Source organism: Salmo salar, unplaced genomic scaffold, assembly GCF_965601325.2.
Source record: "Salmo salar unplaced genomic scaffold, fSalSal1 ptg000432l, whole genome shotgun sequence".
Lineage (NCBI taxonomy): Eukaryota > Metazoa > Chordata > Actinopteri > Salmoniformes > Salmonidae > Salmo > Salmo salar.
The window spans coordinates 544,914-617,002 of record NW_027675387.1 but is presented as its reverse complement, the minus strand read 5'-3'; the positions used below and the strand labels follow the sequence as shown (position 1 = coordinate 617,002).

Genomic DNA, 72,089 nt, shown 5'->3' with positions numbered 1-72,089 from the left:
ACATTGAGGAGGAGAGAGCAGCTGTAACAGTACCTGGTCTAGTTCATGGCATTGAGGAGGAGAGAGCAGCTGTAACAGTACCTGGTCTAGTTCATGACATTGAGGAGGAGAGAGCAGCTGTAACAGTACCTGGTCTAGTTCATGACATTGAGGAGGAGAGAGCAGCTGTAACAGTACCTGGTCTAGTTCATGACATTGAGGAGGAGAGAGCAGCTGTAACACAGCACCTGTGGTGTAAAGAACTTAAGTAAAAGTACTTTCAAGTACTCCTGAAGTAGTTGTTTTGGGGTATCTGTACTTTATTTTACAATTTTATTTTTGACAACTTTTACTTCACTACATTCCTAAAAGAAAATAATGTACTTTGTAATCCATACATTTTCCCTGACACCCAAATTACATTTTGAATGCTTAGCAGGACAGGAAAATGGTCCAATTCAGCACTTATCAAGAGAACATCCCTGGTCATCCCTACTGCCTCTGATCTGGAGGACTCACTAAACATAAATGCTTCGTTTGTAAATGATGTCTGAGTGTTGGAGTGTGACCCTGACTATCCGTAAATTAAAAAACTAGAAAATGGTGCCGTGTGATCTGCTTAATAAAAGGAATTTGAAACGATTCATACTTTTACTTTTGATACTTAAGTATATTTAAAACCAAATACCTTTAGACTTTTACTCAAGTAGTATTTTACTGGGTAACTTTCTATTAAGGTATCAATACTTTTACTCAAATATGACAATTTGGTACTTTTTCCACCACTGATCATGAGTCTAATCTGGTCTCCTTCAACATGGTGAGCCTCATTATGAGTCTAATCTGGTCTCCTTCAACATGGTGAGCCTCATTATGAGTCTAATCATAAGGTGAATGCACCAATTTGTAAGTCGCTCTGGATAAGAGCGTCTGCTAAATGACGTAAATGTAAATGTAATCTGGTCTCCTTTAACATGGTCAGCCTCATTATGAGTCTAATCTGGTCTCCATCGACATGGTCAGCCTCATTATGAGTCTAATCTGGTCTCCTTCAACATGGTCAGCCTCATTATGAGTCTAATCTGGTCTCCTTCAACATGGTGATCCTCATTATGAGTCTAATCTGGTCTCCTTCAACATGGTGATCCTCATTATGAGTCTAATCTGGTCTCCTTCAACATGGTGATCCTCATTATGAGTCTAATCTGGTCTCCTTCAACATGGTGATCCTCATTATGAGTCTAATCTGGTCTCCTTCAACATGGTGATCCTCATTATGAGTCTAATCTGGTCTCCTTCAACATGGTGATCCTCATTATGAGTCTAATCTGGTCTCCTTCAACATGGTGATCCTCATTATGAGTCTAATCTGGTCTCCTTCAACATGGTGAGCCTCATTAATTGTCTGATGAAAAAGAAAACCCACACACTGATCAGTATCAATCAGCCTTTTGTTTTCTTTCAAGTTATTAACTAATGATTAACACACACAAGTTCTCAGATGTGTGAGTGCTTTACCTATTTCTAACAGTATCATTTCAAATGGAGAAAACATCTCAGCAAAATGGAAACAATGTGGGAGGATTGGCAAATCCTGTTTCACTATCAAAATTACAAACCACATGCACAAGTGCATTGGACACGTCTATGAAGCCAATACTAATCTCATCATGTCTGCATTGGACACGTCTATGAAGCCAATACTAATCTCATCATGTCTGCATTGGACACGTCTATGAAGCCAATACTAATCCCATCATGTCTATGAAGCCAATACTAATCCCATTATGTCTGCATTGGACACGCCTATGAAGCCAATACTAATCCCATCATGTCTGCATTGGACACGCCTATGGGCTGGCAGGTAGCCTAGTGGTTAGAGCATTGGGCCAGAAACCAAAAGGTTGTTGGATTGAATCCTGAGCTGACAAGGTAAAAATATGTCGTTCTGAACAAGGCAATTAACCCACTGTTCCCTGGTAGGCCGTCATTGTAAATAACAATTTGTTCTTAACTGTCTTGCCTAGTTAAATAAAGCTTAAAATAATGTTTAAATGTAGCAGAATTAAATACCCACAACATTCATTCTGGGGGAACTAGATTGACTCAGTTCACAGACTGTCAGCCAGACAGTGATTGTGCATCAATATCGTCAGACTAAATTAGAGTAACAACCAAATAAAACAGACAAACAGGGAATGTTCAGTGACCCAAAAAGACACTATAGTTGATTGTGTGAATCCACTTTATTTCCTATCATAAAGAACAGCTGTGGAAATGGGCCGTGGATTTAGACGTCCATCTGACTCCACAACAAGACATGACTGAATAGTTCAATAGTGTCTAATCCAAATAATCAGCAATGTCAGCTGTTAGTGCAGGGCTGGAACAGAAACCTGCACACCCAGTAGCTAGATCTCTAGCAGCAAGGTTGGGCATGCATTTTCTAGGTCTCTGCATCGTTACTTTAACAGTATTGGTGTAGTCATACAACTTATTCTAACAGTAAACCAATGGCATATTCAGAGCATTTAGAAAGTATTCAGACCCCTTGACTTTTCCCACATTTTGTTACGTTACAGCCTTATTCTAAAATGGATTAAATAATATTGTTTTCCTCATTAATCTACACACAATACCCCATAATGACAATGTGAAAAACAGAAATACCTTATTTACATAAGTATGCAGACCCATTGCTATGAAACTCGAAATTGAGCTCAGGTGCATCCTGTTTCCATTGATAATCCTTGAGATGTTTCTACAACTTGATTGGAGTCCACCTGTGGTAAATTCAATTGATTGGACATGATTTGGGCACACACCTGTCTATATAAGGTCCCACAGTTGACAGTGCATGTCAGAACAAAAACCAAGCCATGAGGTTGAAGGAACTGTCCGTAGAGCTCCGAGACAGGATTGTGTCGAGGCACAGATCTGGGGAAGGGTGAAAAAAAATGGCTGAAGTATTGAAGGTCCACAAGAACACAGTGGCCTCCATCATTCTTAAATGGAAGACGTTTGGAACCACCAAGACTCTTCAAACAGAGCAATCAGGGGAGAAGGGCCTTGTTCAAGGATGTGACCAAGAACCAGATGTTCACTATGACAGAGCTCCAGAGTTCCTCTGTGGAGATGGGAGAACCTTCCAGAAGGACAACCATCTATACAGCACTCCACCAATCAGGCCTTTATGTGGCCAGATGGAAGTCACTCCAAACCATGAGAAACAAGATTCTCTGGTCTGATGAAACCAAGATTGAACTCTTTAGCCTGAATGCCAAGCATCACATCTGGAGGAAACCAGGCACCATCCCTACGGTGAAGCATGGTGGTGGCAGCATCATGCTGTGGGGATGTTTTTTAGTGGCAGGGACTGGGAGACTAGTCAAGATCAAGGGAAAGATGAATGGAGCAAAGTACAAAGATGTTTCTACTGATGAAGCTCATATCACGCTGAAATCAATAGAACACGGGGAAACGTTTAGGGTTCTACATTGTGACATCATTAAAATACTCCTACTACAATGTTAAAACATTCTACATTGTGACATTAATTCATTGATATCATGAAACAACTCCATGTATTTTCTGATGTTTGATCAGAGGTCTATTATCAGAATATCTCTTGTCACATTGATCACAGCTATGAGGTTTCTCTCCTGTGTGTGTTCTCTGGTGTACAATAAGACTGCTAGACTTAGTAAAACTCTTCCCACATTGATCACAGCTATAAGGTTTCTCTCCTGTGTGTTTTCTCTGGTGTGATAACAGGCTGCCTAAGTGAGTAAAACGCTTCCCACATTGAGTACAGCTAAGATATTTCTTTCCTGTATGTGTTCTCTGGTGTACAATCCATTTGCTAGATGTAGTGAAACTCTTCCCACATTGAGTACAGCTATATGGTTTCTCTCCTGTATGTGTTCTCTGATGAATAGTCAGACAGCTAGAAAGAGTAAAACCCTTCCCACATTGATCACAGCTATAAGGTTTCTCTCCAGTGTGAATTCTCATGTGTACTTTTAGTCATTTTAATCTTAAGTAACTCTTCCCACAATCAAAACAGTGGTGAGATTTCTCTCCAGCGTGAATTCTCAGGTGTACTTTTAGTGAAATTGATCTTGAGAAACTTTTCCCGCAGTCAGAGCAGCAGTATTGTTTCTCTCCTGTGTGTACTCGCTGGTGTATTTTCAGTTCTGATGAAGATTTGCAACCTTTCCCACAATCAGAGCAGCAGTGAGTTCTCTTCCCTGTGGATCTCTGCAGGTGTTTCTTGAGGTGTTCTGATGTGGAGAGACTCTGCTCTGCCTCGTCAGCATCATGATGTTGTTGAGGCTCCTCAGAGGATCCACGATAGTCCCGTATCTCTCCTGTGTGAACAACATGTCAGACAGATGGTTTAAGGCACACAACAGCAGAAATCCACTGTAAAAGGTGATGCCAACAGCGTAAACATGATGTTGTACAAACAATTGATGTCTGTAATGAATGTTAAAATGATTTGATAGTCAAGTCAGAAACTATAGTGATATTTTGTCTTGTTTTCACATTAGTAGTAACATCGATGATCGTAGACTAGAAATAAGTTATTCATGTTGTTGAAACTCTAAGCAGACGACTTTTGGTCTCCAATATAGGCCCCTTTCTGTGTTTAATAAAATTGCAGCACGAGGGCAGAAACTCCTCCCTGCTAATGAGGAAACCACTAGTTATGGATGTAGTATATCTGCTAATGAGGAAACCACTAGTTATGGATGTAGTATATCTGGTAATGAGGAAACCACTAGTTATGGATGTAGTATATCTGGTAATGAGGAAACCACTAGTTATGGATGTAGTATATCTGCTAATGAGGAAACCACTAGTTATGGATGTAGTATATCTGCTAATGAGGAAACCACTAGTTATGGATGTAGTATATCTGGTAATGAGGAAACCACTAGTTATGGATGTAGTATATCTGGTAATGAGGAAACCACTAGTTATGGATGTACTATATCTGCTAATGTAATCTAATCTGCTAAAATAGATGCACACGCAATTTGGTTGCAGAAACTCCTCCATGCTAATGCAGAAACTGCTAGTTATACCAATACCATAGACCTACTGTAGGACCCATAACTTCACCTAACAACAACATAGACCTACTGTAGGACCCATAACTTCACCTAACAATAACATAGACCTACTGTAGGACCCATAACTTCACCTAACAATAACATAGACCTACTGTAGGACCCATAACATCACCTAACAATAACATAGACCTACTGTAGGACCCATAACTTCACCTAACAACAACATAGACCTACTGTAGGACCCATAACTTCACCTAACAATAACATAGACCTACTGTAGGACCCATAACTTCACCTAACAATAACAGAGACCTACTGTAGGACCCATAACTTCACCTAACAATAACATAGACCTACTGTAGGACCCATAACTTCACCTAACAACATAGACCTACTGTAGGACCCATAACTTCACCAAACAACAACATAGACCTACTGTAGGACCCATAACTTCTCCTAACAACAACATAGACCTACTGTAGGACCCATAACTTCACCTAACAACAATACCATAGACCTACTGTAGGACCCATAACTTCACCTAACAATAACATAGAACTAGGACTATAAATCATTTCATATTTCAGGTGAAACATGGAAACTAAAATGTATTTGTCATGACATTTCATAACCTGATCACCAGATAATTTTGTGAATAATCCCATTAGGCTACTCTGTAATGGGTTGTCATTCTAAATGTCCTGAATAAAGGAAAATAGCTCTGTGTGTTGTACAATAGCCTATCCATCAAGGATAAGTATCTCTGCGTGCAAACAGACTAACGAGACCCGACTGTAAATCAAGCAGACAAAAACATTATAAACACCAATTTGTTAGCTGCAATGTTTATATTTGTTGGCTTTATGAAGGCTATTTTTACATAGTTGGCAATGGCAATAAATGTTACTTTTAGATTTGTATAATTTCAGATAGAATGTAGATTATAGACAATCACAGACAATAATTTTGAGATATTATTATAAATTAAATGAAACAATTCCACGAAAATGTACATATGAAAATCTTAACTGGCACACAGATTGGTAGAAATGGTAAGATAACTTGCCACTCCAAATGGAAAAGGTTGCCAACCGCCGGAAACTTCAGGAGCATAACGGCAGAATTTCTCTCTCTTCTGGTTAGGTTATCTTGATCTCTGGCTCCCTCAAGTCATTTGTGTGTCTTAAAACCTGTTGGGGCTAGGGGGTAGTATTTGCACGGCCGGATAAAAAACGTACCCGATTTAAACTGGTTACTACTCTCTTTTTCATATAATTAGTAGATTTGGACAGAAAACACTCACAAGTTTCTAAAACTGTTTGAATGGTGTCTGTGAGTATAACAGAACTCATATGGCAGGCCAAAACCTGAGAAGATTCCATACAGGAAGTGCCCTGTCTGACAATTTGTTGTCCTTCTGTTGCATCTCTATCGAAAATACAGCATCTCTGCTGTAACGTGACATTTTCTAAGGCTTCCATTGGCTCTCAGAAAGCGCCAGAAAGTGGAATGGGGTGTCTGCTGTCTCTGGGCGAAGAACAGCAGGACAATTTGTGAGTGGTCAGCCTGGGAACAGTGACACTGGAGATGCGCGTTCATGAGAATTCTCCATTATTTTCTTTCAGCCTTTGAATGAATACAACGTCGCCCGGTTGGAATATTATTGCTATTTTACGAGAAAAATAGCATAAAAATTGATTTTAAACAGCGTTTGACATGCTTCGAAGTACAGTAATGGAATATTTTGAATTTTTTTGTCACGAAATGCGCTCGCACGTCACCCTTCGGATAGTGACCTGAACACACGAACAAAATGGAGGTATTTGGATATAACTATGGATTATTTGGAACCAAAACAACATTTGTTGTTGAAGTAGAAGTCCTGGGAGTGCATTCTGACGAAGAACAGCAAAGGTAATCCAATTTTTCTAATAGTAATTCTGAGTTTAGGTTGTCCAAAACTTGGTGGGTGTCAAATTAGCTAGCCGTGATGGTCGGGCTATGTACTCAGAATATTGCAAAATGTGCTTTCGCCAAAAAGCTATTTTAAAATCTGACACCGCGATTGCATAAAGGAGTTCTGTATCTATAATTCTTAAAATAATTGTTATGTATTTTGTGAACGTTTATCGTGAATAATTTAGTAAATTCACCGGAAGTTTGCGGTGGGTATGCTAGTTCTGAACATCATATGCTAATGTAAAAAGCTGGTTTTTGATATAAATATGAACTTGATTGAACAAAACATGCATGTATTGTATAACATAATGTCCTAGGAGCGTCATCTGATGAAGATCATCAAAGGTTAGTGCTGCATTTAGCTGTGGTTTTGGTTTTTGTGACATATATTCTTGCTTTGAAAATGGCTGTGTGATTATTTTTGACAGGGTACTCTCCTGACATAATCTAATGTTTTGCTTTCGCTGTAAAGCCTTTTTGAAATCGGACAATGTGGTTAGATTAACGAGAGTCTTGTCTTTCAAATGGTGTAAAATAGTCATATGTTTGAGAAATTGAAGTTATAGCATTTTTTAGGTATTTGTATTTCGCGCCACACGATTCCACTGGCTGTTGACTAGGGTGGGACGCAGGCGTCCCACCTAGCCCAGGGAAGTTAATTATTTAATCAAACAGCATGCTAAAAGCATCAGACCATTTCAGTACATATAGTTGATTTTATTAAAACACATGGGGTGTGTCTATATATGGAAAAATACACATAACATTTCAACCAATCGATTGGTAGAAATGACAGATGACTCTTGGTTGACCAAGATTTATTTTAGGTGGGGACAGCACTAGAACATGATTTTGGGGCTCCCGAGTGGCACAGCGGTCTAAGACACTACATCTCAGTGCTTGAGGTGTCACTACAGACACCCCGGTTCGAGTCCAGGCTGTCACAACTGGCCGTGATTGGTAAATAAAGGTTACATGTCTTCATGGTTCTGGGTTTGTTGTGTTCATGTCTTTTTGGGTTTGTTGTGTTCATGGTTCTGGGTTTGTTGTGTTCATGTCTTCTTGGTTCTGGGTTTGTTGTGTTCATGTCTTCTTGGTTTTGGGTTTGTTGTGTTCATGGTTCTGGGTTTGTTGTGTTCATGTCTTCATGGTTCTGGGTTTGTTGTGTTCATGTCTTCATGGTTCTGGGTTTGTTGTGTTCATGTCTTCATGGTTCTGGGTTTGTTGTGCTCACGTCTTCATGGTTCTGGGTTTGTTGTGTTCATGTCTTCTTGGTTTTGGGTTTGTTGTGTTCATGGTTCTGGGTTTGTTGTGTTCATGTCTTCATGGTTCTGGGTTTGTTGTGTTCATGTCTTCATGGTTCTGGGTTTGTTGTGTTCATGGTTCTGGGTTTGTTGTGTTCAGGTCTTCTTGGTTCTGGGTTTGTTGACTGTACTGTAGAGAACAGAGGGGTCCTCCTCAGCTGCTTGTTCCACCGTGGGCCTGGAGAAAGAAACATCCATTAAACTGAATGTGACTCCCAAATGGCACCCTACTCCCTTATAGTGCACTACTTTTGACCAGTAGTGAACTAAATAGGGAATAGGGTGCCATTTAGAATGGAACCAGAGCCATTCCTTAAAACCCTCATCATATCACTCCTGTTGGGGCTAGGGGGCAGTATTGAGAAATTTTTAAGAAAATATGTGCCCATTTTTAACTGCCTCCTACACCAACTCAGAAGCTAGGATATGCATATTATTAACACATTCGGATAGAAAACACTCTGAATTTTCTAAAACAGTTTGAATGGTGTCTGTAAGTATAACAAAACTCATATTGCAGGCAAAAACCTGTGAAAAATAGATAAAACATTTTTTTTGAATTTTGTGACTGTACTATTTAGTGTCATTGTTTTATAGATACCATAGTGAGAAAGGATTCATTTCGCAACTCCTACGGCTTCCACTAGATGTCAACGATCTTTATAAAGTTGTTTGAAGCGTCTATGATAAACAGAGAGCAAATTAGAATGCATGGAAGTTGACATGTCGTCACTTCATTTTTTTGCGCCTGCGCATAAATCTGAGAAGCGTGAGTTTGTCATAATTGTTTATCTAGACATAGGATAGGTTGTGTGAAAATATTACTGATGTTTAACGTTAAAAATGGACCAAAAGATTAATGCTAAACAACGTTTGACATGTTTGAACGAACGTAAATAGATTATTTACTAGGTTTTTTTTGCTTTTCGGGCGTGATTTTACACCCCCCCCACCACGTTTTGTGGGAGCATAATGACGCTAACTACTTGGTGTTATTTGGACATAAATTATGAACTTTGTCAAAAGAAACCACATTTGTTCTGGACCTGGGATTCCTGGCAGTGCCTTCTGGTGGAGATAATCAAAGGTAAGGGGATATTTACAATGTTATTATCGATATTAGATGATGCTAACTGTATAGCATAGCTTATTGTTCTTAGCATAGCACCCCGTTTATTGCAAAATGTGATTTCCCAGTAAAGTTATTTTGAGATCTGGCCATTCGGTAGCAATTACGAGATGATAATATATTATTCTTTGAATGACAATATTATAATTTACCAATGTTTTCGAATAGTAATTTTGTTATGTTCACCGGAAGCATTTCAGAGAAGAAAAAAATCGGAATTTCACGCTACTGTAAAATGCTGTTTTTGGATATAAATATGAACTTGATGGAACAAAAAATGCATGTATTGTATAACATAATGTCCTAGGAGTGTCATCTGATGGAGATTGTCAAAGGTTGGTGCATAATTTTAGCTGGTTTCTGCTTTTGGTGACGCCTGACCTTGAATTGAAACTGGATGTTTGTACTTTTGTGGCTATGTACTGTCCTAACATAATCTAACTTTATGCTTTTGCCGTAAAGCCTCTTTGAAAATCGAACAATGTGGTTAGATTAAGGAGATGTTTATCTTTTAAATTGTGTAAAATAGTTGATTGTTTGAGAAATTGAAATTATTAGATTTTTGATGTTTTGAATTTCCAGCCTTGTTAGCAATCCCGTCTCGGGGTTCATTGCTAACTTGTAGCCCCAACAGGTTATAGACATGTCATAGTAATTGTCTTGAGATGTATATTGTAGAGTGCAGTTTCAGGAAATGCCATTTGGCCTGAAGAATACCCCTGGAACCTTTAAGACATTAAAACTGTGACTTTTCAAAATGCCTACTTTTACACCATAGTATGAGTTCAATGAAATGTCATCAGATAGTGATGGAGGGAGTTCTCAGAGAACAATGAAATGTCATCAGATAGTGATGGAGGGAGTTCTCAGAGAACAATGAAATGTCATCAGATAGTGATGGAGGGAGTTCTCAGAGAACAATGAAATGTCATCAGAGAGTGATGGAGGGAGTTCTCAGAGAACAATGAAATGTCATCAGATAGTGATGGAGGGAGTTCTCAGAGAACAATGAAATGTCATCAGATAGTGATGGAGGGAGTTCTCAGAGAACAATGAGGGGTCACTAATGGTCAACTGTTTTGCTTATTTGAATGACTTTGTCTACTCCTCCAATAAGCAGCAACATATGAATGACCTTGATGCTGTCTGTGTGTTCACAATGTTGTATACAGTATTGACTCTATGTTGTTGTAATGGTAGAATATGCTCAGAGGGTGGCAGCACTGGAGAGGTTGAATTTCACAGCAGCTTACTGGACATCCTCGTCCTGTTCCTGGTCGAAGGTGGCCACTGTCTGTGCTGCAGCAGGGGTCATGGCCATGCCTGAGATGTTGACATACACTGCACTAGAGTCTCCCTGACGGAGAGAGAGAACAGACAATATAAATAGACCTGGGGACAGACAGCATGAAGAGTGGACATTTCCCACAAAGCAACGAAAATGATCTTCCATCTGTCTGAACAGACTCACCTGTCCGTCGTCTGCTGTGTGTCTTGTGTCAAAGGTGGATTTGGAGGCCTTCTTCCTGTTTTATAAATGAACGAATGAATGAATGAACAAATTAATGAAGATAATAAAGTGAAATAATCTTTAAAATATGCATTTTCACTCACCTGAACCACATGAAGCCAGAGAGACATGAAGCCAGTATGACACCCAGAACAACCACTATGATTCCTACAGCAGCAGTTAGAACTGAGGTTTGGTTCTCTAAAAGATAATATAGATGATATGAGTACATGTTATTATTGTTATTGTTATACAGAAGAAAAGAAAGAGAAAATCAGGACAGAAGAAAAAGGATATCAAAGTGAAACAGTTCTCTAAAGACACAGGAGACAATAATACAAGAAACAACACTTCTGTAGCTTGTCAACTATGTGTCTGTCTATCCCTGTTCTCTCCTCTCTGCACAGGCCATACAAACGCTTCACACCGCGTGGCCGCTGCCACTCTAACCTGGTGGTCCCAGCGCGCACGACCCACGTGGAGTTCCAGGTCTCCGGCAGCCTCTGGAACTGCCGGTCTGCAGCCAACAAGGCTGAGTTCATCTCAGCCTATGCTACCCTCCAGTCCCTAGACTTCCTGGCGCTGACGGAAACATGGATTACCACAGATAACACTGCTACTCCTACTGCTCTCTCTTCGTCTGCCCACGTGTTCTCGCATACCCCTAGAGCATCGAGCCAGCGGGGTGGTGGCACTGGAATCCTCATCTCTCCCAAGTGGACATTCTCTCTTTCTCCCCTGACCCATCTGTCTATCTCCTCATTTGAATTCCATGCTGTCACAGTTACCAGCCCTTTCAAGCTTAACATCCTTATCATTTATCGCCCTCCAGGTTCCCTTGGAGAGTTCATCAATGAGCTTGACGCCTTGATAAGTTCCTTTCCTGAGGATGGCTCACCTCTCACAGTTCTGGGTGACTTTAACCTCCCCACGTCTACCTTTGACTCATTCCTCTCTGCCTCCTTCTTTCCACTCCTCTCCTCTTTTGACCTCACCCTCTCACCTTCCCCCCCTACTCACAAGGCAGGCAATACGCTTGACCTCATCTTTACTAGATGCTGTTCTTCCACTAATCTCATTGCAACTCCCCTCCAAATCTCCGACCACTACCTTGTATCCTTTTCCCTCTTGCTCTCATCCAACACTTCTCACTCTGCCCCTACTCGGATGGTATTGCGCCGTCCCAACCTTCGCTCTCTCTCTCCCGCTACTCTCTCCTCTTCCATCCTATCATCTCTTCCCTCTGCTCAAACCTTCTCCAACCTATCTCCTGATTCTGCCTCCTTAACCCTCCTCTCCTCCCTTTCTGCATCCTTTGATTTTCTCTGTCCCCTATCCTCCAGGCCGGCTCGGTCCTCCCCTCCTGCTCCGTGGCTCGACGACTCACTACGAGCTCACAGAACAAGGCTCCGGGCAGCCGAGCGGAAATGGAGGAAAACTCGCCTCCCTGCGGACCTGGCATCCTTTCACTCACTCCTCTCTACATTCTCCTCTTCTGTCTCTGCTGCTAAAGCCACTTTCTACCACTCTAAATTCCAAGCATCTGCCTCTAACCCTAGGAAGCTCTTTGCTACCTTCTCCTCCCTCCTGAATCCTCCTCCCCCTCCCCCCCCCTCCTCCCTCTCTGCGGATGACTTCGTCAACCATTTTGAAAAGAAGGTTGACGATATCCGATCCTCGTTTGCTAAGTCAAACGACACCGCTGGTCCTGCTCACACTGCCCTACCCTGTGCTTTGACCTCTTTCTCCCCTCTCTCTCCAGATGAAATCTCGCGTCTTGTGACGGCCGGCCGCCCAACAACCTGCCCACTTGACCCTATCCCCTCCTCTCTTCTCCAGACCATTTCCGGAGACCTTCTCCCCTTCCTCACCTCGCTCATCAACTCATCCTTGACCGCTGGCTACGTCCCTTCCGTCTTCAAGAGAGCGAGAGTTGCACCCCTTCTCAAAAAACCTACACTAGATCCCTCCGATGTCAACAACTACAGACCAGTATCCCTTCTTTCTTTTCTCTCCAAAACTCTTGAACGTGCCGTCCTTGGCCAGCTCTCCTGCTATCTCTCTCAGAATGACCTTCTTGATCCTAATCAGTCAGGTTTCAAGACTGGGCATTCAACTGAGACTGCTCTTCTCTGTGTCACGGAGGCTCTCCGCACTGCTAAAGCTAACTCTCTCTCCTCTGCTCTCATCCTTCTAGACCTATCTGCTGCCTTTGATACTGTGAACCATCAGATCCTCCTCTCCACCCTCTCCGAGTTGGGCATCTCCGGCGCGGCCCACGCTTGGATTGTGTCCTACCTGACAGGTCGCTCCTACCAGGTGGCGTGGCGAGAATCTGTCTCCGCACCATGCGCTCTCACCACTGGTGTCCCCCAGGGCTCTGTTCTAGGCCCTCTCCTATTCTCGCTATACACCAAGTCACTTGGCTCTGTCATATCCTCACATGGTCTCTCCTATCATTGCTATGCAGACGACACACAATTAATCTTCTCCTTTCCCCCTTCTGATAACCAGGCGGCGAATCGCATCTCTGCATGTCTGTCAGACATATCAGTGTGGATGACGTATCACCAGCTCAAGCTGAACCTCGGCAAGACGGAGCTGCTCTTCCTCCCGGGGAAGGACTGCCCGTTCCATGATCTCGCCATCACGGTTGACAACTCCCTTGTGTCCTCCTCCCAGAGTGCTAAGAACCTTGGCGTGATCCTGGACAACACCCTGTCGTTCTCCACTAACATCAAGGCGGTGACCCGATCCTGTAGGTTCATGCTCTACAACATTCGCAGAGTACGACCCTGCCTCACACAGGAAGCGGCGCAGGTCCTAATCCAGGCACTTGTCATCTCCCGTCTGGATTACTGCAACTCGCTGTTGGCTGGGCTCCCTGCCTGTGCCATTAAACCCCTACAACTCATCCAGAACGCCGCAGCCCGTCTGGTGTTCAACCTTCCCAAGTTCTCTCACGTCACCCCGCTCCTCCGCTCTCTCCACTGGCTTCCAGTTGAAGCTCGCATCCGCTACAAGACCATGGTGATTGCCTACGGAGCTGTGAAGGGAACGGCACCTCCATACCTTCAGGCTCTGATCAGGCCCTACACCCAAACAAGGGCACTGCGTTCATCCACCACTGGCCTGCTGGCCCCCCTACCTCTGAGGAAGCACAGTTCCCGCTCAGCCCAGTCAAAACTGTTCGCTGCTCTGGCACCCCAATGGTGGAACAAGCTCCCTCACGACGCCAGGACAGCGGAGTCAATCACCACCTTCCGGAGACACCTGAAACCCCACCTCTTTAAGGAATAGGATAAAGTAATCCTTCTAACCCCCCCCCCCCCCCCCCCCCTTAAAAGATTTAGATGCACTATTGTAAAGTGGTTGTTCCACTGGATATCATAAGGTGAATGCACCATTTTGTAAGTCGCTCTGGATAAGAGCGTCTGCTAAATGACTTAAATGTAAATGTAAAAATTATGAACTGAAAATGAATATACTGCAATACAGGACATTAATGCAATACTTGTATGTATAAGACTATGTATAGTTTTAAACCAAAGTGTAATGATGCAAACTAGAAGAAGATTACCTTGAAACATCATTTCTTATTGAACATCATTTTGTATTGAAGTATTGAAGATGTAACTTCACCTGCTATAATGATCATCAGAGCTGTAGAGTTATTAGATGCTATTGTATTCTCAGCCTCACAGTAGTATTCTCCTCTGTCCTCAGAGATGATGTTAGTGATGCTGTAACTCTGTCCTGATGCTTTTGGTGAGGTAACATTCTTCTTGTACCAGGTGTATTTGTCCACAGGTGGGTTGGATTCACTGCTGCAGGTCAGAGTCACTGAACTGCCCTCCATTATTTCACCAGAGGGACTGACTGACACTGAGGTGTTCCTTGGGCCATCTGGTGTTGAAGACCAGATTCATTTATAGCAACATTTGTGTTTACATTTTACAGGTGAGTTTGAAATCATTTAATTCAGAGTAAAAGACAATCAGAAAAATAATAATTAAAAAGAATGATGATATGGTGGTAATACAAATTCAAGGAAATGGATGTTACACACAAAAATATTTATTCATATTTATTCATATGGAAAACAATCTATTCCCAATTCAAGAATCAACATAATCAGTATATCAAATGAAACCCACAATGTACTGACATGTGACAGTGAGAGTCTCTTCAGCAGAGGGGAGATCCTCATGGCCTTCTACAGCACAGGAGTATCGGCCTGTATCCTCACTGCTGACTGAGAATAGGCTATAGACAGGAGAGGAGGTGTTGCTGTTTGGTATAGGCTGTCCATTCTTATACCAACTGTAGGCTGTGATGGGGTCCAGTGTACATTTGGTTGTACATATCAGTGTGACATTCTCCCTCTCTGACACAGATGTAGGATCCATCTCCAACACAACATCTAGAGTATGAGGAAACAAATCATTATTCTCCTCCTTTGTGTCTGTATAGCTGCCCTTTATAAGGTAATTATAGTCATTCATTAATGAATTTGATTTATTTAGCCAGGATAGTCAACTCTGTAATACTTTCCACTGTTTTCCAGGAAGTATTGGGTTCAATAGAGTCAATTTAAACAGATTTTAACACAACATTCTCATTAGCATACATGCTAAAATCACAGCATACACTGAAGCACACACATCATATGCTTTAGCATACATACAGAACCACACTCACATTACAACTATCTAGATAGATGTGAGATGAGTGACAGATACTGTAAATACAAACCAAGACAATTTTCTTGAACTAAATGGAATTCAACAGTTGAACTATATTGAATGTACGTAACTGTACCTGTGACAGACAGAGTGACTCCAGGACTGCCAATATATTTCCCTCCGGTCTGATCTGTTAATAATCTGAACTTGTACTCAGCAGAGTCACTCTCTCTCAGGTCTGTGATCCTCAGTGTGTGACAATTCTTCTGATCTCCATGACACTCCAGACGACCTGCATACTCTGGGTCCTGACCTAGATCTCCATGACACTCCAGACGACCTGCATACTCTGGGTCCTGACCTAGATCTTTAGGTTCTTTACCAGTCCCAGATTCAGTGAACCAGAGGGTTGTTGTGACTGTACCACTGGGATATGTATAAGAGCAGTGCAGCTCCACTGTTGACCCCTTCAAGGCACAGATACTTTTCTTGGTGTAAGTCACACTCCAGACATTCTGACCCAGTACCACTGAAACAAGGTCACACAACACAATGCTATCAGAATTAAGCCAATGTATCTCTGTAATGTGTCTGTATCTATGTAATGTGTCTGTATCTCTGTAATGTGTCTGTGTCTCTGTAATGTTTCTATATCTGTAATGTGTCTGTATCTCTGTAATGTGTCTGTATCTATGTAATGTGTCTGTATCTATGTAATGTGTCTGTATCTCTGTAATGTGTCTGTATCTCTGTAATGTGTCTGTATCTCTGTAATGTGTCTGTATCTATGTAATGTGTCTGTATCTCTGTAATGTGTCTGTATCTCTGTAATGTGTCTGTATCTCTGTAATGTGTCTGTATCTCTGTAATGTGTCTGTATCTCTGTAATGTGTCTGTATCTCTGTAATGTGTCTGTATCTGTAATGTGTCTGTATCTCTGTAATGTGTCTGTGTCTCTGTAATGTGTCTGTATCTCTGTAATGTGTCTGTGTCTCTGTAATGTGTCTGTATCTATGTAGTGTGTCTGTGTCTCTGTAATGTTTCTATATCTCTGTAATGTGTCTGTATCTCTGTAATGTGTGTCACGTCCTGGCCAATATAAGGGTTAATTGTTATTGTAGTTTGGTCAGGACGTGGCAGAGGGTATTTGTTTTATGTGGTTCGGGGTGGTGTTTTGGTAGAAGGGCGTTTGATTTATTATTTCCGGGTTTTTGGTTTATGGTCTATGTTTATGTATTTCTATGGTTAATGTATTTCTATGTTAGGTTGATTGGGGTTTGGGACTCTCAATTGGAGGCAGGTGCTTCCTCGTTGCCTCTGATTGAGAGTCCTATATATGGGTAATTGTTTGGTGTAGGTTTTTGTGGGAGATTGTTTCTTGTCTAGCGTGTGTGAGCCTGAGAAGACTGTTCGGGGATCGTGAGTTTGTTTTGTTGTTTTGGTGTTCATTTTGAGTTTAATAAATGTTCAAGATGAACAAACACAGTCCTGCTGGATTTTGGTCCTCCTTCACCATCGATAACTGTGACAGAATCTCCCACCACAAAAGGACCAAGCAGCAGAGGAAGGAGCAACAGGTGGACTGGAAGGAGCAGAGGGAATTTGAATTGGACAAACGGGAGAAATGGACATGGGAGCAAGTTATGGCCGGAGAGGGCCCATGGAAGAAATGGAGCAAAGACCGGGAATGCTACCGAGGAACACGACTGCCGATTAAACCCGAGAGGCAGCCCCAAGAATTTTTTTGGGGGGGGCATATGGGTAGTTTGGCGGGCAAGTTTGGAGCCCCAGGCCAAATCCCCGGACTGTGTCACAGAAGCCAGTTAATGGACATGTCTCGTGCTTCGGGGTAATGAGTATTATGGCGAGGCCAAGTGTTTTTAGGCCAGTACACGCTATACCAGCACCCCGCATTTACCAGGGGGTAGTAGGCATTCAGCCAGAAAGGGCGATGCCAGGTTTAAGCTCGAGACCGCCAGTAAGCCTCCACGGTCCTATATATCCTGTTCCCGCTCCACGCACTAGCCTAGAGGTGCGTGTTCCCAGTCTGGCACGTCCAGTACCAGCACCACGCACCAGGTTTCAAGTGCATCAGCCCAGTCCGACTCGTCCTGTTCCCGCTCCCCGCATTAGCCTGGAAGTGCGTGTTCCCAGGCTGATAACCCCAGTACCAGCACCACGCACCAGGCTTCCAGTGCGTCGGCTCAGTCAGAAGTCGCCAGAGCTGCCCGTCAGTCAGGAGTCGCCAGAGCCGCCCGTCAGTCAGGAGTCGCCAGAGCCGCCCGTCAGTCAGGAGTCGCCAGAGCCGCCCGTCAGTCAGGAGTCGCCAGAGCCGCCCGTCAGTCAGGAGTCGCCAGAGCCGCCCGTCAGTCAGGAGTCGCCAGAGCCGCCCGTCAGTCAGGAGTCGCCAGAGCTGCCCGTCAGTCCGGAGATGCCAGAGCGGCCCGACTGCCCGGAGATGCCAGAACGGCCCGACTGCCCGGAGATGCCAGAGTGGCCCGACTGCCCGGAGATGCCAGAGCGGCCCGACTGCCCGGATCAGCCAGAGCGGCCCGTCGGTCAGGATCAGCCAGAGCGGCCCGTCGGTCAGGATCAGCCAGAGCGGCCCGTCGGCCAGGATCAGCCAGAGCGGCCCGTCGGCCAGGATCAGCCAGAGTGGCCCATCTGCCCAGAGTCTGCTGATGACCAAAAATCAAGGGAGTCTAGCAGCAACCCTAAACTGAGTAAGCCTGACATTTCAGAACTTAAAGTAATTAACGGTTTAATTGATGAGTCTGCATACAGGGTGGAGAGGAGGAGGTCTGCCCATGATCCAGAGCAGGGGGAGTCTGCCTACGGTCCGAGGCTGATCGGGTCGGTCGGCACTCTGGAGGACAATAGGCCGGAGCCTGAACCACCACCTGTATAGGTGGGTTGGGGAGGGGGGGTGTAGCACAAGTGCCGTCGGTGACGGCAGCCACCCTCCCTTTAGTTTAGGGGGATTTTTTGTTGTTTGGGGTTTTTGTTATTCTTGAGGTGCTTCCGGGGTTAGCACCTTTAGGGGGGGGGGGGGGTACTGTCACGTCCTGGCCAATATAAGGGTTAATTGTTATTGTAGTTTGGTCAGGACGTGGCAGAGGGTATTTGTTTTATGTGGTTCGGGGTGGTGTTTTGGTAGAAGGGCGTTTGATTTATTATTTCCGGGTTTTTGGTTTATGGTCTATGTATTTCTATGTGTAGTCTGGTTAATGTATTTCTATGTTAGGTTGATTGGGGTTTGGGACTCTCAATTGGAGGCAGGTGCTTCCTCGTTGCCTCTGATTGAGAGTCCTATATATGGGTAATTGTTTGGTGTAGGTTTTTGTGGGAGATTGTTTCTTGTCTAGCGTGTGTGAGCCTGAGAAGACTGTTCGGGGATCGTGAGTTTGTTTTGTTGTTTTGGTGTTCATTTTGAGTTTAATAAATGTTCAAGATGAACAAACGCAGTCCTGCTGGATTTTGGTCCTCCTTCACCATCGATAACCGTGACAATGTGTCTGTATCTCTGTAATGTGTCTGTATCTCTGTAATGTGTCTGTATCTCTGTAATGTATCTCTGTAATGTGTCTGTATCTCTGTAATGTGTCTGTATCTCAGTAATGTATCTCTGTAATGTGTTTATATCTGCAATGTGTCTGTATCTATGCAATGTGTCTGTATCTATGCAATGTGTCTGTATCTATGCAATGTGTCTGTATCTATGCAATGTGTCTGTATCTATGCAATGTGTCTGTATCTATGCAATGTGTCTGTATCTATGCAATGTGTCTGTATCTATGCAATGTGTCTGTATCTATGCAATGTAAATGTGTTTATGTAAAACATAGGCACCACAATGTAAATAAGTCCCAGACTTTATTGTCCTTTAAATCAACAATCCTGGTCACTGTAAATAAACTGTGTGTACATGTGTGTATGTATTTTTTTTAACTGACCAATAAAATCAATCAATCCAAACTGTGCAGCAGCCATTTGATGAATGGAAAGAGACATTTGTTACAAAACACCAGAAAGCTGAATGACATTCAGAGATTGTCAAGCCTTCGATACTGGGTAAGCCTACAAGGTAAGGTGGGATGTATTCCTATTTGTTCAGATTGATTGTGGTTTTAAAAACGTAAACCATGCTATAGAAGTGCTCCAAGTCGTTATGCTTTTGTTTATTGGTTGTGTGGTGCATTGGCACAGAAACCTGTTGGTAGAAAATGTGAATATATTTTATATAATTATAAATATGGCATCAAAATTTTGAAAATCTGATTTCCCCCTGGCTGATCACTGTCTGCAGCCGGCTCTGATCGTAATAATGAAATAGGCAGGGAGAGTGAGCTCATCCGTGGTGGTCGGCGAACCCTGAACCTTCTGGGCCAATATCCCCTGTGTGCCATTGACTGTGCCACAAAAGCATGCTGAAGTCAATTTTCACATGAATAAACACACAGTTGCTATGTAATGATTACTAACTGGGTGGGTTGAGATTATTACATATAAAAGCACTAAACCTCTCTCTAAAAGCTTCACTTATTCAACAGTTTTACTTGAACCCTAAATGGTTCTCCAGTAGATTAATAAGAAAAGCTCATCCATTGTTTAAAATGGCCATTTTGCCTTTGTGCAGATTGCCATGTCTCATTTTAGATTAATTGAGAATTATACTTTTTTCAAAAGTATCTGTCTTTTTCAAACAAGCATTACAGAGCTGGTTACAATTTCATCCCCCTGAAAAGATAAAACAAATATTATGGCTGAACTCAAATGTACTGGTTGATAAAATACCTGTAATTATGGGAAAGATGTTTGAACGTTGTGGATGCTTGTGCTTTTTTTTCACCTTAAAGATGCATCAATTTCAAAATGAGTAGGGTTTGTCCACACCATGTTGCCATAGTTGGTGAGTTGAGTGTGAAACCACAGACAAGAATCACTCAGTGAGGTGTGAAAGATACCTATTTAAAGGGAAGTGGAGACGCCTAACACCAGAATAACATTATGATTCATATCCTTTAGAAATGTCTGTAGAGAAACAGAACAACTAAAAGATAAGAATGAGACCATACCTGTCACAGACCAGAGAAATACCAGCAACACACTTCCTGCTGTTCTCAAGGCCATTGTTGCATCTCCCACCCTGCAGTCTTAGAAACATAAACAACAACTCACTCTATAGCAGGTGAATAACTCCACCTGATACATTGAAGTAGAAACTGTAAATGGGGTACAGGGCCTCATTACTGAAAATGAACCAGGCTCATATTGTGCTGTGTTGTATTGTGCTATATGGTTGTCTATGTGAATACTGTCTGTCTGTAAGTCTATTGCACTATGTATGTAATGTGTGTGACGTGTTGCATGTCTGTCTTCGTCTGTCTATTTAAGATGACATGCTGTCTGATGCAAAAACTATTTCCTAATGGATACAATAAAGTCATCAACATCACAAACAACAAAAACAATCACTTATTGAACAGATGTGTAGAACTGTAAACACATATTTCAACATTGATTGTTGTGAAGCTGTTTATTCTCAGATCCCCAGATACAGGAGGATAAATGTTCAATTCTCTATGGTCCGTCAAGCTGTACAGCAGCCTAAAGACTGACCACCAGGTTCAATGATAACTCCTATCCCCAAGCTGTGAGGCTAAACAACAATTGACTCTCTCTCTCACACACACACACACACACACACACACACACACACACACACACACACACACACACACACACACACACACACACACACACACACACACACACACACACACACACACACACACAGACACACAGACACACACACACACACACACACACACACACACACACACACAGACACACACACACACACACCATCTGTAGTGAAGGCCCATAAGGCCCATAGAGTCTGTATCAGTCTAGAGAGCTGGTTGTTATGGATGTAGAAAAGTTAAAACACACATCCTACACAGTATAGATGTCAACCCTACTCCCTATCAGTCCCAGTATAGATGTCAACCCTACTCCCTATCAGTCCCAGTATAGATGTCAACCCTACTCCCTATCAGTCCCAGTATAGATGTCAACCCTACTCCCTATCAGTCCCAGTATAGATGTCAACCCTACTCCCTATCAGTCCCAGTATAGATGTCAACCCTACTCCCTATCAGTCCCAGTATAGATGTCAACCCTACTCCCTATCAGTCCCAGTATAGATGTCAACCCTACTCCCTATCAGTCCCAGTATAGATGTCAACCCTACTCCCTATCAGTCCCAGTATAGATGTCAACCCTACTCCCTATCAGTCCCAGTATAGATGTCAACCCTACTCCCTATCAGTCCCAGTATAGATGTCAACCCTACTCCCTATCAGTCCCAGTATAGATGTCAACCCTACTCCCTATCAGTCCCAGTATAGATGTCAACCCTACTCCCTATCAGTCCCAGTATAGATGTCAACCCTACTCCCTATCAGTCCCAGTATAGATGTCAACCCTACTCCCTATCAGTCCCAGTATAGATGTCAACCCTACTCCCTATCAGTCCCAGTATAGATGTCAACCCTACTCCCTATCAGTCCCAGTATAGATGTCAACCCTACTCCCTATCAGTCCCAGTATAGATGTCAACCCTACTCCCTATCAGTCTCAGTATAGATGTCAACCCTACTCCCTATCAGTCCCAGTATAGATGTCAACCCTACTCCCTATCAGTCCCAGTATAGATGTCAACCCTACTCCCTATCAGTCCCAGTATAGATGTCAACCCTACTCCCTATCAGTCCCAGTATAGATGTCAACCCTACTCCCTATCAGTCCCAGTATAGATGTCAACCCTACTCCCTATCAGTCCCAGTATAGATGTCAACCCTACTCCCTATCAGTCCCAGTATAGATGTCAACCCTACTCCCTATCAGTCCCAGTATAGATGTCAACCCTACTCCCTATCAGTCCCAGTATAGATGTCAACCCTACTCCCTATCAGTCCCAGTATAGATGTCAACCCTACTCCCTATCAGTCCCAGTATAGATGTCAACCCTACTCCCTATCAGTCCCAGTATAGATGTCAACCCTACTCCCTATCAGTCCCAGTATAGATGTCAACCCTACTCCCTATCAGTCCCAGTATAGATGTCAACCCTACTCCCTATCAGTCCCAGTATAGATGTCAACCCTACTCCCTATCAGTCCCAGTATAGATGTCAACCCTACTCCCTATCAGTCTCAGTATAGATGTCAACCCTACTCCCTATCAGTCCCAGTATAGATGTCAACCCTACTCCCTATCAGTCCCAGTATAGATGTCAACCCTACTCCCTATCAGTCCCAGTATAGATGTCAACCCTACTCAGTCTGGTCCTAAAGGACCCTCAGATAAATCCACTGTGTCATTCACACACATTCCAACACTCCTCCACTGAGACACTTTATGAATACAGGCCCTGATGTAACAACCAAAACTGTCTCACCCTGATCTGTTTCACCTGTCTTGTGCTTGTCTCCACCCGCCCTCCAGGTGTCGCCAGTTTCCCCCCTTATCCCCTGTGTATTTATACAGTGGTGGAAAAGTACCCAATTGTCATACTTGAGTAAAAGTGAGTCACCCAGTAAAATACGACTTGAGTAAAAGTCTAAAAGTATTTGGTTTTAAATAATATGATATAAAGTATCAAAAATAAATGTAATTGCAAAAATGTACTTAAGTATCAAAAGTAAAAGTATGAATCATTTCAAATTCCTTGTTAAGCAAACCAGATGGCACAACTGTTTGTGTTTTGTTTGTATGTGCAGATAGCCAGGGGCACACTCCAACACTCAGAAATCATTCAGAAACAAAGCGTTTGTGTTTAGTGAGTTTTCACATCAGAAGCAGTAGGGATGACCAGGGATGTTCTCTTGATAAGTGCGTGAATTGGACCTTTTCTGTCCTGCTAAGCATTCAAAATTTAACGAGGACTTTTGGGTGTCAGGGGAAATGTATTGAGTAATAAGTACATTATTTTCTTTTAGGAATGTAGTGAAGTAAAAGTGAAAGTTGTCAAAAATAAAAATAGTAAAATAAAGTACAGATACCCCAAAACAACTACTTCAGGAGTACTTGAAAGTATTTTTACTCAAGTACTTTACACCACTGCCTTTATACCTGTATTTTCTGTTTGTCTGTTGCCAGTTCGTCTCGCCAAGCCTACCAGCCTGGTTCTCCCTAGCCCCTGTTTCTCTCTAGCCCCTGGTTCTCCCTAGCCCCTGGTTCTCCCTAGCCCCTGGTTCTCCCTAGCCCCTGGTTCTCTCTAGCCCCTGGTTCTCCCTAGCCCCTGGTTCTCTCTAGCCCCTGTTTCTCCCTAGCCCCTGGTTCTCCCTAGCCCCTGGTTCTCCCTAGCCCCTGGTTCCCCCTAGCCCCTGTTTCTCCCTAGCCCCTGGTTCTCTCTAGCCCCTGGTTCTCCCTAGCCCCTGTTTCTCCCTAGCCCCTGTTTCTCCCTAGCCCCTGGTTCTCTCTAGCCCCTGTTTCTCCCTAGCCCCTGGTTCTCTCTAGCCCCTGGTTCTCCCTAGCCCCTGGTTCTCCCTAGCCCCTGGTTCTCCCTAGCCCCTGGTTCTCTCTAGCCCCTGGTTCTCCCTAGCCCCTGGTTCTCCCTAGCCCCTGGTTCTCCCTAGCCCCTGTTTCTCCCTAGCCCCTGTTTCTCCCTAGCCCCTGGTTCTCTCTAGCCCCTGGTTCTCCCTAGCCCCTGGTTCTCCCTAGCCCCTAGCCCCTGGTTCTCCCTAGCCCCTGTTTCTCCCTAGCCCCTGGTTCTCCCTAGCCCCTGGTTCCCCCTAGCCCCTGGTTCTCCCTAGCCCCTGGTTCTCCCTAGCCCCTGGTTCTCCCTAGCCCCTGGTTCTCCCTAGCCCCTGGTTCTCCCTAGCCCCTGGTTCTCCCTAGCCCCTGTTTCCCCCTAGCCCCTGGTTCTCTCTAGCCCCTGGTTCTCCCTAGCCCCTGGTTCTCCCTAGCCCCTGGTTCTCCCTAGCCCCTGGTTCTCTCTAGCCCCTGTTTCCCCCTAGCCCCTGGTTCTCTCTAGCCCCTGGTTCTCTCTAGCCCCTGGTTCCCCCTAGCCCCTGGTTCCCCCTAGCCCCTGGTTCTCTCTAGCCCCTGGTTCTCCCTAGCCCCTGGTTCTCCCTAGCCCCTGTTTCTCCCTAGCCCCTGTTTCTCCCTAGCCCCTGGTTCTCCCTAGCCCCTGGTTCTCTCTAGCCCCTGTTTTTCTAGTTTTTCCGGTTTTGACCACTCTGCCTGTCCTGACCCTGAGCCTGCCTGCCGTTCTGTACCTTACTGACTCTACCCTGGATTACTGACCTCTGCCTGCCCTTGACCTGTCGTCTGCCTGCCCCCTGTTTTGTTAATAAACATCTGTTATTCAAACTGTCTGCATCTGGGTCTTATCTGACACAGTTCTGATCCAAAACACAGCTCAAAACATAACAAGAAGTAAAATTATACATTCCCCTCAAGAATATGACTAATGACTAAAATCAAATAACCCAAAACTATTTTTCAAGATATTGTCACGCGTACTTATAGAGTGAAGTGAAGGAGAGAGGTCCTGTACAGAGAGTCAACCAGTTGATACATATTTAAAGTAGTCAGGGCACAAGTAGCTGATGCAGAACTGTCCTTTCCTCTTTAAGTCATTAACATGCATGACGACGAGAACAACATGTCAGAGAAGGGAGGTTACTGTATTAGAATGGGCCCTACATTTCTAAAATGGACAAAATGTCCCCCATTTCCACTTTTATTTAAATACAGAATCATGTTAACAATATGTTGACTATTCTTTATGGAATGTTTATAATATCTTAGAATGTGTTGCCTTGTCCCTCTGAGTTCTACATGGAACAGGTCAAAGTTCCATTTACATTTGGTCAGTTCCATGAAGTCATTCATTCTATTCTATAAACACATTCAATTTACACTCCTCATCAGCTGCATCAAAGTGATACTGAAGGTTTCAGTGTTCTAGACTAGAGCTCTCCCTACTGGCATCTCAGCATTACTGTAGTGTCTCTTCGTACGATGGGCAGTAATATAATGCCTTGATCATATTCAGTTACACTGGCTTCTTCCCAAATGGCACCCTATGTCAAAAGTAGTACACTATTAAGGGAACAGGGTGCCATTTGGGAGAGACCCACTGTTGGCCATCGTGTATAGTACTGGTACCTAATAATAATGTCCTCAATAATGTTGGGCTAATAACAACATAACAAACTAATGAAACGCAACACTGGCGTTAAAAAGTAAAATTTAAGCACACAAAAATTGATGTCTGTTCTATAGAACATGCCGCTATCATATTCTGTTCCACTGTTGGCCCTTGTGAACAGCAGATGGCAAGCAGTGGATAGCAGCTGATTTACGGGCTCCTGACCTACTCCGCTATTTTGTGTCTTTTTTGTGCTGATTTTAACTTTACTCTGACCGAAAACAGCTTCCGGACATCAGAACAGTGATCATTTAACTTGATATGGACAAACATTTCTACCTCAACGAGATGGCAAATTATGGACGTTCTGCTTACTCCGGACCAGGCCCTAATCCCCCGGGACTCGAAAGAGGAAGTGGCGGCAATAGAGAGGCAAGCGAGCAGGCATCCTGACGAGATTACGTTGGCGATCAAATAGACCACCATTGCCCTCTGTTCTATTGTAAATAAGATTGTGTTCTTAACTGACTTTCCTAGTTAAATAAAGGTTAAATACAAAATGTATTTAATAAATTAATATTGGCGAACGTGCAGTCACTGGAGAACAAACTGGATGAGCTATGTTCTATCCTATCACTGGAAAACTGTAATACGTTTTTCTTGAGTTGTGGCTGAATGAGGACCTGGATATACATCTTGCTGGTTTTTCTACACAAAAATGTTTTGCTTTCTAGAACCTTAAAGGGTTATTTGGCTGATGCCATAGGAGAACCCTTTGAAGAATCCTTTTAGGTTCCAGGAAGAACCTTTTTGAATTACAGGTAGAACCTTTTTGGGTTCCATGTAGAACCCTTTCCACAGAGTGTTCTACATGTAAACGAAAGGGGTTCTACCTAGAACCAAAAAGGGTGCTCCTATTGGGACAGCCGAGGAACCCTTTTGGAACCCTTTTCTCTAAGAGTGCATCTTCAAGAATGGATGGCAGACTCTGGTAAGTCGAAGGGAGGAGGGGTGTGTCTCTTTGTTAAGGAAGTCTCAAGTTTTTGCTTGCCTGAGTTAGAACACCTTGTGATAAGCAGTAAACAATACTGTTTACCAAGAGAGTTTTCATCTACACTGAACAAAAATATAAACGCAACATGCAAAATATTTTAAGATTTTACTGACTTACAGTTCATATAAGGAAATCCGTTAATTTAAATAAATGTATTAGGACCTAATAGATTTCATATGACTGGGAATACACATATGCATCTGTTGGTCACAGATACCTTAAAAAAAAGTAGGGGCATGGATCAGAAAACTAGTCAGTATCTGGTGTGACCACTTTTTGTCTCATGCAGCGCGACATCTCCTTTCCATAGAGGCCTGTCGAATGTTGTCCAACTAATCTTTAATGGCTGTGAGAAGTTGCTGAATATTGGCAAGAACTGGAACATGCTGTCGTACACGTCGATCCAGAGCATCCAAAGCATTCTCAATAGGACAGTGGTGAGTATGCAGGCCATAGAAGAACTGGGACATTTTCAGCTTCCAGAAATTGTGTATGATTCTTGCGACATGGGGCCATGCATTTTGATGCTGAAACATGAGGTGATGGCGGTGGATGAATAGCACAAAAATGGGCCTCAGGATCTCGTCACAGTATCTCTCTGTATTCAAATTGACATCGATAAAATGCAATTGTGTTCGTTGTCCATAGCTTATGCCTAACCATACCATAACCCCACTGCCACCATGGGGTATACTGTTCACAACGTTGGCATCAGCAAAACGCTTGCCCAGACTACGCCATACACGCTGTCTGCTATCTGCCCGGTACAGTTGAAAACAGGATTCATCCGTGAAGAGCACACTTCTCCAGCGTGCCAGTGGCCATCGAAGGTGAGTATTTGCCCACTGAAGTCGATTACGATGCCAAACAGCAATCAGGTCAAAATATGCAGTTCTGTCCTTGAGCAAGGCAGTTAACACCCAACAACAACTGATCCCTGGTGCCGATGATGTCGATTAAGGCAGATCCCGCAGTGTTGCTCTGTTTCAGAGGGGTTAGGTTAACTGTAGAAGAAGTTTACAATTGGTTCATTCATCCCCTTCCTCTCCCCTGTAACTATTCCCCAGGTCGTTACTGTAAATGAGAACGTGTTCTCAGTCAACTTACCTGGTAAAATAACGGATAAATAAAATAAAGAAGACACATTTTAGTTGAATGCATTTAGTTGTGCAACTGACTGGGTATCCCCCTTTCCCTTACATGTGTGTACATTTTTATTTTACCTTTATTTAACTAGGAAAGTCAGTTAAGAGCAAATTCTTATTTTCAATGATGGCCTAGGAACAGTGGGTTAACTGCCTTGTTCAGGGGCAGAACGACAGATTTGTACCTTGTCAGCCCAGGGATTCAATCTGCAACCTTTCAGTTACGAGTCCAACACTCTAACCACTAGGCTACCTGCCGACCCATAACCACCTCAATTATTTCATACCCCTGCACATCAACTAGGTACTGGTAAATAGACATGTTATTTTTTACTCATTATTGTTATTTGTTATTCACTGTGTATTTATTCCTTGTGTCACTATTTAAAATGTTTTTACTCTGCATTGTTGGAAATGGACCCGTTAGTAAGCATTTCAATCCACCGTCACTGTGTCTCACGTAAATAATACTCCTAAACACAACCCTCCATCACTGTGTTTCATATTAATACTGTATTACTCCTAAAAGCTAAACACCCAATCCCCTCTTACTTTAGCCCATTTTCAAACACGTCTCCACAAAAATCTATTACTGTCAGAGTCCTTAAAATAGCAGGAAAAAGTATTATATATGAAACCACATGTACAATACTGTATCAGATTAATATGCAGAAATACATCTACAGAGTACATAACAGAAAAACAAAACAACATACATTCCAATAGCATCGCCATGCACATAACAGGATACAGAAGTTCATGGTTACAAACAAATTATAAAATATACATATTTTAAGATATCGTCAAGCATACTTACAGAGTGAAGGGTAGACGTGTTGTAAGTTAACTTACTGTCAGTAAACAGACACTGAGTGTGAAGTTTGAGATCTGTGGTTAACCCAACATTGAAGTAGTCTGTGTCCATAGAGTTTAATAGAGGGCGCACTTGCTTCAAAACTAAAGCCATTGAATACAAACTTTCAGTTGGTTTACCGACTGTCATTAAAGTTATGGAAGTTGAAGAAGAAGACATTAACTACTTTAAAATGGAGATAGTCCTCAATTGCTCTTCTCATTCTGTTGCAGACGACATAATGACAAATATGCATAGATGGACCCTCTAGACAAATCTATGTCAGGAACTAAGAAGCTGATGCAGAGAGGGCTTCCTTCCTCAGTCACACATACAGTGTTCGAGAGCATCAAAACTGTGATGCATCGTGGGTAAATTGTGACTGACTGACTGACTGAGTGAGTGAGTAGTTATTTATCATGCAAGGTCATTTGTAGATCTCGACTCGTCTATAAAGTCGGCTGCAATGTCAAACACTCCTACATTTACATAACATTATAGCATTTGTAGCAAAAATCTAATTCAAATCATGGGACCGATAATATGATTTGTCAGATTAACATTAGCACATCATGTTCAAATCATCTATAAGTGACTTTGTTGAGCTTCACATTGAATTTTATACATTTGGATGATTTGGACATGATTTGGACATGATAAAATGACTAAAAGAAATGTGCAAAAAATGCTAATATTGGTCGGATGACTTGAATGGGATTTGTGCCACAAATGCTAAAACATTAGCAAGTGGAAACAGTACCAGGGGAAACTAAACCAAAGCATGGATTGCTGACATAGGAGGACATGAGGATGATGAGGGTGATGTGTTGATGAGGATGATGTGTTGATGAGGATGATGTGTTGATGAGGATGATGTGTTGATGATGATGATGTGTTGATGATGATGATGTGATGATGAGGATGATGAGGATGATGTGTTGATGAGGATGATGTGTTGATGAGGATGATGTGTTGATGATGATGATGAGGATGATGAGGATGATGTGTTGATGATGATGATGAGGATGATGAGGATGATGTGTTGATGATGTGTTGATGAGGACGATGAGGATGATGTGTTGATGAGGATGATGTGTTGAATAGGATGATGTGTTGATGAGGGTGATGTGTTGATGAGGATGATGTGTTGATGAAGATGATGAGGGTGATGTGTTGATGAGGATGATGTGTTGATGAGGATGATGTGTTGATGAGGATGATGTGTTGATGAGGACGATGTGTTGATGAGGATGATGTGTTGATGAGGATGATGTGTTGATGAGGATGATGTGTTGATGAGGATGATGTGATGATGATGTGTTGATGAGGATGATGAGGATAATGTGATGATGAGGATGTTGTGTTGATGAGGATGATGAGGATGATGTGTTGATGAGGATGATGATGTGTTGATGAGGATGATTATGTGTTGATGAGGATGATGAGGATGATGATGTGTTGATGAGGATGATGAGGATGATGTGATGATGAGGATGATGTGTTGATGAGGACGATGTGTTGATGATGTGTTGATGAGGATGATGATGTGTTGATGAGGATGATGAGGATGATGTGTTGATGAGGATGATGTGTTGATGAGGATGATGATGTGTTGATGAGGATGATGTGTTGATGAGGATGATGTGTTGATGAGGATGATGATGTGTTGATGAGGACGATGTGTTGATGTAGGATGCAGCTAAACAGCTTGACACAATAATTTCTGAGGTAGAGCCTCTACTGATTGAAGATAGCATGTAAATGGCTGTGAGAAACCTATCTAGTAACTGGACCTCTCTGTCTTTTAGAGTCCTGTAAAAGGCTGTGAGAAACCTATCTAATAACTGGACCTCTCTGTCTTTTAGAGCCCTGTAAAAGGCTGTGAGAAACCTATCTAGTAACTGGACCTCTCTGTCTTTTAGAGCTCTGTAAAAGGCTGTGAGAAACCTATCTAGTAACTGGACCTCTCTGTTTTTTAGAGTCCTGTAAAAGGCTGTGAGAAACCTATCTAGTAACTGAACCTCTCTGTCTTTTAGAGCCCTGTAAAAGGCTGTGAGAAACCTATCTAGTAACTGGACCTCTGCCTTTTAGAGTCCTGTAAAAGGCTGTGAGAAACCTATCTAGTAACTGGACCTCTGTGTTTTAGAGTCCATAGCATCCAAAGGCATATACATCTGTCAGCTGGTGTGACCTCAACAAGAAATGTCCAAAATTCCAACGCAATTACAACGTTAAAACAGACAACCCCCAACCTCACGTATGTGGACACTGCCCTGTCTGTAAAGGTATGTGGTATCCTACACTGCCCTGTCTGTAAAGGTATGTGGTATCCTACACTGCCCTGTCTGTAAAGGTATGTGGTATCCTACACTGCCCTGTCTGTAAAGGTATGTGGTATCCTACACTGCCCTGTCTGTAAAGGTATGTGGCCTTCCCTGTAGCTCAGTTGGTAGAGCATGGTGTTTGCAACGCCAGGGTTGTGGGTTCGATTCCCACGGGGGGCCAGCACAGAAAAAAAAAGTATGAAATGTATGCATTCACTACTGTAAGTCGCTCTGGATAAAAGCGTCTGCTAAATGACTAAAAATGTAAAATGTAAAAAAAATCCTACACTGCCCTGTCTGTAAAGGTATGTGGTATCCTACACTGCCCTGTCTGTAAAGGGTCTTTGAAAAGCAGAGACACTGAAGTGGTTCAAGAAGTGGAACATGAGTGCTACCTTCAACCATTGGATGAAGATGAACATTCAGAGACATTTGTGTTTTATGACTTTGAGAGTAATCAGCAACCAGGGGTTTATCTACCAATTGTTGTTTCCACCATGACTTTCAAGGGTGAAAAGTGGTCAGCAGACGGCCTCAACTGTGCTAACATTTATAAACCCCCAGTACTAAAACACTGTGCTCTACTCTGTCTAAAACATTTATAAACCCCCAGTACTAAAACACTGTGCTCTACTCTGTCTAAAACATTTATAAAACCCCAGTACTAAAACACTGTGCTCTACTCTGTCTAAAACATTTATAAACCCCCAGTACTAAAACACTGTGCTCTACTCTGTCTAAAACATTTATAAACCCCAGTACTAAAACACTGTGCTCTACTCTGTCTAAAACATTTATAAACCCCAGTACTAAAACACTGTGCTCTACTCTGTCTAAAACATTTATAAACCCCCAGTACTAAAACACTGTGCTCTACTCTGTCTAAAACATTTATAATCCCCAGTACTAAAACACTGTGCACTACTCTGTCTAAAACATTTATAAACCCCAGTACTAAAACACTGTGCTCTACTCTGTCTAAAACATTTATAAACCCCCAGTACTAAAACACTGTGCTCTACTCTGTCTAAAACATTTATAAACCCCCAGTACTAAAACACTGTGCTCTACTCTGTCTAAAACATTTATAAAATCCTGCTACTAAAACACTGTGCTCTACTCTGTCTAAAACATTTATAAACCCCCAGTACTAAAACACTGTGCTCTACTCTGTCTAAAACATTTATAAAACCCCAGTACTAAAACACTGTGCTCTACTCTGTCTAAAACATTTATAAACCCCAGTACTAAAACACTGTGCTCTACTCTGTCTAAAACATTTATAAAACCTCGGTACTAAAACACTGTGCTCTACTCTGTCTAAAACATTTATAAACCCCAGTACTAAAACACTGTGCTCTACTCTGTCTAAAACATTTATAAACCCCCAGTACTAAAACACTGTGCTCTACTCTGTCTAAAACATTTATAAACCCCAGTACTAAAACACTGTGCTCTACTCTGTCTAAAACATTTATAAAACCCCAGTACTAAAACACTGCTCTACTCTGTCTAAAACATTTATAAACCCCAGTACTAAAACACTGTGCTCTACTCTGTCTAAAACATTTATAAACCCCCAGTACTAAAACACTGTGCTCTACTCTGTCTAAAACATTTATAAACCCCCAGTACTAAAACACTGTGCTCTACTCTGTCTAAAACATTTATAAACCCCCAGTACTAAAACACTGTGCTCTACTCTTTCTAAAACATTTATAAACCCCCAGTACTAAAACACTGTGCTCTACTCTGTCTAAAACATTTATAAACCCCCAGTACTAAAACACTGTGCTCTACTCTGTCTAAAACATTTATAAAACCCTGCTACTAAAACACTGTGCTCTACTCTGTCTAAAACATTTATAAAACCCTGCTACTAAAACACTGTGCTCTACTCTGTCTAAAACATTTATAAAACCCTGCTACTAAAACACTGTGCTCTACTCTGTCTAAAACATTTATAATCCCCAGTACTAAAACACTGTGCTCTACTCTGTCTAAAACATTTATAAACCCCAGTACTAAAACACTGTGCTCTACTCTGTCTAAAACATTTATAAACCCCAGTACTAAAACACTGTGCTCTACTCTGTCTAAAACATTTATAAACCCCAGTACTAAAACACTGTGCTCTACTCTGTCTAAAACATTTATAAACCCCAGTACTAAAACACTGTGCTCTACTCTGTCTAAAACATTTATAAACCCCAGTACTAAAACACTGTGCTCTACTCTGTCTAAAACATTTATAAACCCCAGTACTAAAACACTGTGCTCTACTCTTTCTAAAACATTTATAAACCCCAGTAGTAAAACACTGTGCTCTACTCTGTCTAAAACATTTATAAACCCCAGTACTAAAACACTGTGCTCTACTCTGTCTAAAACATTTATAAACCCCAGTACTAAAACACTGTGCTCTACTCTGTCTAAAACATTTATAAACCCCCAGTAGTAAAACACTGTGCTCTACTCTGTCTAAAACATTTATAAACCCCAGTACTAAAACACTGTGCTCTACTCTGTCTAAAACATTTATTAACCCCAGTACTAAAACACTGTGCTCTACTCTGTCTAAAACATTTATAAACCCCCAGTACTAAAACACTGTGCTCTACTCTGTCTAAAACATTTATAAACCCCAGTACTAAAACACTGTGCTCTACTCTGTCTAAAACATTTATAAACCCCCAGTACTAAAACACTGTGCTCTACTCTGTCTAAAACATTTATAAAACCCCAGTACTAAAACACTGTGCTCTACTCTGTCTAAAACATTTCTAAACCCCAGTACTAAAACACTGTGCTCTACTCTGTCTAAAACATTTATAAACCCCAGTACTAAAACACTGTGCTCTACTCTGTCTAAAACATTTATAAACCCCAGTACTAAAACACTGTGCTCTACTCTGTCTAAAACATTTATAAAACCCCAGTACTAAAACACTGTGCTCTACTCTGTCTAAAACATTTATAAACCCCAGTACTAAAACACTGTGCTCTACTCTGTCTAAAACATTTATAAACCCCAGTACTAAAACATTGTGCTCTACTCTGTCTAAAACATTTATAAACCCCAGTACTAAAACACTGTGCTCTACTCCGTCTAAAACATTTATAAACCCCCAGTACTAAAACACTGTGCTCTACTTTGTCTAAAACATTTATAAACCCCAGTACTAAAACACTGTGCTCTACTCTGTCTAAAACATTTATAAACCCCAGTACTAAAACACTGTGCTCTACTCTGTCTAAAACATTTATAAACCCCCAGTACTAAAACACTGTGCTCTACTCTGTCTAAAACATTTATAAACCCCAGTACTAAAACACTGTGCTCTACTCTGTCTAAAACATTTATAAACCCCCAGTACTAAAACACTGTGCTCTACTCTGTCTAAAACATTTATAAAACCCCAGTACTAAAACACTGTGCTCTACTCTGTCTAAAACATTTCTAAACCCCAGTACTAAAACATTGTGCTCTACTCTGTCTAAAACATTTATAAACCCCAGTACTAAAACACTGTGCTCTACTCTGTCTAAAACATTTATAAACCCCAGTACTAAAACACTGTGCTCTACTCTGTCTAAAACATTTATAAACCCCAGTACTAAAACACTGTGCTCTACTCTGTCTAAAACATTTATAAAACCCCAGTACTAAAACACTGTGCTCTACTCTGTCTAAAACATTTATAAACCCCAGTACTAAAACACTGTGCTCTACTCTGTCTAAAACATTTATAAACCCCCAGTACTAAAACACTGTGCTCTACTCTGTCTAAAACATTTATAAAACCCCAGTACTAAAACACTGTGCTCTACTCTGTCTAAAACATTTCTAAACCCCAGTACTAAAACACTGTGCTCTACTCTGTCTAAAACATTTATAAACCCCAGTACTAAAACACTGTGCTCTACTCTGTCTAAAACATTTATAAACCCCAGTACTAAAACACTGTGCTCTACTCTGTCTAAAACATTTATAAACCCCAGTACTAAAACACTGTGCTCTACTCTGTCTAAAACATTTATAAAACCCCAGTACTAAAACACTGTGCTCTACTCTGTCTAAAACATTTATAAACCCCAGTACTAAAACACTGTGCTCTACTCTGTCTAAAACATTTATAAACCCCCAGTACTAAAACACTGTGCTCTACTCTGTCTAAAACATTTATAAACCCCCAGTACTAAAACACTGTGCTCTACTCTGTCTAAAACATTTATAAAACCCCAGTATTGAAACTTTTATAGCTCCCAGTTCTAGATCCTATGATTCCTATGTTCTTTTGAACCCCCCTGATCAAATCAAATTATATTTGTGAAATGCTCCGAATTCAACAGGTATAGAAATTGCAGTGAAATGCTTACTTACAAGCCCTTAACCAACAGTGCATTTGTACGAAAAAAAGGTTTTAAGAAAGTAGAAAATAAAAAATAAAATAAGACAAATGTTAAAATAAAAAATAGAGAGCAACAAAAAATAACAGTAGCGAGGCTATATACAGGGTATTACGGTACAGAGTCAATGTGGAGGCTATATACAGGGTATTACGGTACAGAGTCAATGTGGAGGCTATATACAGGGTATTACGGTACAGAGTCAATGTGGAGGCTATATAAAGGGGGTACCGGTACAGAGTCAATGTGGAGGCTATATACAGGGTATTACGGTACAGAGTCAATGTGGAGGCTATATACAGGGTATTACAGTACAGAGTCAATGTGGAGGCTATATACAGGGTATTACGGTACAGAGTCAATGTGGAGGCTATATACAGGGTATTACGGTACAGAGTCAATGTGGAGGCTATATACAGGGTATTACGGTACAGAGTCAATGTGGAGGCTATATACAGGGTATTACGGTACAGAGTCAATGTGGAGGCTATATAGAGGGTATTACGGTACAGAGTCAATGTGGAGGCTATATACAGGGGGTACCGGTACAGAGTCAATGTGGAGGCTATATACAGGGTATTACGGTACAGAGTCAATGTGGAGGCTATATACAGGGTATTACGGTACAGAGTCAATGTGGAGGCTATATACAGGGTATTACGGTACAGAGTCAATGTGGAGGCTATATACAGGGTATTACGGTACAGAGTCAATGTGGAGGCTATATACAGGGTATTACGGTACAGAGTCAATGTGGAGGCTATATACAGGGTATTACGGTACAGAGTCAATGTGGAGGCTATATACAGGGGGTACCGGTACAGAGTCAATGTGGAGGCTATATACAGGGTATTACGGTACAGAGTCAATGTGGAGGCTATATACAGGGTATTACGGTACAGAGTCAATGTGGAGGCTATATACAGGGGGTACCGGTACAGAGTCAATGTGGAGGCTATATACAGGGTATTACGGTACAGAGTCAATGTGGAGGCTATATACAGGGTATTACGGTACAGAGTCAATGTGGAGGCTATATACAGGGTATTACGGTACAGAGTCAATGTGGAGGCTATATACAGGGTATTACGGTACAGAGTCAATGTGGAGGCTATATACAGGGTATTACGGTACAGAGTCAATGTGGAGGCTATATACAGGGTATTACGGTACAGAGTCAATGTGGAGGCTATATACAGGGGGTACCGGTACAGAGTCAATGTGGAGGCTATATACAGGGTATTACGGTACAGAGTCAATGTGGAGGCTATATACAGGGTATTACGGTACAGAGTCAATGTGGAGGCTATATACAGGGGGTACCGGTACAGAGTCAATGTGGAGGCTATATACAGGGGGTACCGGTACAGAGTCAATGTGGAGGCTATATACAGGGGGTACCGGTACAGAGTCAATGTGGAGGCTATATACAGGGTATTACGGTACAGAGTCAATGTGGAGGCTATATACAGGGTATTACGGTACAGAGTCAATGTGGAGGCTATATACAGGGGGTACCGGTACAGAGTCAATGTGGAGGCTATATACAGGGGGTACCGGTACAGAGTCAATGTGGAGGCTATATACAGGGGGTACTGGTACAGAGTCAATGTGGAGGCTATATACAGGGGGTACCGGTACAGAGTCAATGTGGAGGCTATATACAGGGTTTTACGCTACAGAGTCAATGTGGAGGCTATATACAGGGGGTACCGGTACAGAGTCAATGTGGAGGCTATATACAGGGGGTACCGGTACAGAGTCAATGTGGAGGCTATATACAGGGGGTACCGGTACAGAGTCAATGTGGAGGCTATTTACAGGGGGTACCGGTACAGAGTCAATGTGGAGGCTATATACAGGGGGTACCGGTACAGAGTCAATGTGGAGGCTATATACAGGGGGTACCGGTACAGAGTCAATGTGGAGGCTATATACAGGGGGTACCGGTACAGAGTCAATGTGGAGGCTATATACAGGGGGTACCGGTACAGAGTCAATGTGCGGAGGCTATATACAGGGGGTACCGGTACAGAGTCAATGTGCGGAGGCTATATACAGGGGTTACCAGTACAGAGTCAATGTGGAGGCTATATACAGGGGGTACCGGTACAGAGTCAATGTGGAGGCTATATACAGGGGGTACCGGTACAGAGTCAATGTGCGGAGGCTATATACAGGGGGTACCGGTACAGAGTCAATGTGTGGAGGCTATATACAGGGGGTACCGGTACAGAGTCAATGTGCGGGGGAACTGGCTAGTCAATATTGAGGTAATATGTCCATGTAGGTAGCGGTAAAGTGACTATACATGGATAACTGGGTAGAAGAAGGTAATTGTGGTAATATGTACATGTAGGTAGAGGTAAAGTGACTGTGGATAACTGGGTAAAAGGTGTTGCCCCCAGTGTCAAAGCCCAAGGTAGTCAAGTCTTGTTATTTTTGTAGACCTAGCCTTCAACCAGTGATACATTGTTTAAGTTTCTTTCCCATGAGATTCGGCTTAGGGAAGGGGTATCGTGTGGCTACAGCTTTGTAGTGTGGAACTTTCCCAGGAAATCAGACACTCTTTTTAAAGAGTACGTCAATACCTTCTTGAGAGGCCAACAAATGGCTTCAGGATATCCTACATCAGGCACTGATCAGGAAAGCGAAGACAGATACATTCAGGACTATTATGAAAAAGAGGGCATATGTCTTGACCCTGACAGAATAGAGGTCACCAAAGCCAAAATAAACGTGTGTAAACTTCTCTTGAACAGTTTGTGGGGCGAATTTGCTCAGAGAAGTAATATATTAACATCTATCATTAAAGATCCCGAATAATTATTGGAATACATTTTTTTCAGACCAATATGAAATTTCAAATGTTTAGTTCTTGAGTCAAGACGTATCTCTGTTGTAATGGAGACGTAACAAGAAGAGGGGTCTACCAGCTTCTACCACGGCCTATGGACTATATACCCTCATGGAGCAGCTGCAGAGGAGGGGTCTACCAGCTCCTACCACGACCTATGGACTATATACCCTCATGGAGCAGCTGCAGAGGAGGGGTCTACCAGCTCCTACCACGGCCTATGGACTATATACCCTCATGGAGCAGCTGCAGAGGAGGGGTCTACCAGCTTCTACCACAGCCTATGGACTATATACCCTCATGGAGCAGCTGCAGAGGAGGGGTCTACCAGCTCCTACCACGGCCTATGGACTATATACCCTCATGGAGCAGCTGCAGAGGAGGGTTCTACCAGCTTCTACCACGGCCTATGGACTATACACCCTCATGGAGCAGCTGCAGAGGAGGGGTCTACCAGCTCCTACCATGACCTATGGACTATATACCCTCATGGAGCAGCTGCAGAGGAGGGTTCTACCAGCTTCTACCACGGCCTATGGACTATACACCCTCATGGAGCAGCTGCAGAGGAGGGTTCTACCAGCTTCTACCATGGTCTATGGACTATACACCCTCATGGAGCAGCTGCAGAGGAGGGGTCTACCAGCTTCTACCACGACCTATGGACTATATACCCTCATGGAGCAGCTGCAGAGGAGGGGTCTACCAGCTTCTACCACGGCCTATGGACTATATACCCTCATGGAGCAGCTGCAGAGGAGGGGTCTACCAGCTTCTACCACGGCCTATGGACTATATACCCTCATGGAGCAGCTGGAGAGGAGGGTTCTACCAGCTTCTACCATGACCTATGGACTATACACCCTCATGGAGCAGCTGCAGAGGAGGGGTCTACCAGCTTCTACCACGGCCTATGGACTATATACCCTCATGGAGCAGCTGCAGAGGAGGGTTCTACCAGCTCCTACCACGGCCTATGGACTATATACCCTCATGGAGCAGCTGCAGAGGAGGGGTCTACCAGCTTCTACCACAGCCTATGGACTATATACCCTCATGGAGCAGCTGCAGAGGAGGGTTCTACCAGCTCCTACCACGACCTATGGACTATATACCCTCATGGAGCAGCTGCAGAGGAGGGTTCTACCAGCTTCTACCACGGCCTATGGACTATATACCCTCATGGAGCAGCTGCAGAGGAGGGTTCTACCAGCTTCTACCACGGCCTATGGACTATATACCCTCATGGAGCAGCTGCAGAGGAGGGTTCTACCAGCTTCTACCATGACCTATGGACTATATACCCTCATGGAGCAGCTGCAGAGGAGGGTTCTTTACCATGACACAGACTCTGTGGTCTATGTAAGTGTAACCGATGTGAAATGGCTAGTTAGTTAGCGGTGGTGCACGCTAATAGCGTTTTTAATCGGGTGACGTCACTCGCTCTGAGACCTTGAAGTAGTTCTTCCCCTTTGCTCTGCAAAGGGCCGTGGCTTTTGTGGCGCGATGGGTAACGATGCTTCGTGGTTTTATGTGAGGAAACCTGGTGATTGGACCCCCTCCTCCTCTCAGCAAGTATCTGGGTGGTTTACCATGACACAGACTCTGTGGTCTATGGAAGGAAACCTGGGGATTGGAACCCCTCTCTTAGTAACTATCTGGGTGGTTTAACCAGTGAACTGGAAGATGGTGACCATATGATAGTGGTCATCCTGTGGACCCAAAAGCTATGCTTTTAGGACTAAAAACAATCACGTAGTGTTGAAAGCCAAAGGCAAAACAATGAAAATGCCCCACGTGTAAACTAGTCGAGGGTTTTATAAACGACCGGAATAGTGAATTAGAAATGTTGACCTCCTACAAAGAGATTCCATCTACATAATGCCCCACTTACTAAAAGATTCCAGGCAGTCTATGATAAGAGATTGTTAGGGATACAAAGGGGTTCCATCTACGTAATGCCCCACTTACTAAAAGATTCCAGGAAGTCTATGATAAGAGATTGTTAGGGATACAAAGGGGTTCCATCTACGTAATGCCCCACTTACTAAAAGATTCCAGGTAGTCTATGATAAGAGATTGTTGGGGATACAAAGGGGTTCCATCTACGTAATGCCCCACTTACTAAAAGATTCCAGGTAGTCTATGATAAGAGATTGTTGGGGATACAAAGGGGTTCCATCTACGTAATGCCCCACTTACTAAAAGATTCCAGGTAGTACATTTACATTACATTTACATTTAACCTGTTGGGTCTAGGGGGCAGCATTTGCACGTCTGGATAAAAAAAATGTACCCGATTTAATCTGGTTACTAATCCTACCCAGTAACTAGAATATGCATATACTTATTATATATGGATAGAAAACACTCTAAAGTTTCCAAAACTGTTTGAATGGTGTCTGTGAGTATAACAGAACTCATTTGGCAGGCAAAACCCTGAGACATTTTCTGACAGGAAGTGGATACCTGATGTGTTGTATTGACTTTAAACCTATCCCATTGAAAAACACAGGGGTTTAGGAATATTTTGGCACTTCCTATTGCTTCCACTAGATGTCACCAGCCTTTACAAAGTGTTTTGAGTCTTCTGGAGGGAGATCTGACCGAACAAGAGCCATGGAACGATGATGTCCCATTAGACACCTGGCGCGCGAGTTCATGTTGGGTACCCTCGTTCCAATACGTTATAAAAGAGTATGCATTCGTCCACCTTGAATATTATTCATGTTCTGGTTAAAAAAGGCCCTAATGATTTATGCTATACAACGTTTGACATGTTTGAACGAACGGAAATATATTTTTTCCCCTCGTTCATGACGAGAAGTCCGGCTGGCTTACATCATGTGCTAACGAGACGGAGATTTTTGGACATAAATGATGAGCTTTTTTGAACAAAACTACATTTGTTATGGACCTGTGATACCAGGAAGTGACATCTGATGAAGAGAATCAAAGGTAATGGATTATTTACATAGTATTTTCGATTTTAGATCTCCCCAACATGACGTCTAGTCTGTATCGCAACGCGTATTTTTCTGGGCGCAGTGCTCAGATTATTGCAAAGTGTGATTTCCCAGTAAGGTTATTTTTAAATCTGGCAAGTTGATTGCGTTCAAGAGATGTAAATCTATAATTCTTTAAATGACAATATAATATTTTACCAATGTTTTCTAATTTTAATTATTTAATTTCTGACGCTGACTTGACTGCCGGTTATTGGAGGGAAACGATTTCCTCAACATCAATGCCATAGTAAAACGCTGTTTTTGGATATAAATATGAACTTGATAGAACTAAAAATGCATGCATTGTCTAACATAATGTCCTAGGAGTGTCATCTGATGGAGATTGTAAAAGGTTAGTGCATCATTTTAGCTGGTTTTATGGTTTTGGTGACCCTGTCTTTGACTTGACAAAACATTACACACAACTCTTGTAAATGTACTGTCCTAACATACTCTAAATTTATGCTTTCGCCGTAAAACCTTTTTGAAATCGTAAAACGTGGTTAGATTAAGGAGATGTTTATCTTTCAAATGGTGTAAAATAGTTGTATATTTGAAAAATTTGAATTTTGACATTTATTTGGATTCAAATTTGCCGCTCTTGAAATGCACCTGCTGTTGATGGAGTGCACCACGGGTGGCACGCTAGCGTCCCACCTAGCCCCAAGAGGTTAAGTCATTTAGCAGACGCTTTTATCCAGAGCGACTTACAAATTGGTGGATTCACCTTATGATATCCAGTGGAACAACCACTTTACAATAGTGCATCTAAATCTTTTAAGGGGGGGGGGGGGTTAGAAGGATTACTTTATCCTATCCTAGGTATTCCTTAACCTGTTAGGGCAAGGGGGCAGTATTTACACCGCCGGATAAAAAACGTACCCGATTTAATCTGGTTACCACTCCTACCCAGTAACTAGAATATGCATATACTTATTACATATGGATAGAAAACATCCTAAAGTTTCTAAAACTGTTTGAATGGTGTCTGTGAGTATAACAGAACTCATTTGGCAGGCCAAAACGTGAGAAGATTCTGTACAGGAAGTACCCTGTCTGACCATTTCTTGCTATTCTTTGTCATCTCTATTCATTACAAGGATCTCTGCTGTTACGTGACACTTCCCACGGCTCCAATGGGCTCTCAGAGCCTGGGAAAAACCTGAATGACGTAATTCAAAGCCCTGGCTGAAACACACGAGCGCTTTTGCTAAGTGGTCTATCAGAGGACAAAGGGCTTAGGCTCGTGCACTGGCCGCCCCCGTCTTTCTGTTTTTCCCTCTATTTAGCGAAACACAGATTCCCGGTCGGAATAATATCGCTTTTTTACGAGAAAAATGGCATAAAAATTGATTTTAAACAGCGGTTGACATGCTTCGAAGTACGGTAATGAAATATTTAGAAATCTTTTGTCACGAAATGCGCCATGTGCGCGACCGTTATTTACCATTGGGATAGTGTCTAGAACGCACGAACAAAACGCCGCTGATGGAACATAACTATGGATTATTTTGGACCAAACCTACATTTGTTATTGAAGTACAAGTCCTGGGAGTGCATTCTGACGAAGAACAGGAAAGGTAATCAAACTTTTATAATAGTAAACCGGAGTTTGGTCAGGGCTAAACTTGGTGGGTGTCTAAATGGCTAGCCCTGTGATGCCGGGCTATCTACTGAGAATATAGCAAAATGTGCTTTCACTGAAAAGCTATTTTAAAATCGGACATATCGAGTGCATAGAGGAGTTCTGTATCTATAATTCTTAAAATAATTGTTATGCTTTTTGTGAACGTTTATCGTGAGTAATTTAGTAAATTGTTAGTAAATTCATCGGAAGTTTGCGGGGGGTATGCTAGTTCTGAACGTCACATGCTAATGTAAAAAGCTGGTTTTTCATATAAATATGAACTTGATTGAACAAAACATGCATGTATTGTATAACATAATGTCCTAGGTGTGTCATCTGATGAAGATCATCAAAGGTTAGTGCTGCATTTAGCTGTCTTCTGGGTTTTTGTGACATTATATGCTAGCTTGAAAAATGGGTGTCTGATTATTTCTGGCTGGGTACTCTGCTGACATAATCTAATGTTTTGCTTTCGTTGTAAAGCCTTTTTGAAATCGGACAGTGTGGTTAGATTAACGAGAGTCTTGTCTTTAAATAGCTGTAAAATAGTCATATGTTTGAGAAATTGAAGTAATAGCATTTCTAAGGGATTTGAAAATTGCGCCACAGGATTCAACTGGCTGTTGAGTGGGTGGGACGCAAGCGTGCACGCGCGTCCTCAGTCTCATTGTTCTCAGATCGACCACTTACCAAATGCGCTACTGTTTTTCAGCCATGGCCTGCAAAGTCATCATTCAACGTTCTGGCGCCTTCTGAGAGCCTATGCGAGCGTTAGAAAATGTCACGTTACAGCAGAGATCCCCTGTTTTGGATAGAGATGATCAAGAAGGCCAAGAAATAGTCAGAGAGGGCACTTCCTGTTTGGAATCTTCTCAGGTTTTGGCCTGCCAAATGAGTTCTGTTATACTCACAGACACCATTCAAACAGTTTTAGAAACTTTGGAGTGTTCTCTATCCAAAGCTAATAATTATATGCATATTCTAGTTTCTGGGCAGGAGTAATAATCAGATTAAATCGGGTACGTTTTTTATCCGGCCGTGAAAATACTGCCCCCTATGCATAACAAGTTATGCAACCGCTGTGATAGATTTCAAAAAAGCTTCACGGGGAAAGCACACTTTGCAATAATCTGAGTATGGCGCTTAGAAACATACACTAGGCAATACAGATACCTGCCATTTTGGAGTCATCTAAAATCATAAATAGCATCATAAATATTCACTTACCTTTGATTATCTTCATCAGAAGGCATTTCCAGGAATCCCAGGTCAACAATAAATGTTGTTTTGTTCGATAAAGTCCATCATTTATGTCCAAATACCTCCTTGTTATTTGCACGTTCAGCAAGCTACTCCAAATGTAGGAAGCATGCCCAAAATTTCACGACGAAAAGTTTTAAAAAGTTCTATTTACGTTCGTTGAAACATGTCAAACGTTGTATAGCATCAATCTTTAGGGCCTTTTTAACATGGAACTTCAATAATATTCCCACCCAACGATTCCAATGTCTTGAAAAATGTTTTGGAACACAACTACCTCATCACGTAAATGCGCGGCAATGAACTCATGTCCTTCCCTGAGTCACCAACTCCCCGGCCTTCTTGTTCACTCTCTGTTCACTGCAAAAGCCTGAAACTAGGTTCTAAAGACTGTTGACATCTAGTGGAAGCCTTAGGAAGTGCAAAATGAACCCGAAGTCACTGTGTGTTGGATAGGCAATGACTTGAAAAGACTACAAGCTCCAGATTTCCCACTTCCTGGTTAGATTTGTCTCAGGTTTTTGCCTGCCATATGAGTTCTGTTATACTCACAGACATCATTCAAACAGTTTTAGAAACTTCAGAGAGTTTTCTATCCAAATCTAATAATAATATGCATATTCTAGTTCCTGGGCCCAAGAAGTAGGCTGTTTAATTTTGGTACGTTTTTCATCCGGCTGTGAAAATACTGCCCCCTACCCTACAGAGGTTAACGGGACTTTCAATAAGAATGACACACACAGCCCTGATTCCATTTTCTGCTTTGTGTTTCAATTAGGTCTTAGTAGAATAGAGGCATGTGATTCATGAACCATTACTGCGGTTGGAAAACATCAGAAAGAGAGAAAGGAAGCAGTCCATCCTGAACTGCTTCAAGGTCAGAAATCAGTCATGATGTTTCTCTAAAACACAGAACACTAAAGTTGGCCATGATGTTTCTCTGAAACAGTAAAGACTAAAGTTGGTCATGATGTTTCACTAAAACACAGAACACTAAAGTTGGTCATGATGTTTCTCTAAAACAGTAAAGACTAAAGTTGGTCATGATGTTTCTCTGAAACACAGAACACTAAAGTTGGCCATGATGTTTCTCTAAAACACAGAACACTAAAGTTGGCCATGATGTTTCTCTAAAACACAGAACACTAAAGTTGGCCATGATGTTTCTCTGAAACAGTAAAGACTAAAGTTGGTCATGATGTTTCACTAAAACACAGAACACTAAAGTTGGCCATGATGTTTCTCTAAAACAGTAAAGACTAAAGTTGGTCATGATGTTTCTCTAAAACACAGAACACTAAAGTTGGTCATGATGTTTCTCTAAAACACAGAACACTAAAGTTGGCCATGATGTTTCTCTAAAACACAGAACACTAAAGTTGGCCATGATGTTTCTCTGAAACAGTAAAGACTAAAGTTGGTCATGATGTTTCTCTGAAACACAGAACACTAAAGTTGGTCGTGATGTTGCCTTAGTGGAGGAGAAATCTCAGTGATCAATTGCTCAACTCTGATTTACCCAAAATACCTTGCACAACGTCTATTTGCACCTCTACCGGATGGAAACTATAAGTGTAATGGCTGATATGGCACTTACAATGTAGATTAATCACCCCCAAACAGGGAAACAAATCCCAATCAAAGGTTTTATCCCATGCTCCACTAAGGCAGTTATTTATCTTATAACTTGTCCTTGTTTTAAGAATTATGTGGGTAAAACTAACTAATTTAAAACTTCTTGCAGCGCATATCCCGTTAGCGGGATCGAGTTTTGTGAAATATCAGAGCGCCATATTCAAAACCACAAATCTAATAATTTCTATTTCTCAAACATAGGACTATTTTACACCATTTTATAGATATACTTCTCCTGAATCGAACCACGTTGTCCGATTTCAAAAAGGCTTTACAGCGAAAGCAAAACATTAGATTATGTTAGGAGAGTACATAGACACAATAACCACACAGCCATTTTCTAAGCAACTACATGCATCTCAAATACCCAAAACACAGCTAAATGCAGCACTAACCTTTGACGATCTTCATCAGATGACACTCCTAGGACATCATGTTACACAATACATGCATTTTTTTGTTCGATAAAGTTCATATTTATATATAAAAACAGCATTTTACATTGGCGCATGATGTTCAGAAAATATTTTCCCTCCAATACCGCCGGTGACTCAGCACCATAATTTACAAAAATACTCGTCATAAACGTTAATAAAATATTATACTGTCATTCAAATAATTATAGATTAACATCTCGTGAATGCAACCGCATTGCCAGATTTCAAAATAACTTTACTGGGAAAGCACACTTTGCAATAATCTGAGTACTGTGCTCAGAAAAATACACTAGCCGATACAGACCAGCACCATTTTGGAGTCATCTAAATCCATAAATAGTATTAGAAATATTCACTTACCTTTGATGATCTTCATCAGAAGGCACTTCAAGGAATTCCAGGTCCACAACAAATGTTGTTTTGTTCGATAAAGTTCATAATTTATGTCCAAATAGCTCCTTGTTGTTCACGCGTTCAGTAGGCTACTCAAAATGTACGAAGCGCGCGGAAAATGTCACGACGAAAAGTTTAAAAAAAATCTATTTACGTTCGTTCAAACATGTCAAACGTTGTATAGCATAAATCTTTAGGGCCTTTTTCAATCAGAACTTCAATAATATTCCAACCGGACGATTGCATTGTCTTATAAAACGTTTTGGTACAAAGCACCCCCCCACATGAACGCACGCCAATGTAGTGATGGCCCTCCCCTTGTAACCAACTTTCCAGGCTTCTCGTTCGGTCTGTGTTTACCGGAGAAGCCTCAAACAACTTTTTAAAGACTGTTGACATCTAGTGGAAGCCTTAGGAAGTGCTAAATGAGTGACCAGTCCCTGGTTGTTTCATAGGCAAAGGCTTGAAAATGATCCCACACATCAGATTTCCACTTCCTGCTAAGATTTGTCTCAGGTTTTTGACTGCCATATGAGTTCTGTTATACTCACAGACATTATTCAAACCGTTTTAGAAACTTCAGAGTGTTTTCTATCCAAATCTACTAATAATATGCATATCCTAGCTTCTGAGTTGTTTGAGTAGGAGGCCGTTTAATATGGGCACATATTTTTTTCAAAACTGTCAATACTGCCCCCTATCCCTAAGTAGTTGTAAGAGGTTTAAAGTATGAATTTTGGAGCATCGTAGCACCATTAGGTGCAAAAACTTGACGTACCCAGTTGCGGCCCACTTTTTGGAAGCGATTTCGTCCCTACATTATATCGGCATCGAACATGTCACCCTGCCTAGGAGAGGGGGTGACCTATATAATTTATTGTTAACCTGTTATGGCTAGGGGGCAGTATTTTCACGGCTGGATAAAAAACGTACCCGATTTAATCTGGTTACTACTCCTGCCCAGTAACTAGAATATGCATATAATTATTGGCTTTGGATAGAAAACACCCTAAAGTTTCTAAAACTGTTTGAATGGTGTCTGTGAGTATAACAGAACTCATATGGCAGGCAAAAACCTGAGAAGATTTCATGCAGGAAGTGGCCTGTCTGACAAGGTGTCGTTCTTCTTGTCTCTGTTTATTGAAGAGTGAGGATCTTAGCTGTCCCGTGACACTTCCTACGGCTGCCATAGGTTCTCAGAAGGCGGCAAAACGCTGAATCGTGGCTTTGCAGGCTCTGGCTGAAACAAAGTAGCGCGTTTGGGTAGTGGCTGGTTACAGTACTGTGAGACTCAGGCTCGTGCCCGCGTCGACCGAAAGCTTTGTTTTCTTTCCTCTGTTTAGCTAAATGGACATTCCCGGTCGGAATATTATCGCTTTTTTACGAGAAAAATGGCATAAAAATGGATTTTAAACAGCGGTTGACATGCTTCTAGGTACGGTAATGGAATATTTAGATTTTTTTTGTCACGGATTGCGCCATGCGCGCGACCCTTCTTTACCATTCGGATAGTGTCTGGGACGCACGAACAAAACGCCGCTATTCGGATATAACGATGGATTATTTTGGACTAAACCAACATTTGTTATTGAAGTAGCAGTCCTGGGAGTGCATTCTGACGAAGACAACAAAAGGTAATCAAACTTTTATAATAGTAAATCTGATATTGGTGAGTGCTAAACTTGCCGGGTGTCTAAATAGCTAGCCCGTGATGCCTGGGCTATGTACTTAGAATATTGCAAAATGTGCTTTCACCAAAAAGCTATTTTAAAATCGGACATATCGAGTGCATAGAGGAGTTCTGTATCTATAATTCTTAAAATAATTGTTATGCTTTTTGTGAACGTTTATCGTGAGTAATTTAGTAAATTGTTAGCAAATTCCCCGGAAGTTTGCGGGGGGTATGCTAGTTCTGAACGTCACATGCTAATGTAAAAACTGTTTTTTGATATAAATATGAACTTGATTGAACAAAACATGCATGTATTGTATAACATAATGTCCTAGGTGTGTCATCTGATGAAGATCATCAAAGCTTAGTGCTGCATTTAGCTGTCTTCTGGATTTTTGTGACATTATATGCTAGCTTGAAAAATGGGTGTCTGATTATTTCTGGCTTTGTACTCTGCTGACATAATCTAATGTTTTGCTTTCGCTGTAAAGCCTTTTTGAAATCGGACAGTGTGGTTAGATAAAGGAGAGTCTTGTCTTTAAAATGGTGTAAGATAGTCATATGTTTGAAAAATGTAAGTTGTTGTATTTTTGAGGAATTTGTAATTCGCGCCACGCCTATCATTGGATATTGGAGCAGGTGTTCCGCTAGTGGAACGTCTAGATGTAAGAGGTTAAAACGAGAGGCTGCCTAGATCTTTAATTTGCTCCCTTCGGTCTTCACGTAGACTTTGATCTGAAGTCACTCTTGTGATTTTGCTATTCATTGTAAATATTTGTAGGTCTATGTAGTCATATTGTATCTATGATCGCATGCTATCCATTTATGCTTTTTATATCTGTAAATGAACCAATGATATCAAGCTACACCGGGCCATGATTACAGACACCTGTGTTTCCTTTGACGCTATATATACTAGTGACCCGCAGTGTTTGTCATTATACCCTGATGAAGACAGCTTGTCTGTCTAAACGTTGGTTATTAGGTTATTAAATTATTGTATCTGAGCACTCCTTTAACTTACAAATATTATAATAGACTACATGAGGCCTACATGTAACGGTCGTCGTATGTAATGGACCAAGGCGCAGCGGGTTGAGTGTTCATTTTAACGTTTATTAGAACACTGAAAAAAACAAAACAAGAAAACGAACGAACGAACGAACGAACAGTAATGCAGGCTACATACAGCTATGCAAAAACAACTTCCCACAAACCACAGGTGAAAAAGGGCTACCTAAGTATGACTCCCAATCAGCAACAACGATGTACATCTGTTCCTGATTGAGAGCCATACCAGGCCAACAAAGAAATACACAACCTAGAAAATATAGAAATACAAAACCTAGAACATAAACCTTAAACCCCGGAACACTCTAAACAAACATCCCCTCTACATAAACACATAACCCAACAAACCCCGAACCACATAAAACAAACACCCCATGCCACGTCCTGACCAAACTACAATAACAAATAACCCCTTATACTGGTCAGGACGTGACACTACATGAGAACTACAGTCAGTGTCCAGACTTCAGTTAATATTATAATAGGCTACATGAGGCCTACAGTCAGTGTCCAGACTTCAGTTAATATTATAATAGACTACATGAGGCCTACAGTCAGTGTCCAGACTTCAGTTAATATTATAATAGACTACATGAGGCCTACAGTCAGTGTCCAGACTTCAGTTAATATTATAATAGACTACATGAGGACTACAGTCAGTGTCCAGACTTCAGTTAATATTATAATAGACTACATGAGGACTACAGTCAGTGTCCAGACTTCAGTTAATATTATAATAGACTACATGAGGCCTACAGTCAGTGTCCAGACTTCAATGAATAGTTTCTGACATGTTGACTTAGTCAGTGTGAACACTTGGTAGAGTTTCTGACATGTTGATTTAGTCAGTTTCAACACACTCTCTCTGTTCTGGCTCTTCCATGAGTCGTGCGGCTATTAACATGACTCTGTATGAGGTACGCTAACACAGACATGCTCCAGCACGCACAAACACACACACACACACCCACACACCCACACAAATTCTGAGCTGCCTATTTAACTCCAGAGGTCAACAGGGACTTGGTAACAGGTGGAGAATAATAGGTCTGACACACACACTGTCCAGACGTGACCCAACGGATAAATCATTCCCAATTGGACCAGATTATTTATGCATATTATTATTTATTTATTCATGAGGTTGTTTCTCTCCCTCTCTCTTTATTTGTGGTGACACTTCCTCTTATGCTGTCAGAAGAGAGTGTGTGGATGTGTGAGCACATGTGTAGTGTTTAGGAGAGAAGGCCTTTTGTGAGGGTTCATTTATCTATTTAACTACTAGATGGTAATAGACCCTAATAGACAGTATTGAAGACATCTCCCTACTAGATGGTAATAGGTCCTAGTAGACAGTATTGAAGACATCTCCCTACTAGATGGTAATAGACCCTAGTGGACAGTATTGAAGACATCCTGGGGACCTGGACAAACTTTGAATACTGCAGTGGATCTGGTGTGACCTGGAGACTCAACTAAAGCGGTCACATGTTCTACATCATATATCTAGATGTAAACGATTCATAACATCAGACTGCACGCTGCACTAGCAGGGAAGAGGAGGAAGATGAGGAAGAGAGGGAGGAATAAGGGGAGGAGAGAGAAGACAGGGAGAAGGAGGAAGATGAAGATGGAACAATTAGAGGAAGAGGAGGAGAAGGAGGAGGAAGATGAAGAGGAGGAATAAGAGGGGGAAGAGGGAGAAGGAGGAAGAAGAGGAGGAGGAATAAGAGGAGAGAGAAGAGGGTTAAAGGCATGTGTCCCCGTCGGTAAAGAAAAAAATAATAATAATGTGTCCCCGTCGAGGGCCGATGACTCATCACAACACCTGAGGCGTTTAGTGATGACATCATCACTACTGTGACATCACGATCCCGACTGATGATGGCTTTAACATCTCATGGCAAAAGGTCCCAGCATTGATATAATGTACCACGCATGTGAGTGTGTGTGTGTGTGTGTGTGTGTGTGTGTGTGTGTGTGTGTGTGTGTGTGTGTGTGTGTGTGTGTGTGTGTGTGTGTGTGTGTGTGTGTGTGTGTGTGTGTGTGTGTGTGTGTGTGTGTGTGTGTGTGTGTGTGTGTGTGTGTTGTGTGTGTGTTGTGTGTGTGTGTGTGTGTGTGTGTGTGTGTGTGTGTGTGTGTGTGTGTGGTGTGTGTGTTGTGTGTGTGCATTAGCATTCTGTAAAAGCCCCCAGGGTTCCTTCTCTGTCCAGTTTAAATATAAACATGTAAACACAGAAACACACGTCAACACGTGACACAGATGCTTGATGTCCTCAGTCTTGCAGTGAGGAGCAGAATGAACAGTGTAATGGTGAATGTTATGTGTTAACTTGAAAACATAACGTCAAAAACAAAATGAAACATTGCCCCTAAAAATGATTAAATGATAAAACTATAAAATGTATGTGTTGATATATGTACAATGGCAAGAAAAAGTATGTGAACCCTTTGGAATTACCTGGATTTCTGCAAAAATTTGTCATAAAATTTGATCTGATCTTCATCTATGTCACAACAATAGGCAGACACTGTCTGCTTCAACTAATAACACAAAAATTATTGTATTTTTGTTGTCTATATTGAATACATAATTAAAAATTCACAATGTAGGTTGGAAAAAGTATGTGAACCCCTAGGCTAATGACTTCTCCAAAAGCTATTTGGAGTCAGGAGTCAACTGACCTGGAGTCCAATCAATGATACGAGATTAGATATGATGGTTAGAGCTGCTTTTCCCTATAAAAAACACTCACACAATCTGAGTTTGCTATTCACAAGAAGCATTACCTGATGTGAACCATGCCTCTGTCACGCCCTGGCAATAGAGAGGGTTTTGGTTCTCTATTTTGGTTAGGCCAGGGTGTGACTGGGGTGGGCGTTCTATGTTTCTTTTTCTATGTTTTTGTATTTCTTTGTTTTGGGGTTCCTAATCAGAGGTTCCTAATCAGAGGCAGCTGTCTATCGTTGTCTCTGATTAGGAATCATACTTAGGCAGCCTTTTCCCACCTGTGCTTTGTGGGATCTTGTGTTTGTGTAGCTGCCTGTGAGCAGCCCAGAATGTCACGCTTCGTCTTCATCTGTATTGTTTTGGTGAGTTTTCATATTTATTAAACATGTGGAACTCTAAGCACGCTGCGCCTTGGTCTGCTCCTTTAGACGATTGTGACAGAAGATCCCACCAACAGAAGACCAAGCAGCGTGGTTTGGAGCATCGGGGGGAAGGCTGGACATGGGAGTTGGAACGTCAACTCTGGGAGGACAAGTGAAGGGAGCTATGGGAACCTGAGAGGCAGCCCCAAAATATGTTTTTGGGGGGGCACACGGGTAGTTTGGCTGGGCCAGGGGTGAGACCTAAGCCAACTCCCCGTGCTTATTATGGGGAGCGTTTGGCCTGGAGAGCCCCGTGCTATGCGGAAGTGCGCACGGTCTCGCCCATCTGCATGCACAGACCGGTGCGGTCAATACCAGCCCCCCGCAAATGCCATACTAGAATGGGCAACTTTCCAGGACAGGTTGTGCAGGCCGTGCGCTCCAGACCTCCAGTGCATCTCCAGGACCCGGTCTATCCTGTGCCTGCTCCCAGAGCCAGGCCTCCTGCATGTCTCCCCAGCCTGGTGAGTCCTGTGCCTGCGCCCAGAGCCAGGCCTCCTGCATGTCTCCCCAGCCTGGTGAGTCCTGTGCCTGCTCCCAGAGCCAGGCCTCCTGCATGTCTCCCCAGCCTGGTGAATCCTGTGCCTGCGCCAAGAGCCAGTCCGGAGCCACCAGACCCGCCCGCCAGTCTGGACCCGCCAGAGCCGCCCGCCAGTCCGTAGCCGCCAGAGCCACCCGCCAGTCCGGAGCCGCCAGAGCCGCCCGCCAGTCCGGAGCCGCCAGAGCCGCCCGCCAGTCCGTAGCCGCCAGAGCCACCCGCCAGTCCGGAGCCGCCAGAGCCGCCCGCCAGTCCGGAGCCGCCAGAGCCGCCCGCCAGTCCGGAGCCGCCAGAGCCGCCCGCCAGTCCGGAGCCGCCAGAGCCGTCCGCCAGTCCGGAGCCGCCAGAGCCGCCCGCCAGTCCGGAGCCGCCAGAGCCGCCCGCCAGTCCGGAGCCGCCAGAGCCGTCCGCCTGTCCGGAGCCATCAGAGCCGCCCGAGCCGTCCGCCTGTCCGGAGCCATCAGAGCCGCCCGAGCCGCCCGCCTGTCTGGAGCCGCCGGAGCCGCCCGCCTGTCCGGAGCCGCCGGAGCCGCCCGCCAGTCCAGGGCCGGCAGAGCCACCCGCCAGTCCGGAGCCGCCAGAGCTTCCCGCCAGTCCGGAGCTGCCAGGGCCGCCCGCCTGTCCGGAGCCGCCAGAGCCGCTCGCCAGTCCGGAGCCGCCAGGGCCGCCCGCCTGTCCGGAGCCGCCAGGGCCGCCCGCCTGTCCGGAGCCGCCAGAGCCGCCCGCCAGTCCGGAGCCACCAGAACAGCCCGCCAGTTCGGAGCCGCCACAGCCGCCCGCCAGTCCGGAGCCGCCCGCCTGTCCGGAGCCGCCGGAGCCGCCCGCCTGTCCGGAGCCGCCGGAGCCGCCTGCCTGTCCGGAGCCGCCCGCCTGTCCGGAGCCGCCGGAGCCGCCCGCCTGTCCGGAGCCGCCGGAGCCGCCCGCCTGTCCGGAGCCGCCGGAGCCGCCCGCCTGTCCGGAGCCGCCGGAGCCGCCCGCCTGTCCGGAGCCGCCGGAGCCGCCCGCCTGTCCGGAGCCGCCCCGGAGCCGCCCGAGCCACCCGCCTGGTGCCACCGGAGCCGCCCGCCAGTCCGGAGCCGCCGGAGCCGCCCGCCAGTCCGGAGCCGCCGGAGCCTCGAACAAAAGAGATCTCAGAAGACCTAAGATGAAGAATTATTGGGTTACAAAAGTATCTCTAAAGGCCTTGATGTTCATCAGTCCACGGTAAGACAAATTGTCTATAAATGGAGAAAGTTCAGCACTGTTGCTACCCTCCCTAGGAGTGGCCGTCCTGCAAAGATGACTGCAAGAGCACATACTAGAATTCTCAATAAGTTTAACCTGTTAGGGCTAGGGGGCAGCATTGACACGGCTGGATAAAAAACATACCCGATTTAATCTGGTTACCACTCCTACTCAGTAACTAGAATATGCATATACTTATTACATATGGATAGAAAACACCCTAAATTTTCTAAAACTGTTTGAATGGTGTCTGTGAGTATAACAGAACTCAAATGGCAGGTCAAAACTTGAGAGATTCCTTTACAGGAAGTGGCCTGTCTGACCATTTCTGGAACTTCTTTGCCATCTCTATCATTTACTAAGGATCTCTGCTCTAACGTGACACTTCCCACGTCTTCCATAGGCTCTCATAGCCCGGGAAAAAAGAGAATGTCGTCATTCCAGCCCCAGGCTGAAACACATTATCGCCTTTCTCAAGTGGCCCATCAAGACACACTAGCTTATGCGCGTGACCCCGACCGCCCCCGCCTTTGGGATTTTTTCCTCTGTTTGCCGAAAAGGAGATTCCCTGTCGGAATATTATCGCTTTTCTACGAGAAAAATGACGTAAAAATTGATTTTAAACAGCGGTTGACATGCTTCGACGTACGGCAATGGAATACTTTGAATTTTATTGTCAGGAATTGCGCCAAGCGCGCGACACTTCTTTACTATTTCGGATAGTGTCTGGAACGCACGAACAAAACGCCGCTATTCGGATATAACGATGGATTATTTTGGACCAAACCAACATTTGTTATTGAAGTAGACGTCCTGGGTGTGCATTCTGACGAAGACAACAAAAGGTAATGACATTTTTATAATAGTAAATATGATTATGGTGAGTGCTAAACTTGCCGGGTGTCTAAATAGCGAGCCCGTGATGCCTGGGCTATGTACTTAGAATATTGCAAAATGTGCTTTCACCAAAAAGCTATTTTAAAATCGGACATATCGAGTGCATAGAGGAGGTCTGTATCTATAATTCTTAAAATAATTGTTATGCTTTTTGTGAACGTTTATCGTGAGTAATTTAGTAAAATGTTAGCGAATTCCCCGTAAGTTTGCGGGGGGTATGCTAGTTCTGAACGTCACATGCTAATGTAAAAAGCTGGTTTTTGATATAAATATGAACTTGATTGAACAAAACATGCATGTATTGTATAACATAATGTCCTAGGGTTGTCATCTGATGAAGATCATCAAAGGTGAGTGCTGCATTTAGCTGTCTTCTGGGTTTTGGTGACATTATATGCTGGCTTGAAAAATGGGTGTCTGATTATTTCTGGCTTGGTACTCTGCTGACATAATCTAATGTTTTGCTTTCGTTGTAAAGCCTTTTTGAAATCGGACAGTGTGGTTAGATTAACGAGAGTCTTATCTTTAAATGGCTGTAAAATAGTCATATGTTTGAGAAATTGAAGTAATAGGATTTTGAAGATTTTGAAAATCGCGCCACAGTCTGGCAGTGGCTGTTACGTAGGTGGGACGAATTCGTCCCGCCGGTCCCATAGAGGTTAAGAAGAATCCTAGTGTCAGCTAAAGACTTACAGAAATCTCTGGAACATGCTACAATCTCTGTTGACGAGTCTGCGATACGTAAAACACTTAACCTGTTGGGTCTAGGGGGCAGCATTTGCACGTCTGGATAAAAAAAATGTACCCGATTTAATCTGGTTACTAATCCTACCCAGTAACTAGAATATGCATATACTTATTATATATGGATAGAAAACACTCTAAAGTTTCCAAAACTGTTTGAATGGTGTCTGTGAGTATAACAGAACTCATTTGGCAGGCAAAACCCTGAGACATTTTCTGACAGGAAGTGGATACCTGATGTGTTGTATTGACTTTAAACCTATCCCATTGAAAAACACAGGGGTTTAGGAATATTTTGGCACTTCCTATTGCTTCCACTAGATGTCACCAGCCTTTACAAAGTGTTTTGAGTCTTCTGGAGGGAGATCTGACCGAACAAGAGCCATGGAACGGTGATGTCCCATTAGACACCTGGCGCGCTAGTTCATGTTGGGTACCCTCGTTCCAATACGTTATAAAAGAGTATGCATTCGTCCACCTTGAATATTATTCATGTTCTGGTTAAAAAAGGCCCTAATGATTTATGCTATACAACGTTTGACATGTTTGAACGAACGGAAATATATTTTTTCCCCTCGTTCATGACGAGAAGTCCGGCTGGCTTACATCATGTGCTAACGAGACGGAGATTTTTGGACATAAATGATGAGCTTTTTTGAACAAAACTACATTCGTTATGGACCTGTGATACCTGGAAGTGACATCTGATGAAGAGAATCAAAGGTAATGGATTATTTACATAGTATTTTCGATTTTAGATCTCCCCAACATGACGTCTAGTCTGTATCGCAACGCGTATTTTTCTGGGCGCAGTGCTCAGATTATTGCAAAGTGTGATTTCCCAGTAAGGTTATTTTTAAATCTGGCAAGTTGATTGCGTTCAAGAGATGTAAATCTATAATTCTTTAAATGACAATATAATATTTTACCAATGTTTTCTAATTTTAATTATTTAATTTCTGACGCTGACTTGACTGCCGGTTATTGGAGGGAAACGATTTCCTCAACATCAATGCCATAGTAAAACGCTGTTTTTGTATATAAATATGAACTTGATAGAACTAAAAATGCATGCATTGTCTAACATAATGTCCTAGGAGTGTCATCTGATGGAGATTGTAAAAGGTTAGTGCATCATTTTAGCTGGTTTTATGGTTTTGGTGACCCTGTCTTTGACTTGACAAAACATTACACACAACTCTTGTAAATGTACTGTCCTAACATACTCTAAATTTATGCTTTCGCCGTAAAACCTTTTTGAAATCGTAAAACGTGGTTAGATTAAGGAGATGTTTATCTTTCAAATGGTGTAACATAGTTGTATTTTTGAAAATTTGAATTTTGACATTTATTTGGATTCAAATTTGCCGCTCTTGAAATGCACCTGCTGTTGATGGAGTGCACCACGGGTGGCACGCTAGCGTCCCACCTAGCCCCAAGAGGTTAACAAGAAAGGTGTTCATGGGTGGACACCACGGAAGAAGCCACTGCTGTCCAAAAAACACATTGCTGCAGGTCTGAAGTTCGCAAAAGAGCACCTGGATGTTCCACAGCGCTGCTGGCAAAATATTCTGTGGACAGATGAAACTACAGTTGAGTTGTTTGAAAGGTACACACAACACTATGTGGAGAAAAAAAGGCACAGCACACCAACATCAAATTTCAAATCAAATCAAATTTATTTTTATATAGCCCTTCGTACATCAGCTGATATTCTCAAAGTGCTGTACAGAAACCCAGCCTAAAACCCCAAACAGCAAGCAAAGCATGTGAAAGAAGCACGGTGGCTAGGAAAAACTCCCTAGGAAAAACTCCCTAGAAAGGCCAAAAACCTAGGAAGAAACCTAGAGAGGAACCAGGCTATGAGGGGTGGCCAGTCCTCTTCTGGCTGTGCAGGGTGGATAATATAACAGAACATGGTCAAAATGTTAAAATGTTCATAAATGACCAGCATGGTCAAATAATAATAATCATAGTAGTTGTCGAGGGTGCAACAAGCACGTCCGGTGAACAGGTCAGGGTTCCATAGCCGCAGGCAGAACAGTTGAAACTGGAGCAGCAGCACGGCCAGGTGGACTGGGGACAGCAAGGAGTCATCATACCAGGTAGTCCTGAGGCATGGTCCTAGGGCTCAGGTCCTCCGAGAGAAAGACAGAAAGAGAGAAAGAGAGAATTAGAGAGAGCATATTTAAATACACACAGGACACCGGATAAGACAAGAGAAATACTCCAGATGTAACAGACTGACCCTAGCCCCCCGACACATAAACTACTGCAGCATAAATACTGTAGGCTGAGACAGGAGGGATCAGAAGACACTGTGGCCCCATCCGATGATACCCCTGGACAGGGCCAAACAGGCAGGATATAACCCCACCCACTTTGCCAAAGCACAGCCCCCACACCACTAGAGGGATGTCTCCAACCACCAACTTACCGTCCTAAGACAAGGCCGAGTATAGCCCACAACGATCTCCGCCATGGCACAACCCAAGGGGGGGGGGGGGGGGGGCGCCAACCCAGACAGGAAGACCACATCAGTGACTCAACCCACTCAAGTGACGCACCCCTCCCATGGACGGCATGGAAGAACACCAGTAGGCCAGTGACTCAGCCTCTGTAAAAGGGTTAGAGGCAGAGAATCCCAGTGGAAAGAGGGGAACCGGCAAGGCAGAGACAGCAAGGGCGGTTCGTTGCTCCAGCCTTTCCGTTCACCTTCACACTCCTGGGCCAGACTATACTTAATCATAGGACCTACTGAAGAGATAAGTCTTCAGTAAAGACTTAAAGGTTGAGACTGAGTCTGCGTCTCTCACATTGGTAGGCAGACCATTCCATAAAAATGGAGCTCTATAGGAGAAAGCCCTACCTCCAGCCGTTTGCTTAGAAATTCTAGGGACAATTAGGAGGCCTGCGTCTTGTGACCGTAGCGTACGTGTAGGTATGTACGGCAGGACCAAATCGGAAAGATAGGTAGGAGCAAGCCCATGTAATGCTTTGTAGGTTAGCAGTAAAACCTTGAAATCAGCCCTTGCCTTAACAGGAAGCCAGTGTAGGGAGGCTAACACTGGAGTAATATGATCAAATTTTTTGGTTCTAGTCAGGATTCTAGCAGCCATATTTAGCACTAACTGAAGTTTATTTAGTGCTTTATCCGGGTAGCCGGAAAGTAGAGCATTGCAGTAGTCCAGCCTAGAAGTAACAAAAGCATGGATTAATTTTTCTGCGTCATTTTTGGACAGAAAATTTCTGATTTTTGCAATGTTACGTAGATGGAAAAAAGCTGTCCTTGAAACAGTCTTGATATGTTCTTCAAAAGAGAGATCAGGGTCCAGAGTAACGCCGAGGTCCTTCACAGTTTTATTTGAGACGACTGTACAACCATCCAGATTAATTGTCAGATTCAACAGAAGATCTCTTTGTTTCTTGGGACCTAGAACAAGCATCTCTGTTTTGTCCGAGTTTAAAAGTAGAAAGTTTGCAGCCATCCACTTCTTTATGTCTGAAACACAGGCTTCTAGCGAGGGCAATTTTGGGTCTTCACCATGTTTCATTGAAATGTACAGCTGTGTGTCGTCCGCATAGCAGTGAAATTTAACATTATGTTTTCGAATGACATCCCCAAGAGGTAAAATATATAGTGAAAACAATAGTGGTCCTAAAACGGAACCTTGAGGAACACCGAATTTTACAATTGATTTGTCAGAGGACAAACCATTCACAGAGACAAACTGATATCTTTCCGACAGATAAGATCTAAACCAGGCCAGAACTTGTCCATGTAGACCAATTTGGGTTTCCAATCTCTCCAAAAGAATGTGGTGATCGATGGTATCAAAAGCGGCACTAAGATCTAGGAGCACGAGGACAGATGCAGAGCCTCGGTCTGACGTCATTAAAAGGTCATTTACCACCTTCACAAGTGCAGTCTCAGTGCTATGATGGGGTCTAAAACCAGACTGAAGCGTTTCGTATACATTGTTTGTCTTCAGGAAGGCAGTCAGTTGCTGTGCAACAGCTTTTTCTAAAATTTTGGAGAGGAATGGAAGATTCGATATAGGCCGATAGTTTTTTATAATTTCTGGATCAAGATTCGGCTTTTTCAAGAGAGGCTTTATTACTGCCACTTTTAGTGAGCTTGGTACACATCCGGTGGATAGAGAGCCGTTTATTATGTTCAACATAGGAGGGCCAAGCACAGGAAGCAGCTTTTTCAGTAGTTTAGTTGGAATAGGGTCCAGTATGCAGCTTGAGGGTTTGGAGGCCATGATTATTTTCATCATTGCGTCAAGAGATATAGTACTAAAACACTTTAGTATCTCCCTTGATCCTAGGTCCTGGCAGAGTTGTGCAGACTCAGGACAATGGAGCTTTGGAGGAATACCCAGATTTAAAGAGGAGTCTGTAATTTGCTTTCTAATGATCATGATCTTTTCCTCAAAGAAGTTCATAAATTTATTACTGCTGAAGTGAAAGCCATCCTCCATTTGCGAAGGCTGCTTTTTAGTTAGCTTTGCGACAGTATCAAAAAGAAATTTCGGATTGTTCTTATTTTCCTCAATTAAGTTGGAAAAATAGGATGATCGAGCAGCAGTAAGGGCTCTTCGATACTGCACGGTACTGTCTTTCCAAGCTAGTCGGAAGACTTCCAGTTTGGTGTGGCGCCATTTCCGTTCCAATTTTCTGGAAGCTTGCTTCAGAGCTCGTGTATTTTCTGTATACCAGGGAGCTAGTTTCTTATGACAGATGTTTTTAGTTTTTAGGGGTGCAACTGCATCTAGGGTATTGCGCAAGGTTAAATTGAGTTCCTCGGTTAGGTGGTTAACTGATTTTTGTCCTCTGACGTCCTTGGGTAGGCAGAGGCAGTCTGGAAGGGCATCAAGGAATCTTTGGGTTGTCTGAGAATTTATAGCACGACTTTTAATGCTCCTTGGTTGGGGTCTGAGCAGATTATTTGTTGCAATTGCAAACGTAATAAAATGGTGGTCCGATAGTCCAGGATTATGAGGAAAAACATTTAGATCCACAACATTTATTCCATGGGACAAAACTAGGTCCAGAGTATGACTGTGGCAGTGAGTAGGTCCAGAGACATGTTGGACAAAACCCACTGAGTCGATGATGGCTCCGAAAGCCTTTTGGAGTGGGTCTGTGGACTTTTCCATGTGAATGTTAAAGTCACCAAAAATTTGAATATTATCTGCTATGACTACAAGATCCGATAGGAATTCAGGGAACTCAGTGAGGAACACTGCATATGGGCCAGGAGGCCTGTAAACAGTAGCTATTAAAAGTGAGTGAGTAGGCTGCATAGATTTCATGACTAGAAGCTCAAAAGATGAAAACGTCATTGTTGTTTTTTTTTTTGTAAATTGAAATTTGCTATCGTAAATGTTAGCAACACCTCCGCCTTTGCCGGATGCACGGGGGGTATGGTCACTAATGTAACCTGGGGGTGAGGCCTCATTTAACACATTAAATTCATCAGGCTTAAGCCATGTTTCAGTCAGGCCAATCACATCAAGATTATTATCAGTGATTAGTTCATTGACTATAACTGCCTTGGAAGTGAGGGATCTAACATTAAGTAACCCAATTTTGAGATGTGAGGTATCACAATCTCTTTCAATAATGGCAGGAATGGAGGAGGTCTTTATACTAGTGAGATTGCTAAAGCGAACACCGCCATTTTTAATTTTGCCCAACCTAGATCGAGGCACAGACACGGTCTCAATGGGGAAAGCTGAGCTGACTACGCTGACTGTGCTAGTGGCAGACTCCACTAAGCTGGCAGGCTGGCTAACAGCCTGCTGCCTGGCCTGCACCCTATTTCATTGTGGAGCTAGAGGAGTTAGAGCCCTGTCTATGTTCGTAGATAAGATGAGAGCACCCCTCCAGCTAGGATGGAGTCCGTCACTCCTCAACAGGCCAGGCTTGGTCCTGTTTGTGGGTGAGTCCCAGAAAGAGGGCCAATTATCTACAAATTCTATCTTTTGGGAGGGGCAGAAAACAGTTTTCAACCAGCGATTGAGTTGTGAGACTCTGCTGTAGAGCTCATCACTCCCCCTAACTGGGAGGGGGCCAGAGACAATTAATCGATGCCGACACATCTTTCTAGCTGATTTACACGCTGAAGCTATGTTGCGCTTGGTGACCTCTGACTGTTTCATCCTAACATCGTTGGTGCCGACGTGGATAACAATATCTCTATACTCTCTACACTCGCCAGTTTTAGCTTTAGCCAGCACCGTCTTTAGATTAGCCTTAACGTCGGTAGCCCTGCCCCCTGGTAAACAGTGTATGATCGCTGGATGATTAGTTTTAAGTCTAATACTGCGGGTAATGGAGTCGCCAATGACTAGGGTTTTCAATTTGTCAGAGCTAATGGTGGGAGCCGTCGGCGTCTCAGACCCCACAACGGGAGGAGTAGAGACCAGAGAAGTCTCGGCCTCCGACTCCGACTCGCTTAATGGGGAGAACCGGTTGAAAGTTTCTGTCGGCTGAATAAGCGACACCGGTTGAGCATTCCTACAGCGTTTCCCTCCAGAAGCCATGAGAAAGATGTCCGGCTGCGGGGACCGTGCGAGGGGGTTTATACTAACGTTACTATCTGTACTTACTGGTGGCACAGACGCTGTTTCATCCTTTCCTACACTGAAATTACCCTTGCCTAACGATCGCGTCTGAAGCTGGGCTTGCAGCACAGCTATCCTTGCCGTAAGGCGATCGTTCTCCTGTATATTATAAGTACAACGACTGCAATTAGAAGGCATCATGTTAATGTTACTTAGCTTCGGCTGTTTGAAGTCCTGACGAACCATGTCCAGATAAAACCTCCGGGGTGAAAAAGTTGAATGAAAAAAGTTGAGTGAGGGAAAAAGTAAAAATATACGGTAATGAAAAAGTAAAAAACCGTCAGGTATCAAAGTAAGATCGGCAACAAAAACGCACAGCAGCGTAAACAAGTCTGCAAGTTGTGACCGGAAACAGGAAATACTGGATGACAGTGGATCTACACTCTGTCTGTGGTGATTGATAATTGCTTTTCCTTTTAGTAACAGTCAAGGTCCTCATTCCAGTCAAGTAACATCAAAACCTCATTCCAACTGTAAAGTATGGTGGAGGGAGCATCATGGTTTGAGGCTGCTTTGCTGCCTCAGGGCCTGGACAGCTTGCTATCATCGCCGTAAAAATTAATTCACAAGTTTATCAAGACATTTTGCAGGAGAATGTAAGGCTATCTGTCCGCCCAATTGAAGCTCAACAGAAGTTGGGTGATGGACAACAACCCAAAACACAGAAGTAAATCAACAACAGAATGGCTTCAACAGAAGAATATACACCTTCTGGAGTGGCCCGGTCAGAGTCCTGACCTCAACCCGATTGAGATGCTGTGGCATGACCTCAAGAGAGCAGTTCACACCAGACATCCCAAGAATATTGCTGAACTGAAACAGTTTTGTCAAGAGGAATGGTCCAAAATTCCTCCTGACCGTTGTGCAGGTCTGATCCGCAACTACAGAAAACATTTGGTTGAGGTCAACCAGTTATTAAATCCAAGGGTTCCACCCTGCACTGTGAATGTTTACACAGTGTGTTCAATAAAGAAATGAAAACATATCATTGTTTGTGTGTTATCAGTTTAAGCAGACTGTGTTTGTCTATTGTTGTGACCTAGATGAAGTTCAGATCACATTTTATGGCCAATTTATGCAGGAATCCAGGTAATTCACATACTTTTTCTTGCCACTGTACTTACTAACACAATGTATTGTGATGATAGTTGGCCAAGCCTATGTTAACACAATGTGTTGTGGTGATAGTTGGCCAAGCCTATGTTAACACAATGTGTTGTGGTGATAGTTGGCCAAGCCTATGTTAACACAATGTGTTGTGGTGATAGTTGGCCAAGCCTATGTTAACGCAATGTATTGTGTTGATAGCTGGCCAAACCTATGTTAACACAATGTATTGTGATGATAGTTGGCCACGCCGATGTTAAAGGGCTGAGTCGGGCCATTAGCGATGAAAAATTATACCTTTCTGATAGGGTTAAAACATTAAGTTTAGCCCCTAATTATGAATGGTTAAGGTTTGGGATAGACTTAAAACAGTACTGTCTACCCCCAATCCACCACCCTCCGTCTCTACCACTGGGATCAACCTTCTGGTCCAGAGTCATGGGACGTCCTCAGGACTTGGATAGGTGTGTGTGTGTGTGTGTGTGTGTGTGTGTGTGTGTGTGTGTGGTGTGTGTGTGTGTGTGTGTGTGTGTGTGTGTGTGTGTGTGTGTGTGTGTGTGTTTAGAAGGAAATATTTAAGTTCCTGATGGAGTAGACACCACCTCTACAGGAAGTGGAGGAGGAGGAGAGAGAGAGAGAGAGAGAGAACAGATGCAGGGAGAGAAAAAGAACAGGAGGAGGAGGAGGAGGAGGAGGAGGAGGAGGAGGAGGAGGTCCAAAGAGAAGATGAGGGAGAGGAATGAAGGAGTAGGAGAAGGATGGATGGATGAAGGGAGAGGAAGATGAGGGAGAAGAAGAAGAAGTAAACAGATGTGGATGTGGAGGAAGAGGAGGAAGGAGAAGAAAGTGGATGCTCAGTAGGTGGCAGTGTTGCTCTTTAAACTGAGGAGAGGAGGGGTAGTGGAGAGAGGAGGAGGAGAGAAGAAGAGGAGGAGAGAAGAAGGAGGAGGGAGGAGAGAAGGAGAAGAAATAAACAGATGTGGATGTAGAGGAAGAGGAGGAAGGAGAAAAAAGTGGATGCTCAGTAGGTGGCAGTGTTGCTCTTTTTAAACAGATGAGAGGAGGTTGAGGGAGGAGAGAAGGTGGAGGGAGGAGGAGGAGGAGAGAAGTTAGGGAGAAGAAGATGGAGGGAGGAGGTGGAGGAGGGAAGATGGAGGGAGGAGGAGAAGAAGATGGAGGGAGGAGAGGAGGAGAGAAGAAGATTGATGGAGGGAGGAAGAGAGAAGAGGGAGAGGAAGAGGGAGAGTGAAGGAATCTGTGAATATGCCAATGGATATGGAGGGAAAGATGAAAAATTAAACAAGGTCTGAAAATAAGAGCTATTATTATATACTGTAACCCACCAATGAGAGAGGAAACATTCTGTTTCTACCTCCTCTCCCCCTTCTTCCTAAAGTGTGCGATCGTTCACTCCCCCGCTAGAATGTGAAATCATTGGATTGGCGTGAGTATGGTGCTTGACAGAGTTTCCACAATATTTCTTTAAAATCCATGAGGGGTAGTGAACAAGTGTACACTTCAGGGAGAGGTGTGAGAAAGGGGAGAAAGAGAATTTGATTTGTGACGTCAAGGTTTCTCCCTGCTACACCCCTTCTACCATCTCAGCTCTACATCAAAGCTTTCTTAGTGTCCTGAACCTTGTTCTGAACACCACCAAAACAAAGGTCATGTGGTTTGGTAAGAAGATTGCCCCTCTTCCTACAGGAGTGATTACTACCTCTGAGGGTTTAAAGCTTGAGTTGGTCAACTCATACAAGTACTTGGGAGTATGGCTAGACAGTACACTGTCCGTCTCTCAGCACATATCAAAGCTGCAGGCTAAGGTTAAATCTAGACTTGGTTCCCTCTATAGTAATCGCTCGTCTTTCACCGCAGCTGCCAAACTAACCCTGATTCAGATGACCCTCCTACCCGTGACCCTCCTACCCGTGCTAGATTACGGAGATGCTAGCCTCTCTGGGGTAAATCGTCCCACCTTCTCAACAGCCAGTGGAATCCCGTGGCGTGATATTCAAATACCTTAGAAATGCTATTACTTCAATTTCTCAAAACATATGACTATTTTACACCATTTTAAAGACAAGACTCTCGTTAATCTAACCACACTGTCCGATTTCAAAAAGGCTTTACAACGAAAGCAAAACATTAGATTATGTCAGCAGAGTACCCAGCCAGAAATAATCAGACACCCATTTTTCAAGCTAGCATATAATGTCACATAAACCCAAACCACAGCTAAATGCAGCACTAACCTTTGATGATCTTCATCAGATGACACTCCTAGGACATTATGTTATACAATACATGCATGTTTTGTTCAATCAAGTTCATATTTATATCAAAAACCAGCTTTTTACAATAGCCTGTGACGTTCAGAAGTAGCATACCCACCGCAAACTTCCGGTGAATTTACTAAATTACTCACGATAAACGTTCACAAAAAACATAACAATTAGTTTAAGAATTATAGATACATAACTCCTTTATGCAATCGCTATGTCCGATTTTAAAATAGCTTTTCGGCAAAAGCACATTTTGCAATATTCTGAGTAGATAGCTCGCCATCACGGGCTAGCTATTTTGACACCCACCAAGTTTGGCCCTCACCAAACTCAGATTTACTATAAGAAAAATTGGATTACCTTTGCTGTTCTTCGTCAGAATGCACTCCCAGGACTTCTACTTCAATAACAAATGTTGGTTTGGTTCAAAATAATCCATAGTTATGTTCAAATATCCTCTGTTTTGTTCGTGCGTTCAAGACACTATCCGAAGGGTGACGCGCCAGACGCGTTTCGTGACAAAAAAATACTAAATATTCCATTACCGTACTTCAAAGCATGTCAACCGCAGTTTAAAATCAATTTTTATGCGAATTTTCTCGTAAAAAAGCGATAATATTCCGACCGGGAAACCCTGTTTTCGTTCAAAGACAAAAAAATAAAAACATGGAGTCTTCTCGTGCACGCGCCCCCAGTCTCATTGTTCTCTGATCGACCACTATCCAAATGCGCTACTGTTTTTCAGCCAAGGCCTGCAAAGTCATCATTCAACGTTCTGCCGCCTTCTGAGAGCCTATGGGAGCCGTAGGAAGTGTCACATTACAGCAGAGATCCTCAGTTTTCAATAAAGAGAGTGTAGAAGGCCAAAAAATAGCCACCGTGCTTCTACACCTGCATTGCTTGCTGTTTGGGGTTTTAGGCTGGGTTTCTGTACAGCACTTTGAGATATCAGCTGATGTAAGAAGGGCTATATAAATACATTTGATTTGATTTTGATTTGATTTATGTAACCGGATAGTGCATCTGATTAGGGTAAACCATGCGTATGCATTAAAGCTGTCAAGATGATTGATGTTTATTGACCTTGTTGAACTGTGTAATGTGTTTGAACATTTTAAAGAGTAGGGTGAGGTTATGGCCTGACTGTTGTATATGAAACAGTATTTTCCGGGGGGGGGGGGGGGGGGTATTGGTCAGTATAAGTAAACAGCTGTGAACACTACGAGCGACAAGAAACCTCGAGAGATAAACCACAGAAGACTCTAAAGAAGAAATAAATAAAACATGTCTCTCAATTGTCGATTTATTGTGTCCTTCGTGTCATGAACACAATGACAAAACCAGATGCCATTCTTTGTGAGGCCCCTGATTGTTTTAATGGTGTGCTGGATATGAGAGATGAACATATGGGTTACACTTTCCAACCGGACGTTTCAACGGTGAAGATTTTCACAAACAGCTGCCTCAGCAACCTTTTTTCAACCAAAAACAGGCAGTTTTTCTCCTGCGTTGTGGATGAGAGAATGGCTTAAGATAAGACTTGCTCTATGTCAGATCGAACAGGCCCTGAGTGGAACATCCCTGCCTGGGTACGCACTGGAAGAGGAAGTCTGCGGGCGAGATGATTTGAAAGCCATAAGAATCTCTTCAGTGGCATATAGTCCAGACTCCATATTTTAGGTTGTGCCGAATTCAATAGTTCAGATGCCACCAAATCCGTTAGTTCATATGTATTTTCCAAAGAAAGAGGTCAACTATTTTTGTGCCTGTCTTTAGCTTCAGGTGGGGTGATTATGATAAAGTCCTTGACATGATGAAACAAGTGGAAAAGCTTTTCCAACATCGTGAACATTTACGTCGATTGGCCCTTCTGTCCTCAAGACAGAACCTGGGCCTAAAGGCAAGAAGGTCTATCCTGGAAAACATGACTGATGAGGGTGTTGGTTTCCCCAGGCATTATTCTCTAGGAATAATGACATATAATCATGTACATATATGTAGTATTGTTCAATAATAATGTGTAATATGTATGTATGTATGTATGTATGTATGTATGTATGTATGTATGTATGTATGTATGTATGTATGTATGTATGTATGTATGTATGTATGTATGTATGTATTCTGGTACTAAAGATTTAAAAGATTTACATTGAATTAAATATCCGGCTGTCTCTCTGTTTATCCCCCGTGAGGGGTGTGTGTGTGTGTGTGGAAGGTCTTTGAAACTACAATCTGAAAACAGAAGGGGCCCTTATACAGTCGGTGGGGCTATATGTACATAAGGATACCCATGTCACATCTGCTCCCACTACCTCTGGTGTTCATCCAGTGTCATCCTAACCTGCAGTTCTCCCCCTGTATACTCTCTCTCTGTCTCTCTCTCTCTCTCTCTCTCTCTCTCTCTCTCTCTCTCTCTCTCTCTCTCTCTCTCTCTCTCTCTCTCTGTCTGTATGGTTGGAGACAGGTGTGCTGGAGTCAGAACAGATCCCTATCAGCTGCAAATCATCCCATAATCAAGACCTCTACATATACTCATTCCTGCCACCTCCACTCTGCCAGACTGTAATCTCTGCTCAGTCAGTTGTTATTCTAGCCTTTTGTCAGTTCTCAAGATCCTGTTGCCCTGCTGTGCTTGTTTCCCTGCCTTACACTGTTTTCCTGCCTTACACTGTTTTGTCCTCTCGTTGCAGTACCGCTCTGGCTCCTGTCTCCTGTACCACATCTCACCACCCAAACACCTTGCTTTGGACTTCACTCACCACCACCACCTTGGATTCCCCTCAGGACCCGTTTACCCTGCTCAACTCAGTCAACTACAACCTCACTCTACACTTCGGGTTTCTCTGCAACTCATCTGAGCTATCCCGGTTCTGCACTCCATATCTCTCTGTGTACAATAAACATTCATCCCTGCTTCTGCATCTGAGTCCGCTCTTGGGTTCCCCTGTGTTTGCTCCGCGTAACACCCTCCTCCTAAAGCCCTACTGGCTGTCACGTTGTTGTGTGAGGAACTCTCCGTCCCTGTGACTCCGCCTTTTCATTCTTTTCTGCTTTTTAATCTCAGAGCTTCTTCAGTCCTTCATTCAGGGGAGAAATAGAATAGCACTCTCTCTCTCCCTCTCTCTCTCCCTCTCTCTCTCTCTCTGTGGACACATTTCCTGTCACATTTCTCAGCCTCATGGATTTAGCCTCAGATATGAAAGACAGTGAATGGCAACACTTTACAATAAGGTTACATTAGTTAATGCATTAGTTAACCTGAATAAATAAATCATTCATTTAATATCTACTAAGTATTTATTCATTGTATGCATGTTTACTAAGCCATAAAAAAATGCATTAATACATTATTAAATAAAGCTGATAATTCATGTTAGTTAATAGTGATATATCTTTAATTTCCTGCATCTAAACCATTCAGAAACAAATGGTCTGTTAGGTAGAGAGTTACTCATTCATAATTAACAGCATGATAAGGTTTTATCATGTATTATTTTTAGTGATGCAGGTTCATGTCATTTAGAGATTGTCTTTATTCTAGTTTAAAAATAACTTACCATTAACTAACTGATGCCATGACAACTTGAAAAGCAATAGCAAATGAAGAAAACAATCTGTTCAGAGTATGTCATTTATCTTTAATTTGAAAAGCAGGATCATCAACATCACAGTTTCATCACAAGTTTACCTAATGTTAGTTAACCTGAAAGGTTAGCCTACCTAAACAGTAGCTAGCTAACAGCAGATCATGACTTAGTATAAAAGTCTGCATTGAACTTCAAAGGCTGTTTTTTCGGTAGCTACATGTTTGTTGTTTGCTGTCTCTTGTAAATTCCTCTGTCATTGTTTTTAACTGTTAGATATGGCTCGTTAGCTAATCAATAGATAGGTGGAAAGCTTTTTTTGCGAATACATGTTTTATTTGTCATGTTGGTGTGCTGCAGTGAGTGACAGATCTTGGTTTGAGTATTGAAGTGTAGACTGTTGACCCCTGGAGGTGGGAGGTGAAGTGGCTGTGTCATTTCCTAGCCTACATTCTTCTGGAACAGAGCGATGCAAACAAACAGTTTTGCTCCGAATCTGCCCATGACTGCTGAATGCTGACAAACTTTAAACAGCGTGATCCATATGGGTGCCAGTCTGAGGGACATGAACTTTCCTTTGTCCCCTCCTGCACTGCTGCTACCTGAGCCTCAACAGGAGGAGTCTGTTCCTCCTCAGTCTTCAGTAAGGGTTCTAAACCAAGGAGCTGGGTCAGGTTGGCATCGCCCAGTGCAATGGCAGCACTCAGAAGCAGAAGGATGGCCAACTTCTCCATGGTAATCTTTTCCTGTCAGAAAAGGAATCACAGGTGGTAGTCTGTAGGTTCTGTTCAGCTTGAGAAAGAGGAACACTTTTATACGTGCAGGTCACCAAGCCACAAGGACGAAGTACAAAAACATATATTTACACTGATTCCAATGTACCAAAAAAACATGTTTACACTGAATCCACATCCTATTGGGAAATGTATCCTAATCCTTGTGGCAAATATACACTGAGTGTACAAAACATTAAGGTCACCTGCTCTTTCCATGACCTAGACTGACCAGGTGAATCCACTTTAATCAGTGTATATAAATGGGAGGAGACAGGTTAAAAAAATATTTTGGAGCCTTGAGACAACTGAGAGATGGATTGTGTGTGTGTCATTCAGAGGGTGAAGACAATAGATTTAAGTGCCTTTGAACGGGGTATGATAGGTGCCAGATGCACCTGTTCGTGTCAAGAACTGCAACGCTGCTGGGTTTTCACGCTCAACAGTTTCTGGTGTGTACTAAACATTAAGAACAACTTCCTAATATTGAGGTGCAGCTCCTCCCACCGAATACGAAGAATCAACATGAAAATAAGGTTGTCTAGGCAACAACAAAAACCTTTAAGCAGCAAAAACTACAATTAATAAATACAGATGTATAAATACAAATGAATGAAACTGAAAAAAGCATTTAAACCCGGCCGGGCCCCCAAGAAAGAATTCAAATGTGAAAGATTAGCAGTAGAAGTTGGAAGTTTACTACATACACCTTAGCCAAATAAATTTAAACTAAGTTTTTAACAATTCCTGACATTTAATCCTAGTAAAAATGCCCTGTCTTAGGTCAGCTAGGATCACCACTTTATTTTAAGAATGTGAAATGTCAGAATAATAGTAGAGAGAATGATTTAGAAAGGGCATAGACAGGGCTCTAGACGAACATAGACAGGGCTCTAACTCCTCTAGCTCCACAATGAAATAGGGTGCAAGCCAGGCAGCAGGCTGTTAGCCAGCCTGCCAGCTTAGTGGAGTCTGCCACCAGCACAGTCAGTGTAGTCAGCTCAGCTATCCCCATTGAGACCGTGTCTGTGCCCCGACCTAGGTTGGGCAAAATTAAACATGGCGGTGTTCGCCTTAGCAATCTCACTAGTATAAAGACCTCCTCCATCCCTGCCATTACTGAAAGAGATTGTGATACCTCACATTTCAAAATAGGACTACTTAATGTTAGATTCCTCACTTCAAAGGCAGTTATAGTCAATGAACTAATCACTGATCATAATCTTGATGTGATTGGCCTGACTGAAACATGGCTTAAGCCTGATGAATTTACTGTGTTAAATGAGGCCTCACCTCCTGGTTACACTAGTGACCATATCCCCGTGCATCCGGCAAAGGCGGAGGTGTTGCTAACATAAACGATAGCAAATTTCAATTTACAAAAAACAAAAAACAACGTTTTCGTCTTTTGAGCGTCTAGTCATGAAATCTATGCAGCCTACTCACTCACTTTTAATAGCTACTGTTTACAGGCCTCCTGGCCCATATGCAGTGTTCCTCACTGAGTTCCCTGAATTCCTATCGGATCTTGTAGTCATCGCAGATAATATTCTAATTTTTGGTGACTTTAATATTCACATGGAAAAGTCCACAGACC

General features: G+C 42.8%; 1 protein-coding gene across 2 annotated transcripts; it reads right to left on the bottom strand.

Annotated features, from left to right (window-relative positions):
• Positions 1–15,020: 15,020 nt before the first annotated feature.
• Positions 15,021–31,267, bottom strand: LOC145876117 (uncharacterized). 2 transcript variants are annotated; one of them, XM_082971902.1, is made up of 5 exons: positions 28,823–31,267; positions 20,720–20,797; positions 16,006–16,173; positions 15,781–15,957; positions 15,021–15,382 (listed from the first exon to the last, which is right to left on the bottom strand). In XM_082971902.1, exon 1 carries the CDS (start codon positions 30,613–30,615, stop codon positions 29,599–29,601), a length of 1,017 nt encoding a protein of 338 aa, XP_082828028.1. In that variant the 5' UTR covers positions 30,616–31,267; the 3' UTR covers positions 15,021–15,382; positions 15,781–15,957; positions 16,006–16,173; positions 20,720–20,797; positions 28,823–29,598. The 2 variants fall into 2 exon arrangements, with proteins under 2 accessions (XP_082828028.1, XP_082828027.1); XM_082971901.1 differs by having other exon boundaries at positions 15,781–16,173.
• Positions 31,268–72,089: the final 40,822 nt, after the last annotated feature.

Bases quoted from the DNA above. Each gene is read 5' to 3' on its own strand.
- LOC145876117 (XM_082971901.1), bottom strand. From the start codon at position 30,615: ATGCTATCTTCAATCAGTAGAGGCTCTACCTCAGAAATTATTGTGTCA.